The sequence below is a fragment of the Schistocerca piceifrons genome, chromosome 4, assembly GCF_021461385.2.
Source record: "Schistocerca piceifrons isolate TAMUIC-IGC-003096 chromosome 4, iqSchPice1.1, whole genome shotgun sequence".
Lineage (NCBI taxonomy): Eukaryota > Metazoa > Arthropoda > Insecta > Orthoptera > Acrididae > Schistocerca > Schistocerca piceifrons.
The window spans coordinates 220,698,977-220,771,065 of NC_060141.1; the positions used below are offsets into that span (position 1 = coordinate 220,698,977).

The 72,089-nt window shown below is 39.8% G+C and overlaps 1 protein-coding gene across 1 annotated transcript; it reads right to left on the bottom strand.

Annotated features, from left to right (window-relative positions):
* Positions 1-12,655: 12,655 nt before the first annotated feature.
* On the bottom strand, positions 12,656-52,953 carry LOC124795289 (selenoprotein F). The gene is made up of 5 exons (XM_047259247.1): positions 52,771-52,953; positions 51,774-51,892; positions 31,787-31,902; positions 27,889-27,998; positions 12,656-13,116 (listed from the first exon to the last, which is right to left on the bottom strand). The coding sequence occupies exons 1-5, from the start codon at positions 52,816-52,818 to the stop codon at positions 13,006-13,008; spliced, it is 504 nt and encodes a 167-aa protein (XP_047115203.1). The 5' UTR covers positions 52,819-52,953; the 3' UTR covers positions 12,656-13,005.
* Positions 52,954-72,089: the final 19,136 nt, after the last annotated feature.

Genomic DNA, 72,089 nt, shown 5'->3' on the forward strand with positions numbered 1-72,089 from the left:
TAGACTGTGTGATTCTTAAGACAGCTCCAATAGCCTGGTGGGTAGGCGTACACACTGCTGGGAAAGAAATGTCCTGGAGGGCAATGCTAAAAAGGGAAAGCACACAAGAGATGTCATAGCACAGCCATGTGGCAGAAAAAAACCACTGCAATTCCACTGGAGGATCACACTGTCTTGGATACAGAGGCATGTGGGATCTGATGGCGTAAGAGTCTTCCTCTTTTTGGAGGCCTAGGACTAGTAGTTACTACTACTACTACTACTACTACTACTACTACCACCACCTATCCTCCTTGTCCTTAAATGATTTAGACTTAAGTGAGGACTTGTCTGCTCCCGATTCTGGGGCAGAGGAAGAGAATATAGCCGTATAACATGCAACCTGTGGCTCCTTCAGCGACCGGCTGGCATCCAATTGCAGATCAGCAGAGTCGTAGAAAGGGAATGTCCTGAAAGACCCCATCTTCGTAAGGGATACCGGAGGAGGGCATTGATTTCTTCTGGTGGGGTTGGGGGCTGACATCCCTATCAGACAGGGAGTCGACACTCCCAAAGGGGATGTGGGGAAGCATGAGGAGTAGGACCCTCCACCACCAAGGGAGTGGGTGTTATCGTGCGGCCCTGAGGGCGAAACATAAAAGACCTGGAGGGCAGTGGAACAGTCACTAAAGACAATATTGTTGTAACAGTAGCATACGTCGTCATCATGTATGTAGGATGAAAGCTATCATGTTTCTTCTTGGCCTCTTGATATGTGAGGTGGTCAAGGGATTTGTAGTCCCGGATTTTCTTTCCTGGTTTGACAATGGTGCAGTCTGGCGAACACGGGGAATGGTGCTCACCACAGTTGACAGATGGGGAGAAGGGCAAAAGGAACATTCATGTGTAACTGATGGCCATAATCCCTACAAATGGAGCAATGTGAACGTATGGCCAAATCGCACAAATTTGTAGCATGCATAGGAGGAGGAATATACGGCTTGACATCACAGTGATACATCACCACCTTGAAATTATGAGGCAATAAGTCACCTTCAGAGGTCAAAATGAAGGCTCCAGTATCAACTGTCTTGTCTTTCAGTCACCACTGGACACAACAGATAAAATGCACACCTCGTCACTTCAAATTGTCATCAGTCTGTAAAAAGATATCTTGGTGGAAAAAGCAACCTTGTACCATATTCAGACTTTTATGGAGCATTATAGTGACAGGAGTATCACCCACCTTGTCACAAGTGAGCATCACCCCCCCCCCCCCCCCTCAATTATTGCAGTTTATAAAACACACATTTGAAACAAGAAATGGTAATGGTCTTCACTTTGTCTGATTGACTTATCTGTACATAATGAAACATGAGCTAGGACTACCTCAGCTTGAATTTAGCATAGAATTTGTACAAGTTTACCTAAAGAGAAACGTATGAATCCTGTAAAAGGAGCAGGGAGGCCTTCTACCAGTCCTATAGGCACTTACAAATCACATGTTCCAAGTGATACCAAGATTCAATGATATAAAACACTACATCAAGAAAACTGAGAAAAAGATAAGGTGTGTAGGTTTATACTGCAAATAGAAGTCTTCAGCAGTTTACACAAAATATGGGAAATGTGATGTAGAATTGTGTGTAGAATGTTTTGAAGTATACCCTCTCAAAGTCAAATTACTGCAAATTAACTTCTGCCTGTTTGTTATAAATGGGTTATTAAAAAGATTTTGTCCAGATTTTCCTTATTTACATTGAAATCTGCTGAACAACAACACCTGTAATTGAATTACAATGTCACAGAAAAAAATTTAAAATATGCAGATAAGTGTCAAGTATGTCCGCATGGAAACATTTTACAGACCCACAAGACAGAGAAAAGTCAAATAATAGTTTGTATGCATTACTGAGATGTAGAAAATGTCAGGAAACTAAAAATAAAGTAAAATATCCAATTCCAAAAAATTCAGGAAATTAAGGGATAAAGGACATCATATATAAGTTCTGTAATTGATAATACAGAACTGTTGCTTTTAAGTATCAAAATAATTATTAGTTATTTACATTTTATTGTAAAGAGCAACAGGACTGAATTGCTCATTAAGATGACATTCTGCTATACGTTTGTTAATATCTTCTTAGCATATTCGTGAGGTTCCCACCATCGTCTCAGATGTGTATGAAACACTTGTGCTTCATATTTGGAGCAGAGTATACTATGAAAATTGGATTTTTCCGAATTAGAAACATGGTGGGGTGCTATATCCTTCATTCCTGTAACACACTCTTCGCTATTCCTGTCCTCCACATGTCTCTATGTCCCTACCTACTCTCACTCCTGCCTCACGGGCATGGGTGCCTTCTATAAAACACCCCCCCCCCCCCATCCCCTCCTTGCACACCTGCAGAGTCCTTTCCCTTGTCTGCTTCTCTTTCCCCAGCACACCAACCCTATTCTACTCCTGGCAGCTCACACCTTTCCCCACCACGTCCCTGTTCATTCAACTCTTCCATGGGTAGCACTAAACACCTTCCCCAATTGTGATCCGCTATGCCTTACCTCCCTCCCTAACCCATGTGCGCTCAGGTTTTGCTTGTCTGAATGTGTGCACCTGCTACTCAAGAGCCTACTATGTGTGGTGAGTAGCAATCTTATTTCATACTGTTGTCTAAAAGAAGTTTTCATATTGGCATTATGTCATAAAACAAAAACCGATTTCATCTCTTTAATGAATGCTTTATTTGTTTTGATGTGTTCAGATAACCTGCTGTCAAGTTGGCAAAGAAGTCCACAACAATACACAAGTTTTTACAATGCTTTTCACTGCACTTACAGGCGTTCAGTCACAATCAGGTTAACTGATTATCTCGTGCTTTTATCTGTGTGGCCTATATAGCAAGAGAAGGTGTCTGACATTTGATACAACTGTGTACCAGATTTTCTGCAGAGAAAGTCACTAACAAGTGTGCAAACTTACATTTAAGTTTTTATTTTCAAGCAACTTCACTGTAATATAAAATAAGCTATGTTAAGAAGTCAAAACAATGTACATTATTTAAACTTCCCGGCAGATCAAAACTTTGAGCTGGACCAGGTCTTGAACCTGGGACCTTTGTCTTTTGTGGGCTTCTGCTTTATCGACTGAACTACCCAAGCACATCTCAACACCTGTCCTCACGGCAACACTTCCCTCATTACCTAATCTTCTACCTTCCAAACTTCACAGAAGTTCTCCAGCAAAACCTGCACATTAGCACTCTTGGAAGAAAGGACATGAAATACTGGTGAGAGGAAAGCTGTAACAATAGGTTCTGAATCGTGCTTGGGTACCACAGTTGGTAGAGCATTTACCTGCCAAAGGCAAACATCCTGGTCTCACGCAGGTTTGATCTGCCAGGTTTCATATCGGTGCACATTCCACTGCAGAGTGGGGGGAAAAAAACAAACACTACATGGGTAGGTGGTGTAGAATTACAATGCGAATGCCAGTTTTGATTTATTTTCCACAAAATTTTATGAAGGTTGTTCAATAAGTACCTGTTACAAAGACAAATCTCATTAGGAACACAAGTTGGCATTACCATCATGTGTCTATAAGATGATGCTAGGACATAATTAACAGTGATTCATATGTAAGTTTGGATTTGGCAGCCCCTGTAGTACTATCAGTGAGCATGCTGTCCTTGTGTAGAATGGGGAAGGTGCACGATTTATCTGAATTTGACAAGGGCATATTGTGATGGCCTGGAGGCTCAGCAAGAGCATTTTTGAAACTGCACAACTTGTCAGATGTTTGAGGAGAGCTGTGGTGACTGTTCAACTGTGGCAAAACCATGTCCAGGCATCATGGGGATGGGTGGCCACCCCTCATTACAGATGTTGGACATCATAGGCTGGGCAGACTGGTAAAAGTGAACAGGTGATGAACTCTAGGGAAACTAACATCATCAGACTTTAATGCTGGGCAGAATGCAAGTGTGTGTGAACACACAGAGCACAGAACACTCCTAGCGATGGGCCTCCGCAGTGGATGACCCATGCATGTGCCAACGTTAACACCAAGACATCGTCATCTACGACTGAAATGGCCACATGACCAATGGCACTTGTTGGCACAGTCACAGAGTGTTGCATGGTCTGATGAATCCCGAAACCTCCTTCATCAAGCCAATGGGAGGGCATGAATCCATCACCTTCCAGGGGGGCAGCTCCTTGACACCTGTATTGTGAGATGGAGACAAGGTGATGGCAGCTCCTTTATGCTCTGGGGAGTATTCACGTGGGCATCAATGGGTCCAGTGGAGCTTCTGCAAGGCACCATGATGGCCAAGGAGTATCGTACACTGGTTGCAGACCACATACACCCCTTCATGACAATCACGTTTCCTGATGGCAGTGATATTTTTCAACAATATAACGCACCATGTCGCAAGGCCAGGAGTGTGATGGAGTGGTCCGAGAAACACATTGGCAAGTTCCAATTTATGTGCTACCCCCTCTCCCGTGCCCCCTCCCAACTCGGCAGAGCTGAACCCGATCAAACACATCTGCGATGTGATTGAATGTGGTGTCAGCTTGTCGACCCCCTCCTTGGAATTTACGGGAATTACATGGCTTGGGTGTGCAGATGTGGTGCCAACTCCCTCCAGCGACCTACAAAGGCCACATTTCTTCCACGCCATGATGCGCTGCCACTATCATCCGTGCCAAAGATGGACATACCATATATTAGGTAGATGGCAACAGTGTTCTGGCTGATCAATGTATGATTTCTGCAGAGATGGGAAAGCCACTCTCATTCCATGACTCAGTTTTTGCTATTGGATAGGAAAACATAAGCTCAGATAAAAGTAATACTGGATGCTGTTTATGATTACTCTTCACTATCTATGACAAAAATTACATACTGATTCTAAAAATTTTGAAGTGACCAGCATCTGTTTTCTTTACAAGGACTACCCAAGCAGATGTGCTTACCAAAGAAATAAGTCAAAAAGGCCACAACATGATTCTCGCTAATTTTCAAACAAAGTACTACAAGCCATAGGTGAGTTACTGGAAATGAGAATTGATAAGTAGGTGATTAAAATACTTACGATGCAATGGATATCATGACTTGGAACTGGACAACAAGCAAGTGCTGTACTCACATTTGAAGCTGAGCTTGGAGCACTTTAAGCAAGATATAAATGATTTTTTTTTGTCGTGCTGTCATTGTTAGTGAGACCAGTTTTCATAAATACACCCAGAAACCAAGCAACAATCCAAACAATGGAATGCTTCTGGTGAATCTACTTCAAAGAATGTAAAGACGGGCGCTGGAAAAATTATGGTACCCCATTTTGCCAAGAGCAAATGTCATTTCATGACAGCAATACACTGTCACATTCATTTAGAGTTATTGCTGCAGAATTGCAAAAATTACATTACATATTGTTGGCGTACTCCTTTGTTCACCCAACTGAATCCTGACTTGTCAGCAACAATGTGATTGTCAAGTGTCATGGTCCTTTGCTCAGATCCTGCTGGAGGATGGTCGTGAGTCATGCCGGTGATCTCAGCTGTGGCAGATGAATAATGCCGCCACCATAATAAAAGCACATTACAGTTAGAAACAGTTTTTATTAGATTTGATAACTAGTGTGGGAACGATTATTGTTGCGTAATTGATGAAATAATTTGTTTTCGTTAAGTTTTGGGAGCTTTCAGCCATTTTTAAAGTAGAAAAATGTTGAATGATACAATTGTGAAAGCCATGGCAAGAAACCTTTCTTTATTAGGCACCCATACAGTTGACTGAGCAAATGGAACCCAAATACCATAGAGTGATTGGGTGACACGTAAAAATTTGCAAACGTGGCCTTCTAGTCAGACAAAGTGATGAGAGTGTTCAATTTTAGAGCCCTTGAAACTGCCTCTTGATCAAATCTACCACAAATGTTGCTATAAAGCTGGAGGGCATTTCTTCTCATTTCATGAACCTGGTGTTCATATAAGACCTTTATTTGGTAAATGGAACACATGTTGATCAGTTAGACAGTAGATTTGTAAGCCACCTGTGATTCTGTAGTAAGAAACCTCTCAGTGAAGTACCAAACTTAGTTGAATGGCTGTTTGGGTTTTTTTATAATATATATATGTGGAAGGAAACATTCCACGTGGGAAAAATTATACATAAAAACAAAGATGAGGTGACTTACCGAACAAAAGCGCTGGCAGGTCGATAGACACACAAACAAACAAACATACACACAAAATTCAAGCTTTCGCAACAGACTGTTGCCTCATCAGGAAAGAGGGAAGGAGAGGGGAAGACGAAAGGAAGTGGGTTTTAAGGGAGAGGGTAAGGAGTCATTCCAATCCCGGGAGCGGAAAGACTTACCTTAGGGGGAAAAAAGGACAGGTATACACTCGCACACACGCACATATCCATCCACACATACAGACACAAGCAGTCTGCTATCATTACACCATATTGCTTGTTTGTAGAAACTGTGGTGGATAGTATCGATCTCATTTATGAAATGGTCTATACACAGTGTTTTGAAGTTTTATAGACGTATCCTTTCTACCAGCCTAATTTGCAAGGAAGGGAGGTTACAGTAATGTCATACTGTTGGTCTATGTCATTACAGATGAAATACACGTTCAGACTAGACAAAAATTAAGAAAAAAATGGGCTATGGGCTTTCCAGGAAATATCTCAGCATTAGCTGGGAGTGAGATAGGAAGGTGAGAAAATCTAACTTGGGATGGCCAAGCAGGAATCTGAATCTCACTTCCTATGCTGACACGCTTAGCCTCTCAAGTCACTGTACCACACTGCTGTCTCAGACTGTCACTGTACTCGTCCTGCAGTCACCTTTATGAAAATAAAGGACACTGGAAGATTAAGGTTTCACATCCCTTCAAAAAGAAAACTGTTAAGATGTGAAGCTGAAGCTCATATCATGGAAGGAATTCCAGTGTCCTATTCAACGGTGATGTCCAGAATTCACCTTAAGCAATTTACGAAAACTACAGAAAACCTGAATCTGTGGCTAGGTATGTAGCTGAACAGCTGCCTTCCCAAATGAGGAACCAATACACCTCAACCCCTGTGCCACCACTTCACTTCACTGTGTTTACAAAACTGATGTTTGACTCACTGAACCAAATCCAATTCACTAGTCTGCTAAGTATTTCACATATCAGATGCTCATCTATTTCAGTTAAGGAGGTTTTAAGACAGTGTCAGAGAGAAGTTTCAAGAAGAGCGTGTACCTTATGTTTTGAAGTGAAAATAATTTTTTTGAAAATTTTAGTAATGTTATGCAATAGGGTATCAAGCGACCAGAAATTTATGCCTTAGTTGCTTTAGTGTCATAAACCAAGGCAGAGACAGGCAGGCAGTCCTGGCAACAAGCAAGAATCCTGTCCTTGTTGGAGAGGTAGCAAAGTTTCAGACAACATGTTACTTTAAGTAACTTAAAAGTACTTATAATGTTAAAATTAATACTGACAAAGAGGTGAAATGTAGAGACCAATTTAAAATTGTAAATATGACTTGTGAATTTTTTTTCTGAACCGACGGAAGTTACATATAAAGGGCAGTCAAACGGAAATTAGACAGACTATATAACATGCATGGTGCAGATGTTGGTAACACAGGTAGGTATTTCTATAGAAGTGCCCTCTATTGGGAATCAGGAATGAACAGCACTAACATTCACTGCTGTGCTGTTTTTCTATCAGACGTGCTCAATATGAAGTCAGCAAGTCATGTATGCATGACTTCACTATGGAGGCTGGGAAAGACAAACAGCGAGGTATAATGCAGTTTATGACTGAGAAAGGAGTGTCAGGAGATTAAACTCATCCCCGAATGGTTGCTATGTGTGGCAAACATAGTATGTCGTGCGTGCGTGTGTGTGTGTGTGTGTGTGTGTTTTTCAAGAAGGTCAGGTGTCAGTCAGGAGAGACTGATCACCTCATTACCCTTTCATCTACATCTATATATACATGATTACTCTGCTATTCACAAGAAAGTGCCTGGAAGAGCATTCAATGAACCACCTTCCAGCTGTCTCTTTACCGTTCTACTCTCGAACGGCGCACAGGAGAAACGAGCACTTAAATTTTTCTGTACGAGCCCTGATTTCTCTTATTTTATCGTGATGATCATTTCTCCCCATGTAGATGGGTGCCAACAGAATTGTTTCTGCAATCAGAAGAGAAAACTGGTAATTGAAATTTCATGACAATATCCTGTAATAAATAAAATTGCCTTTGTTTTAATGATTGCCACTCCAATTGATGTATCATATTTGTGGCACTATCTCCCCTATTTTGCAATAATACCAAACGAGCTGCCCTTCTTTGAACTTTTTCGATGTCACTCGTCAGTCCAACCTGATGCGGATCCCACACCGCACAGCAATACTTCAGGATAGGGCGGACAAGTGTGGTGTAAGCAGTCTCTTTCGTATACGTTTTGCACCTGCTAAGTGTTCCTCCAATGAATCACAGTCTTTGGTTTGCTTGCTCTACCCACAACATTATCTATTTGATCATTCCAAATTAGGTTATTTGTAATTGTAATCCCTAAGTATTTAGATGAATTTACAGCCTTCAGATTTGTGTGACTTATTGCGTAAGCAAAATTTAGCAGATTTCTTTTAGTACTCACGTGAATAACTTCACACCTTTCTTTATTCAGGGTCAACTGCCACTTTTCACACCATACAGATATCATACCTAAATAATTTTGCAATTTGGTTTGGTCATCTGACGACTTTACAAGACAGTAAATGGCAGCGTCATCTGAAGACAATCTAAGAAGGCTACTCAGACTGTTTCCATGTCATTGCTGCAGTGGATGCTGTCATTAGAAATGACCAATGGCGGACAGTGGAAGACATTCGGCTCACATTGGACATCAGTCACATGGTGGAACATGTTCATCCAGAATAACATGTTTCACTTTTTCTTCGCAAGTAGATGAAAGATGTTCATGTAAAAATATTAAGTAGTTAGTATTTACAGAATTTCCCACCTTGCACGCACTTGGCTGACATACATACAAATCTGGAGAAAGACATGCAAGCACAGAACATTCCCAAGATGCCGCTGCAACTGAGTGTCTCCACCTGCTGCAGAGGGGTCACTTATGCTTTGGTGACATGGCTTGGTGGTATAAGAGACAACAATGGATGCACATGGACTCACCCCCACCAAAAAATCCAAAGCCAGGTATGACAGCTCTGAGAAAGTCAACAGGATCTTTTTCTTTGACAGCAAGGGGCTACTGTTCATTGAGTTTCGGCAACACGGTGCCACAATTGGCACACAGCAGTACATGGACACTTTATAACACTTGAAGCATGCCATCAATTGCAAATGCCCAGTAGTGCTGCAGGATAATGCCTGCACACATGTAGCCCAGGTTCTTTTGCTGGGAAGCCCTTACACATCCTCCATACAATCCCTATCTCTCACCATGCGATTTCCATATTTTTGGAGCCTCTAAAAAAAGGCATTCTTGGCCATCGATTTGCTTCAGATGAAGAGGTGCATGTCTGGGTACATTCATGCTTCCACAGGCAACTGGAAAAACATTTTTCCATGAAGGCACTGACCATCTTGTCTCACAGTGGAACAAATGTATTAACAGTTATGGTGATTACTTTTGAAATAAACAGTTTACTTATTTTCCATCTGTCTCACCTCCATTTGACTGCCCCTCATATGTTAAAGAGACAGCAGACTGCAATAAGTAACCAATGGGACTGTCCCTTGGTGGGGAAGACTTAAAGGATGCGATGTTTCAATCATTGCTAATGACAGAACTGCTGGGGAGGCACAATGGACTGTTGACAGTGATAATGGACTGTTACAGGGCAAGCAACCAGGGGCGGCTGTATAGGCTTCGGAGGGCTGCCACCGTGCGCAGCCTTCTCCGGCAATGTGGTCCAGCAGGCAATCATCAGCCACTACCAATAGCAAAATGTCAGCTGTCAGTTTGGGGGACTGGCCAGGAACACGAGAGGATACTAGCTCATGGCATACAGGCTGTACAGGTCACAGCAATATGCAATATACTGTATCAAATTCCTGTCATTGGGAAAAGGGTAGTTTCCAGTCATTGCGAAAAGTGTAGTAACTCCAGAGACTTGCCAAGACATCAGCTCTTAGTTGCCAATAACAATGCAATGCATTGGTTCAGAACTGTTTAATTAATTAACGGGAAATATAGTGCTCAGAAATGGTTTCTTGAACTGATGACGTCTTTCATCAAAGTCTTAAATATCCTAACTAAGAACTTGAATGCTTTCCTGTGGAGTTCTCCTTGGAACACAAGGTAGGAGGAGGTAGGACATAGCTTGAGGCTGCACCGTCAAACCTAAAAAAAGTAAGTGGACATTAACATTACCTATAACTGTAACCACATCCTTTCCCTGAGACGATTCTGTTTCTGACATGGCTTGTTCCTGGAGATGTCATTATGCAAATTAGGCTTTTTCTCAGTATTAGCAGTAGTGTAAGGGCCAGTAGAAGGTAGACTCTTGCTAGTTAAGTTGGGCTTGACTTCTGTGGAGGCTAAATTGGTTTTCTGACATTGCTATTCTATCAACTGCATTCTGTGTTTGTGTTATGCACGAGAAGTGAGAGTTTTATATGAAAGAATTTACATGTCAAAGTTAGCAGCACAGTGTTTTGACGCAATGAAAAAGGCAAGCGACTGGCGGGTATGAGCTGTGGGGTAGTGATTCCTGGCCCCCCCTACCTTTTTTTTTTCCTGGCAGGTTACAGCGGGCAAGCGAGATCTGTGCCGGTGTTTTCATTTGCAGAGATGGCTGCTGAGAGTCGCAATACAATAAATGAAAGCACTAGGATAGGAACATAAACAGAGGTTTAAATGTCTCGAAAAACTTGGGAGTAAAACACCAAATTAATATGGATGATGATAGGATTCTTGTCAGCACATCACTGAGGACTTAGTAGGAGACAAAAAAAACTACAAAGTTTCAGTGGATAAAGTAGTAGAACCCTAGCTTAACTAACAGAATGACAAAGACCTACAAGGTGTACAACTTTGCTTCCGCCGTTTGCCGATAGGTGGCGGCAACAGTAAGTAGCGGTCAAAAGAAACAGATCGCAGATGTCGGGGAGATAGCTTGGACCTTGGTCAACATAACCTCATTCAAACATTAGTCGATTTGTGTCTGCATCATAAAGTTTTCTTGATTAAAAATTTCAGTTTACGAGCCTAATTCTCATCATTTGCGGGAGTTGTTACAGTTTTGTTTCAATATGAAGAAAACAGGAGGTGATTCTCCTCAAATGCTCTTAAGTACATGTGGTAAGGACGCTATTAGTGAAAGAACGTGTCGTAAGTGGTTTCAACGCTTTAAGAACAGTGATTTTAACGGCGTAGACCGACATATTGGTGGAAGAGAGAATGTTTTCAAAGATGCAAAATTGGAGACATTGCTGAGTGAATACTCGCGTCAAACTCAAGAAGATTTGGCACGATTAGTGGGAGTGACACAGCAAGCCATTTCAAAATGTCTCAAGGCTATGGGCATGATTCAGAAAGAAGGAACTCCAGTCCCGTGTGAGCTGAAACCAAGAGACATGAAACGGCATTTGTGAACAGTTGCTTCAGATGCGAAAATGGAAGGGGTTTTTGCACCGCATTGTGACCGGGGATGAAAAATGGGTTCATTACAATAACCGTAAACGCAAAAAATCACGGGGATATCCCGGGCATGCTTCCACGTCGACAGCCAAATCGAATATTCACGGCTCCACAATAATGCTCTGCATTTGGTGGGACCGGCTGGGAGTCGTGTACTATGAGATGTTAAAACCAAGAGAAACACTCACAGGTGCTCGTTACTTAACACAATTAATGCATTTGAGCAGAGCATTAAAAGAAAAACGGCCGCAATACAGCGATAAGCACAACAAAGTGATTTAGCAGCACGACAATGCTTGACCCCACGTTGAAAACGAGGTCAAAACGTACTTGGAAACGTTCAAATGGGAAGTCCTACTCCATCCACCGTATTCTCCAGACATTGCTCCCTCTGACTACCACCTGTTTAGATCAATGGCCCATGGCCTGGCTGACCAACACTTCTGATCTCATGAAGAAGTCACAAATTGGATTGACTTGTGGATCGCTTCAAAAGATGAACAATTTTTTTTGAGGCAGAATTCATAAACGGCCCGAAAGTTGGGAGAAAGTAGTGGCCAGTGATGGAAAATACTTTTAATGATACATGTGTAACCAATTTGTTTCACTAAAGCCTCAAAAACTGGGGGAAAAAATGGTGGAAGCAAAATTGTACACCTTGTATACAATAAAAGGAAGCTGGGGGATCCATTGCAAGCACTGAATGAGTTGGTACAACACTTTAGCCTCAAAACAGCAAACTGGTGACCAACGGCAGGAAGGCTTCAGCTGGAAGTCTTCTGGATGCATTTTTTAAGAAACTGATTCAAATTATACAGGAAACCAAATTATTCTCAAAGGCATTTGAAAACTAAGGGGTAATGCTGGTAGAGGTAGCAAAACAATTTTCATTCACAAAGATCAAATGAAGAAATGACAAACCTTTCATTTTACCATTTTACTTTCTAATACAACAACATTGAGACTTATGAGTGAAACCAAAATCATCACTACACATTCACTCCCACTTTAATTTTCTGTTAATTGTGATGACAATTTATTACACTTTGTAACAACTGAACACAAATATGACATTTGTTATGTAAATCACAGCCTCTATAAAACAAAAATTACTTATCTTTTTATTTAACATGTAAATACTTGTCTGTGTGTGTTTTGTAGCTCACAAGTTTTACAGGTCCATTTCAGATTGAAAATCACAGGCCACAGCCAGACTTCCAAAGCTGATTATACACAGAATTATCTACTTACTACCTGTGTCCTATCTTACAAGCTCTTACTCTGGCACTTGTACAGTAACATAAAACTTTTGCACGTAAAAAACAGAACAGCAAGACGCATCAAACCATATTACTTTCCAAGTAGTCTCTCTTTTCATCTTCTACAGATTCCAAATGCGTCTTCAAAAATTCTTCCACTGAATCGGTATTCCATTTATCAATTGCCAGTACCTGTAAAAAATTTGTAATACAATTGTGTGTTTGTAAGTTCTGTACAGTGATAAGATAACATAGAAAGAACATGAAAAATATTAAAACTATGACTTCACTATTTCAACATCTAGGAACATGTGAGGTAATACTGGCCCTATGACTTGTCTTAAGAGATAGTCAAAACTTACATTTGTAGATTTGGTACATGCTTTTAACAACACTGACTCAAATGCTTGCTTTAAAATTCTGATGGCTGCAGAGATAAAATACTCCGAGTTAAATGCTATTCACAATTTTGTACAAAAGGCAGACTTCAGTTGTAAGAGTCAATGGATGAGAAAGAGAATCAGTAGTCTAGGAGGCAGAGAGAGTTGTAGCCTCTCGATGTTATTCAATCTGCACACTATGCAAGAAGTAAAGAAAATGAAGGAAATACTCAGAAAAATGCATGAAAGCTCAGAGAGAAGAAATAAAAACTGAGGTTTGCAAAAAATATTAAAATTCTGTCAGAGGCAGCAAGGTACTTGGAATAGCCACTGAATGGAATGGATCATGCTTTGGAAGGAACTTGCAAGATTAACACCAACAAATATAAAACAAAGCTAATTGAATGTAGTTGAATTAATTGAAGTGGTGCACATAGAATTAGATTCAGAAATGAGACAATAAAAGCAGTAGATACGTTTTGTTATTTGGGCAGCAAATTAACCAATGATGGCCGAAGTCGGGAGGATAAAAAATGCAAAATGGCAATAGCAAGAAAACATTCTACAGGTATCTGTATGGAATTCAGCCTTGTGAAGAAGTGAAACATGGATGATAAGAAGTTTAAAATACATGGAAATTCATTATCACTCATTTTCAAAAACAACGTAATGCATTGGAAATCAAAATGGTGGATAATAATATCGAAAATGCATTGTTTCAAAAGTAATCAATAATTTTTAATAAGGTCCTTGCAGTGGGATTGGTTAATCCAGTACTTGTGGAAATTTGTTAATCATATTTGTTTAAAAAATTTCAGTTTTCAAAAATTTTACAGTCATGCGACAACACATTAGACCTGAGATACGGGGAAGATGGGCAGTGTCTCCCAGACGACCGAGAGTAATTGTTCACACATAGTAAGACATTTATTACTGACTACTGGACAATAATCATAGTGTGCCATCTGACTCTTTTCTGTGTGGTGTTGTCATTGTGTGTGTTTGTTGAGTGTGTTTGTACACACTTACACACAAATTAACACACAGAGTTGCAAACATCCTAACGAGACAGGGTTTCCAAATAGCATATAAGACTGGGCAAACCCTCCAATCACACATAAGCCAACTAGCTACCAAGAGGGATAAATTCCAATGATCATACATAAACTTGAACGTCAAAGTTGTGATGCAGTATATATATAGGCATGACATGCAGAAATTTTAAAATATGATACAAAGAACATATCAGCTGTTGGAAGTACGAAACAAACCATTCCACATTTGCAGAACATTTAATACACCATAACCACCATCCTAAAACATGGAACAAGAAATGAAAATAATGAGAATAAGCAACCATGACAAACATATTACACAAATGCAAGAGAACTTCCACATTCAGAAAGCCATTGCTGAAAAGAAATGTGTGATAAATGAATAAACACACATCAGTACAGGCTCCCTACTACACTTAATAAAAGAATGATAAGATAAAAAAAACCTGCCCCGCGCGCCAGCGCGCCCCTTACAAGACTATGACAAACAATTACCCCAGCTTTCATCTTGGTCAGCCCAGCAGATGCTTTAATATAAAAAATTGTGAACACAAGGATGCTTTTAGACTAAAAAGTTTAAGTAAATCTGCAATCGCCATTCATATGGCTCAACATTGATACATTGTTTCTAACATTAAAAGTATTTTATACCACCAACAAAGGCAATAAAATAAAACTCCTAGAAGAATTTGAAATTTGCAAACACACAATTTCCTCCACTGTGGTCTAAATGAGTAACTTGAGCTATCGAAAAAAAATTTCTATCCGAGTTCCTTGGGCTTTTCATTAAATTAGACAGAGACTTCCAACAGATACAAGTCTGAAAAAGAATATCCCTGATGGAACAGACAACACACCTTCACTACCTAGCATCATAACTACAATACAAGAGGAAGAGCACAGACCAAAACCACCATACTTAAGTAGGCACTCATAGTACCTCAATAACAAATATTTTAAATTGTTTACATTTCCTAAAACATGCCATAACTATAACCTGCATATTTTTATATTTGAAATAACCTGTTTTTGACATCAGTATAAAGTTTATTAAACCAAAGATTTAATATTTAGCAACAGTGTAACATCCTCCCACCCTTCACCTTTTTAATTTTATTCCTTCAATTAACTTACAAACTGTGATTTGTGTCTGTGTGTGTCTATGTATTTAAGTTTTAGTACGCAGTCTGACGGCTTTGTAATGTTTCATTAAGTTTCCACTGGCACCAGTTATTAAAAAAACTGAAAACAATTTGTCCTATAGTTCTTGAATAATAAGTTAATTCTTAGAGCAAAAGCATATTTCTATTAGTCACATGTTGCACTTTTCACATATTCTGAGTTTCTTTTATATCTGTGTTTGATAGCTTAGTGTAGGGAACTACCTGCAATGTTTTTTTGCATAACACAACTGGTACACACTATAGCGACAAGTTATCGTCATCAGCCATCATCTGCTGTATTTGTTTCATTTGCCAATGGAAATTGTGTGTGCCATCACAGATGATATTGCAGTGAAAAGTCACTGAATGCAATGTTCACTGTTCTGATAAATAACATTATTGTTCTACATAATTCAGTGAGTAGATAATTTACACAAAGTAACAGGCTTGGAAGATACACATCTAACAAAGTCTAACAGTCCCAATCACAGCTCTACTGACAACTGGTAACCCTAACATGATCCAAGCCTAAAGAACTACACAAGGAGATGATTACAAGAGGCAAAGAGACTCCCGAGTATTGCGATTAGCAGTACACTTGCCACCATTCTGGCCACACAATCCCACACTATGGTTCCCTTAAGTGCAGGCAAGTTTTAATAATGCAAGAATTACCATGGATTAAATGATGTTTACCTTGGTATTGAGCCAACTAGGCCATTAATATGTTGATGAAGTTCAAAATGATATAACTGCATTGCCAGTGGAATAATCTTACAGGACACTAAAAACTGAGCTCATCTGAAGAGTAGCTGCTTCACAAGAAGTCCACATATGAGAATTGGTCATGCAAGAAGACAAAATAGCATGATCACATCGCCTGTTTGTTAGTGACAGGAGGTCTAGACTGAAATATTTAGTAGATACAGGTTCTGATTCGAGCACACTGCCACAGACCTCTGTACATCACTCCCAGAAATGAACCACATTCTGTTTGTTGGTTACTAATAACTCCACAATATCAACATATTTAACTCTACACATGAAATTTGATTTGAGACTACACCAAGCATTGATCCAGAACTTAACTGTCATCAATGTCTCAGAGCCAATTAATGGCATGGATTTCCTGGCATATTAACAGCTGATGCTGAATGTTATGAATTCTTGACTTTTAGACAGTTTGACTCGCCTGACTGCAATCAGGTTCGACAGCAGCATGACCACACACACAGCACTAAATTGATGCAATCGAAGGACTGTAATAGCATTTTTATGAAAACAACAAACAGCCCTCTAGTATATGTAGGTTGGGTCACTCCACGTAAAATCATGCAGATTTTCATGAAACTTTGCACATTTGCTTATACTTGTGGCATTAGAACTTGTGCAAAATCTTTTTGTTCCCAGAGTAATAAAACTTTTTTTTTATATCAAATTTTAAATGTAGTGATATTCTGATAACAGGGCTCTGCAAGAATGCCAACTCAAAATGGTACTTATCTACATAAATGCCCATAGCTCAGATGTTTATGGAGCTTTTCATTTGGATTTTTTTATAAGTTAACAGAAGCACATACTTAAAAAGACATGTAATTATTTAAGCAGCAAAGTTACAAAGAACAATACAAAAAAATTAATGTGTGTCACTTTCCAGTTTCCAGAAAAAGTACAGACACGTTGAAAAATGCTTATATCACATTTCTCCAACCTGGTGGTAACTTATAATTGGTCTTAAATAATTCCCAAGACAGTACACACTGCAATAAAATAAAATTGTTAATAGGTTTTCTAGAAATGGACACACAAAGAAATCTGAAATCACAAAACTTTGTGTTATGACGAAAAAAAAAATCATTCTAAGTAAGATCATCCACATCTGACACCCACTGCTTCAGATTTTCATGAAAATTTTTCTACTTGTTACTTTCTGCATGGCAATGTCAACGCAAAATTTTAAATAAGATTTGAACTCCTCATGGCAGATGTGCTTACTCCCCATATAAATGGGGTAAAATACCATCTCCTCAGTGTGACTGTAGAGAAAATCAGACCATCAGCCACATTGTTGAAGAGTGTTCCAGAAGAGCCTATAATGGTAGCCCCGCCGACTTCCTGCTCGAAACTCCCGAGTCGATACATTATATTAATAGACTATGTTTGTTTGTAATCCTTAAAATTTGTTATATTAGTGATGTTTGTTTGCAATTATTAACGTTTGTTATAGTAGTGATTTGCCTGTTCTGTCTTATGTGTCTGTATTGCCATACAATAAATAAATAAAATTCTCCTGATACTTCATGTAGTTGAGGGGAAAAAATGGAATTTTTTTACAAACATAAATGCTGCAACTAAACTTTGTCATTTGGATTGCGTTACTTCAGACAAAAATAGTAATAATAATAATAATAATAATAATAATAGAAAGTATCTTATTTTCAACACATTGTCATATTTCCCCAGATGTCACTGAAGGGATGTATCTTTATTGGAAAAATAATAACTATTCTTGACTTCTGGGAATATAGAAAATCAACTTAAGCTGTTGTGATCCAAACAATTATTTTTAAATATGTAAAACACTTTCTGACAGCTGATACAAGACTTATTTTTATTGAAACTCTGATATTATTATTATTATTTTTTAAAGGGTACCCTGAGTTTTGATGGATATTGGATGTTCATTTAACATATATCACATTATTTTCAGAAGATTATTCAAATCACATTCTGTAAACTGACAACCTATAGTAAGGCTTCCTGATAGAAGTACAGAGCCAAAAGTTATAAATTTAATTTAAACATTTTCATTACATGTGTTAACTATATTTAGTATCTTTAAACAACAATTATCCTAGCCACACTAATGTTAATTTCGAATGTACATGTTCAGCAGTGAAGATCCATGAAACTATCAATGAAACTTCTTAAGAGCATTTCTGTTTTAATCTACTGTAACAAATTATAATCTGTTAACTTCATATATTTTTTATTAAAGTAATACATTCTGCCTAATTGTGTTGATTTAGGCACACCAACAGCACATTAAATGTTTTCCAAAGGCACAAAACAAGAGTCTTCCTTCTCAGGCAGAAAGGATGACACTGCTGGTACAAGTGGGCGGAGAAAAAGTAGTTCAAAGTCTGCTCCTCCTCCACAGGCATTTCCGATGAAGGCAAGTACCACCTGTCATCTTGTACAACTGCTACAAAAGAATTTTGTTGAGGACAAGTGCATGGCCACTGTGGGACATTTTCATTAAATGAAAATATCAAGGAAGGCTTTTCAGAAGAAGTTACTTTTCTAATCTCTAAAGAAACACGAGAAAGTGGTGTGTAATGGTGAAAGTTCCTGGCACCAGGTATTGTGCGGTTTGTCAAAAATCTCTTCTCAGGGTTCTTGTGTAAGAAATCTACATTGATTTTCTCTAAGAAGTGAAAAAAACATTTGTCAATATTAGCTTTGCAGAAAATGTAAGCACTAGATACAGTTGTTATTTGTGTATCATCCACCAGTTGAAGACTAGCTCTTCTCAATGTATGTTTTATAGTTCTCCCAAACCATTGCACACAGAGTTACCACAGCTAGTGGCAAAAAAGGAGTGCTCAGCCTCAACAGAAAAATCTGTTTTTGTGCTCACAAAATGATTTAAAGCTTTTTCTATTCTTATATTGAGCAGCACATCCATCAGTGAAATAATGCACTTTCTTCACTTGTGGGTAATGCTCTGTCAGCCACTTAACCATTTCTTTCTGGACGGCATCAACAAATCATACATCATGTTCCATATCATCACTTTTAAAGCTGTGGTTCACAGTTACCAATTTACTTTCTTCATTTACCACATAGACACACAGGAGATGGATTGTCCAGTGGCAACCCTGAATTTCACTCTGGATTACTGAACTGTAGCTTTCGGTGTAGTCCATTAAAAGAATTGCTTTTTCCAGGGTTAGATTTTCTTTCAATTTTTTCAGTTATTTTGACTGACACTTGGATATAGTAGTAGTAGTATGGTATTCTGCCTTACGGCAGGTCTTGTCATGGGTTAAGCCTCTTCCGCTTTTGTCTGTCCACAGCAAGTCTTTTCATTTCTGAACATTTGTCTCCTTTGATATTTTCCACCATTCGATATCTTCTTTTTGATATCTTCTTCCCCTTTTCCCTCCACCATTCCTTCCTTCAATAAACAGTCCCTCTTCAAACAATGTCTATTCCAGTTCAGTTTTCTCTTTCTGATGACTTTCAGCATGTTTCTTTCTTCTCTAACTCTTCTTAATACTGCTTCATTTCTTATTCAGTCTTCCTATTTCACTTTTTCTATTCTTCTCCATATCCACATCTCTAGTGCCTCCAGTCTTCTTTCATCTTCCTTCCTCAATGTCCAGGTCTCCACACCATATAGTGCAACACTCCAGATGCAACATTTGGCACGTCTTTTCCTCAGATCTTTGTTTCGTGGTCCACAAAGTAATTTGTTTCCTCTTGAATCCTTCTTTTGCCATTGCAATTCTTTTCCTATTTTCTGTTGAGCAATACATATCATCCCTTATTACACTTCCCAAGTAATTGAAGTTATTCACTTGCTCTATTTCCTCTCCCTCTATTTTCTTATGGCATTTTCTCCCCTTTCCTCCAATTACCATGCTTTTCGTCGCTCTCTGACACCCTATACAAACTACTCTCCTTCCATCAAAACTTTCACTAATAATTTCCTCGAGATATACAGGGTGATTCAAAAAGAATACCACAACTTTAAAAATGTGTATTTAATGAAAGAAACATAATATAACCTTCTGTTATACATCATTACAAAGAGTATTTAAAAAGGTTTTTTTTCACTCAAAAACAAGTTCAGAGATGTTCAATATGGCCCCCACCAGACACACGAGCAATATCAACCCGATACTCCAACTCGTTCCACACTCTCTGTAGCATATCAGACGTAACAGTTTGGATAGCTGCTGTTATTTCTCGTTTCAAATCATCAATGGTGGCTGGGAGAGGTGGCCGAAACACCATATCCTTAACATACCCCCATAAGAAAAAATCGCAGGGGGTAAGATCAGGGCTTCTTGGAGGCCAGTGATGAAGTGCTCTGTCACGGGCTGCCTGGCGGCCGATCCATCGCCTCGGGTAGTTGACGTTCAGGTAGTTATGGACAGATAAGTGCCAATGTGGTGGCGCTCCATTCTGCTGAAATATGAATTATTGTACTTCTTGTTTGAGCTGAGGGAACAGCCAATTCTCTAACATCTCCAGATACTGTAGTCCAGTTACAGTAGCACCATCGAAGAAAAAGGGACCAAAAACTTTATTGGCTGAAATGGCACAGAAAACGTTCACCTTAGGCGAGTCACGTTCATACTGAGTTGTTTCCCGCGGATACTCAGTGCCCCATATACAGACATTGTGACGGTTGACTTTCCCGTTAGTGTGGAAAGTTGCTTCATCACTAAACACAATCTTTGAAACGAAAGATTCATCTGTTTCCATTTGAGCAAAGATAAAATCACAGAAATCGATTCTTTTAATCTTATCAGCTGCAGACAGTGCTTGAACCAATTTCAGACGATAAGGTTTCATAACTAACCTTTTTCGTAGGACTCTCCATACAGCTGATTGTGGAATTTGCAGCTCTCTGCTAGCTCTGCGAGTCGATTTTCCTGGGCTGCGAACAAATGCTTGCTGGATGCGTGCTACATTTTCATCACTCGTTCTCGGCCGTCCAGAACTTTTCCCTTTGCACAAACACCCATTCTCTGTAAACTGTTTATACCAACGTTTAATACACCACCTATCAGGAGGTTTAACACCATACTTCGTTCGAAATGCACGCTGAACAACTGTCGTCGATTCACTTCTGCCGTACTCAATAGCACAAAAAGCTTTCTGTTGAGCGGTCGCCATCTTAGCATCAACTGACGCTGACGCCTAGTCAACAGCGCCTCAAGCGAACAAATGTACAACTAAATGAAACTTTATAGCTCCCTTAATTCGCCGACAGATAGTGCTTAGCTCTGCCTTTTGTCGTTGCAGAGTTTTAAATTCCTAAAGTTGTGGTATTCTTTTTGAATCACCCTGTATATTGAACAGTGTTGGTGATAAGCAACAACCTTGTCTTACTCCTCTTCCCAGTTCAATTTCTTCACTCATCACACCACCTATTCCTACTCTTTCTCTCTGGTTCAAATACAAATTTCTAATTAGCCATCTATCCCTCCAGTCAACTCCATGTTTTCTTAGGATTTCCATCAGTTTGTCCCATCTGACACAGTCAAAAGCCTTCTCAAGATCAATAAACACAATATACACCTTCCTTTTCTTCTCCATGTACCTCTCTCCTATCACTCTCAGTAGCCCAATGGCATCTCTAGTTCCCATTCCTTGCCTGAAACCAAAGTGTTCATCTCCTATTACGCAATTCAGCTTTCCGTATAGCCTTCTGTTGAGTGTCCTCAGCAAGACTTTGGCTGCATGCGATATCAGGCTCACTGTTCTATGTTCCTCACACTTTTTGCTGTTCTCTCTCTTTTCTATAGGTATTAAGATGCATTCTGAGAAGTCCTTTGGCCATTTTCCTGTCAAGTATATTTGATTACACAATTCAATCAGCTCCCTTTTGCCATCTTTCTCCAATGATTAACAGTTCTGCAGGAATCTCTTCAATTCCCACTGCCTTTCCATTTTTCATTTCCTTCATACATTTTTAAATCTCACTAGTCAGTATTGCATTTCCTTTGTCATCATCTGCAACTTTATCTTCTTCTTCTATCCCGAGATGATCTTCACTTGGTTGGCTGTCTGCAGCGTATAGCCATTATATATATTCTTCCCATCTTATCATTATTTCTTGGGGTTCATGCACCATTTTACCGTCTGCTGCCTCTACTTCCTTTAGTCCTTTGTTGTTCCTCTTTTCAACAAAAGATATCAAATTGATTACATAATGATACAACAAAGATACCAAAATTCCCTAAAGAGTGTCAAAAGCTATCTAGGAGGAGATATTTATTCAGATCATATATTAGTAATAGCTGAGGTTCTAGTTAAATTGAAAAGAACCTGGAAAGGACAAAAGAGAGAGCACATTAACTTTGAGAAACTGAAAGACAAAGGCAATTGTGAAAAATTAGATAATGCATATTGTAAAATCATGATGAAAGGACAGGAAACAGAATGCACAGAAGGAAGATGGGATCATTTTAAAAATTGGATCAGAAAGGCAGCTAAGGAAACACTTGTAGTCAAGGAGAAGAAAAAAGTAAAGAAAGAATGCTTAACACCAGGTATGATAACCAAGATGGATGATTGCAGGACATGGAAAACTGTAAACACAGAAGAAGGGAAGTGCAACTACAAGAGGTTAAATAATGAATTAAGAAGGAAGACAGAAAAAGAAAAGGAGAAATGGCTGACAGAAAAGTTTGACAAGATAGAGAAATTAGAGAAAGAAGGAAAATATGATTTGATGTACAAAGAAGCAATGGATTTGACCTTCAGGGAAGAGACACTTAGATATAAACGAGTGTGCTTTAAGTGCTTGTAATTTTGTTACCAACAAGTCTATGTATTCAACAACAGTTTTAGACTGCTTTACCAATTCCACCCTATGATCTGTGTTTATCCACTGGCTGAACTCACTTTCATCATCGGCATATTTGTAAGCTCATTTCGTTTTCAAAACATGATTCACTTTTCTAGCTTCTTTTTGCCATCTGAAGCCTTGCTATGATTTGGAATGGAGTGAAGTTTTAAAGGAGAGCACACCAAATCACGTAAAGTTTTATTTGCATCCTCAATACTTTGATTTTTTAGTAATGACTCATGAAATGTCACCTCTGGATCATCTGCATCATTTTCATTTCTATCACTGATGTCAGTTTCCTGTTCACAAATCTTACAACATGTTGTGCACAGTTTTTGGCCTGGTTTTACAGATTCTTTTAGCACTTCTTGTTTTAGGCAAAGACTACCGAACTGATCTCAAAGAAAAAAAGCTGTGTGTGTTTTTTTAAAGGATCACAACAAGTTCTTTGATGAGTTTCAAAAACTTTTAAGCAATACCACCTGTGGTGTCCATATACAGTAGCACTTTCTAGATCTTGTGGAAAGCTTATATTGGATCACAGAAATATCAAATCTTGTTGGTCTTCACTTAGCTCTTATTTTTTGTAGAGTTCTTACTAAGGTACACACTGTCAAATGACATGGTGTTTTTAGTAATTTTCCAACAGTGTACGAATTCTCATTTTATACCGCAATTAACTGAGAACCAATTAACTTAAAACATACTTTATACAAGTGGAATGATAGGGTCGCATCACAAAGATATGACCTGTCTCACAGAAAGACAAAGAGCAACTGAGGCCAAATAGACTAACTGCTGCATGCCAATTAATCTCAATAATGAATTTCATAAATTTTTGCATTTTTTCCATGCCCATAAAGGTTTCAAACAAGCTACTGCTGACTAAAAACACTTTTTTATCACTGTGAACAGCTGACAGGCTGAACACACAACTCATATATTATAGTCTTCGAAAAATTAATGAATTAGTCAAATGAAAGGAAATAAATTTTCACACTTAAAGTTAACTTGACTGCCTAGAATGAGTTATACTTAAATATACTAATTTGATATCCTTGCATCTGAGGTAGTGAAACAGTGACTGAATGAACTTACTTAAAATGACCCTTTTCCATCACAGCCAAAAGTATTTTGATTTCAGATGTGTGTGCCAATAAGCAGAAGACCCATTAAAATTTTTTTCTTTATTACAAAGATTGCAATCTAGGGGCTTAAGACCAAAATGAGGTTCCTAGAAGGTTGGAGAAATGTGATATAAGCATTTTTCGACATCCTCGCAATTTTTCCAAAATTGGAAATTGACGTACATTAACATTAAAAAAAAAAAATTCTTTGTAACTTTACTGCTTCAATAACTCAATACGTGTTAACTATATGGCTTACTTAACTTCTGAAAGAAATTCCAAATCAAAAGCTTCATAACACCTGAGTTATGGGTGTTTATGTAGACAAGTTCCATTTTGCATTGACATTCTTGCAGAGCCCAGATATCACAGTATCAACACATTTAAAACTCGATATAAAATAAAGTTTTAGTCTGAGACAAAAGAGATTTTACTGAAGTTCATATGTTATAAATATAAGCAAATGTGAAAAGTTTTGTGAAAATCTGAGATAGGGTTACAAATCCTTGTATTATTGCACGTTTTGATGTGGAATGACCCAGCCTACATGTTTGAATCCATATCACCTGGCATTAGCTAAGGGCGAGTTTGCTACCATGTTAAAAGAAGGTAATATCCCACCAAGTGATCCACAGTTGTCTCCGCTGCACCTGGTTCCTAAGAAGAGTGAAGTATGGTATCCATGCGCCGATTATAGAATGCTTAATGCAAGGATCGTCCCAGACCATTACCCAGTTTCATTGCTGCAAGATTATCATGCAACGATCTTTAGTGTACTGGTGGCAGAAGACACACCAAAACCAGCAATTATTACACCATTCTGGGGTTGTTCGACAGCATGTTTATGACCTCTGATTTACACAATGCAGCTCAAACCTGGCAAAGATTGATTGAGGCCTTGTGTACCTTGAAGGTATCTTTATCTTTTCGACCATTGAAGGATGTCAACAACACCTCTCTGAGATGTTCAAAATGTTGGAATAGTACAGTGTCTCTTATCATAGTTTACTATATATCCAGGAAACCTGAAGTCTATTTTCTCGATTGTCAAACATTATCTTCTGGCTCCCTTCCCCTACTGGAAAACGATGAAGCTATTCTATGAATACAGAAGCCAAGCACTACCAAGGAGATACGTCAATTACTCAGGATGCTAAATTTTTATCATCATCATCTCCCATGGAGCAGCACATAGCTACATGAACCGTTAACTGCAGCACTTTCTGGCTGTGCGATCAAAGGAAACTCTCTGGTGCAGTGGATTGAGGAAATGAGCTCCGTCTTTGACCCTACAAAACATCACATGGTGAAAGCTCCACTTCTGGTGCATCTTAAGCTTGATGCACCCTTAGTGACTGTGGCTCATGCAAACCCAACAGCTGTACATGCCATATTACAATAACAGCTGGAACAGCTAGCCTTTTATTCTCATAAACTGTCACCACTGCAAAAAAGTGGAGTGCTTATGACTGAGGACTTCTCACTGTGTATGAAGCTATCATATACTTCTGACCACAGATAGAAATGAGATTTCACCATCTATACGGACCATAAATTGTTAACAATTATATTCAGACAGTCCTAGTCGCCGATGCACTGACAACACCAACCCTAGTGGTGCTTTATGGACCGACTGAGGGACTGCTAGAATGACTGCAAAATTACGTTGTTACTAAATAGACGGCCAAATATCTAAACCACGCTCCACAAATCACCGCATGACTGGCTATGGAGGGTACTTTGGTACCACTATTATTTCACCACAATCCTGTTTACATTGTGAGCACTTTGTTGTGGCAAGAACACTTGTCGGCAAACCTTCATACGAATGCTGATTTTTCTCCTTTTATCCAGGAATGATAATTTTGTGAGCTGTATGTTGTCAGAAGCAATACACTGCCCAACTTTTCTCACAACATACACTCATAATTTCAACAGTAAACACCTTTGTGATGCACAACACATCTTGCAGCACCTACCACTGGAGTTTGACAAGTACCTTTGTAGCACTCTCATATTCACTAAACAAACCAATGACAACACACACTGCTCTTCTTTAAATCATCTCCATCTATGTGTCCGTGAACCACGTGCATCCCTTTCCATATCTGGCAGGAGTGACTTTCCCTCCTTTACAAGCTTCCTCTGAAATCTATCTTTTTTGCCCGAGGAAGGAACACAGAGAACTGAGTACTTTTCTTTCTTTCTACTTTTAAAAATTTTTATTGGCAGTGCTTGAAATTTTGACTCCTGAAGGGAAGCGATGACCAGTCATCCATCTACTTAAAATTTTACAGTTTTCTGAAATTAATTTTGCTGTTGGTGTACTTGCTAGAATGAATCACTTACTTGGAGATGCCAATGAGCTCAATGACCAAAAGGAGTCAAGATACCTTGTGCTGCCACTGGAGACTAAATTTAATGAGACAAAATTAAATAACCATACCAGACTCATATTTATTTGCACAGAAAACTGTTAAAGGGTACACATAAATTAACATCTTGGAACATGGACCAATCCCACAATTCAGCACAAAGCCTTTGTTCATTTTCCAATACAATGGGGCCTAACCTGAAGTGTAACTTGACATTTTTATGAAATGACATGTCTCATGTTCAGGCTTCCATGATGATGATAGATGTTAATGACATTTTGCAGTAAGAGCCAGAATATCCCATTGTGCAAAATATAGTTACAATATGTGCAGATAGGAGAACATATAGAACCCATCACATCTACAAGGCGGAACAGCAATTCAGCACCTCCACCTGCTGTGTGGGGCTGCTTGTTCCTTGGCATCACGATTTGAAGGTATGGCTTTGTTGCTGCAAGAGATTTTTCTTCATTTCTGAACTGGTCAAATTGTGTACCTCCAATTCTTCTTGCCTCTTTCTCACGCCACAGCATGGCAAAAAGATGGGATCACTGTGTGATTGTAGATCCCTGCATTGGAATCTTGCTTTCTTCCAAACGAGACACCTATGTTGCTCCACCTTCGGTATGGGTGAAATAGATCCATTTCACTGCAGACTGCCCATCCTAATGCCATTCATTCAGGTCAGAGGATATCCTCATGTACACCGTCAGCCATAGCAAAGGATACCTGCCATGGCGGCAGTTTCCTGGGCTCCTGGTGCCCAGGACCAGACAAATTCCTACTCATTGACATATGCTAAGGATTTGTCACTCAGAGTCCAACAGTGAGCAGCAAAACACACTGTATCACTAAAGAGGTATCTGCCTCCAGAAGTTTTCATTTTGCATATTTCCAGAAGAGTCAGCAGCTATTACTATATGTGATTTATTTGTACATAGTTTAACTGCTAAATAAAATGTGTGTTTATGAAGAAGCAAATGCATAACAGTGTTTTGCTGATTCTTTTCTACATATACGATAATTATCCACTATACTTTTGTTTTACCAAGTAGTCATTATAGCATGAAATGTGACAGTTTCCTGCACTGGAAATAATTTTCTATTACCTGTGACTGATTTTCTCCAGTAACAGAATAGGTTTACAATATCTTCTACAATTAACTTTACATGGATAATTACAATATGTGAGAATTTGCTGAAATATATGCACATTACAATTGCACAGATTTGATTACAATTTAGTATAACAGATATAACACAATTAGAAACCTACCTCTTTCACGTTTCCATCTTTATCCATTAGTTTTATTATGGGATCCAAGCCTCGAACATACTTTATCTGCAAATTTGGAAATTTTGACGGTCTCTCACTTTTGACAAAAGCTAAAATGAAAGCAAAAGATGTGTGTTATATTAGTACACAATAATTCAATAAATGTTGTAAATTAAAGTTGCACATTTCTAAAACTAAATTTTGTATTGAACAACATTAAAATTATAATTTGCTCTTTCATAAACAATATAAACAAAGGGGAACAATAAAGAAGAACGAAGCCACTGTTACATAATAGGTCATATTCTTTCACGTTAGTCTGAAAATTAGAAGTCATTACTGTAATCCACTGAATAGCTTAAAATGGGGAAAAAAGGGAGAAATGAAAATTTAAATGTTGGAAATAAACTGTAGGATTCCATTCACTGTTGAGTATTACAGGAGGAAAAAATAGTTCAACTGTGAATACTCTCTCAAGTCAGTTACGCACCTATATGGGGAACTACTGTGAATAAATAGGAACAAAGGTGAGAAAAGTGCAGGTGCGTGCACTGTTATGAATTGCAGTGACCACCTGGCGGAAGGCCTCTGCCAATTATCTGACTACTCCACCAATAAACTCTGCCGGAGTGATTCCCTCCCCACAAGTCGAACATAACCTCCAATCCCTGCTTAAAGCCTTAGGCCCTTTCCAGAACCTCTCCCCTGCATCAGTTTCCCTCCTTACTCGTATGACACACCTCATACCCACTTTCTACCTGTTCCCAAAATCCACAAACCCAATAACCCTGTACACCCCACTAAAAGAATTCCAGCCCTCATTGACCAACACCTCCAACCTATGGACCATAACCTAGCCTCCCATGTCAAAGATACCAACCACTTTTTTCACTAACACACTAACGTCCCCACCCATTTACCTCCTGGATCCCCACTCATCATTGTTGACACCACCTCCCTACACACCAACATCCGTCATGCCCATGGTCTTACCACTACTTAACACTGTTTCCCAATATCCTTCACACTTAAAATTCACTACATCATTCCTCATACACATCATTAAATTTATCCTAACTCAAGGTGAAGGTATATGAACAAATCCGCGGCACAGCCATGGGTACCCGCACGGCACCCCCTATGCCAATCTGTTTATGGGCCATAAGAGGAGACCTTCCTAGCCCAAAATACCAAACCACTTCTGGTTCAGATTCATTGATTATACCTTCATGAAACTGACTCTGGGCCAAGGTGCCCTATCTTCATTACTTCACAACCTCAACGCTTTCCCTCCCGTCCATTTCACCTGGTCCTCCTCAAGCCAGTATGCCACCTTCCTGGGCGTTGACTTCCTCCTTTCTGATGGCCCCATACACACCTCTGTCCACATTAAACCCACCAATAGTACCTGCATTTCCACAGCTGTCATCCCTCCCACACCAAAAACTCCCTCCTAAATAGTCTGGCCACTTGGGGATAGTGTATCTGCAGTGACAAGAACTCCCAGATTTCCCATGCCATTTCCCAACACACCCTCAACCCCACCATCCATTAAAACCTGCTACAAAGTAGTGCCCCCTTCATAACCTGATACCAACCTGGACTGGAACAACTGAACCACATCCTTCATCAGGGCTTTGATTACGTATCATCAAACCCTGAAACACGGGGCATCCTACTCATGATCCTTCCCGTTGTTTTGTTGTTGTTGTTGTTGTTGTTGTTGTTGTGGTCTTCAGTCCTGAAACTGGTTTGATGCAGCTCTCCACGCTACCCTATACTGTGCAAGCTTCTTCGTCTCCCAGTTCTTACTGCAACCTACATCCTGTTGAATGTATTCATCTCTTAGTCTCCCTCTACGATTTTTACCCTCCACACTGCCCTCCAATGCTAAATTCGTGATCCCTTGATGCCTCAGAATATGTCCTACCAACCGGTCCCTTCTTCTTGTCAAGTTGTGCCACAAACTCCTCTTCTTCCCAATTCTATTCAATACCTCCTCATTAGTTATGTGATCTACCCATCTAATGTGATCCTCCCCACCCCTCCTAAAATGGTGTTCTATTGCCCACCCAACCTCCATAACATCCCTAGTCCATCATATGCCATTCCCAATCCCAATCCCTTGCCACAGGGATCATAATCCTGTGCAAGACCTGCCCAATTCATTCACCCAGCTCTTCCTTTTCCAGTCCCGTCACAGGCTTATCAGAGGCCGAGGCATCTGTGAAAGCAGCCATGTCATACAGCAGCTGTCCATCAGGATGAACAGCCACTGTATACTTGGCCACAAGCAAAGGAGACCACCCTATGGTGCATCATCCAGCTGAACATGATATGCTCGATTTCAGTAGCTACTTCACTACCCGAGCAATCTGGATACTTTCCTCCACCACCCTCTTTTCTGACTTGCACAGATGGGAGCTACCCTTACACCGCATTCTCAGTCTATGGCAACTTTTTGTCCCCACACCTTCCACTCAATACTTTCCACCCTATTCTTATCCCCTCACCCTCTGTGTGCCCCCCCTCAATCAACTCAACTGTGTGTCTTTTCCCTTCCATGCCTTTCTCCTTTATCGACCCCCCCCCCCCCCTCCACCTCTGCACCTCCCTGCTCCGCAACCTCCCAGCACTGCATCTACTGGCAGTCTAGCCCCCTGAAGCCCCACCAGGCAGCACTTTTCTCTTCCCCAATCCGTATCCTGCTACTCCTTCCCTTCCCACTAGCCCCCACCAAATTGCTGCTTCTGTTTTCTGTTCTTTATGACAGTTGCATTCTGGTCTGAGCTTTCTGAGAAAAACTCGGGTCGAAAGCTAATGCCTAAGTGTCTTTTGTTGTGCCTGTCTGCAACTCAATGTATCATCTTTATGGCAAGTATGAATCCATCTTTTCCTATCTTTGTTAACATTCATCTTACACCGTTGTTTCGAGACACTATCTTTTTTTTTTTCTTCTTCACTAACCTAGTAAGCGCTTGGTGTTTCTTACAAAATTACAAACAAATCTTAACGTTTTTATTTTTTCTCCCTAAACTTTAATTCCTTTTGAAAATTTCTCCTTTGCTCCTTTTACTGTTTGCTTTGTGTAGAAATTGAATAACATGGAAGCTATGCTACAACCCTGTCTTCTCTCTTCTCAATTACTGCATCCCTTTGTATATTTCACTTTGTAATTGCCATCTAGTTTATGGTTGGTTCCCAGCTTAGAACATTCAATGTGCACGAGTTGATAATTTTGGTACTGGCATATGTAGTGTATGGCTGCAGCAGGAAACCAGCACACATGCCAAACCAAACCATACCATACCATACCATACCATACCATACCATACCCTAGCCGTAACGACCTCTGCTCCATGTGTGGTCAACAGATGGGATAATTGGCTCAAGGTATACAACAGAAGCAACACACTTAAACCAACTCAAGCATAAGATAATTTTATTGCAACAGCTCAATGATAATTTAACAACATAGAATACATGAAATGCAAACAGTGTTCTCCAACTTTAAGGAAGTGCTGTGGAATTTGAGGAAGATAATGCACCAATAACATTTAGAAAGAACAAGCAAACCTGCGTATTACACTCACAACTAAGAAGCAACAACTGGAGCAGTCAGGGTATACAGATAAATTTAAAACGTATCCCTGTTAAGTTTTAAACAATTCTCATCCCTCAATGTTCTCTAGTAGTACTTAAAAACTTCTACTGCAAGCATGCTGCAAATATTCTTTATGTTCTTTTTCTTACCTTAATTTTGAGAAAATAATGTCTCTTGCACTATTTATCATAGTGCTACCTCATTTCAGCAATTAACCTAACTATAGTATTGAAATATTGTTATATCAATTTTGTTAAGCAGGGCAAAAATCAAATGAAAGCATCACAAACATACCTGCAATCTGAGGATATGCACCAAACTTACAAGTGCAGACTTCTAATCGTGCTTGGGCATAACGTTTTACTTCGTATGTGTTCTCATCCTTCTGGCAGCACTGTGTGCAGTGTTCTCTGGAAATATGGCACAAGCTGTTTAGACACATCAAGTAAATACAAAACTGGAAATTTGATTGTTGGTTAGTTGGCTGGCTATGGGTTAAGAGACTAAGCAGCAGGGTCATCAATCACACAGTCAAGAGGTAGTTCACACGGTGTTAGTGACATCTGCCAGAAATTTGAACCAATGATTGGAGTCATAAAAACTGATGCACTGAAGGTTACACTGTTGTCAGAATGAGAAATAATTTATAGAGAAGTATTTGTATATGTACTAGGCTGGTATGTACAGCAGTATACACGAGGGGCTGTGTTTGACCCCTCAGCAACCTAATTAAACGTGAAAAGAACTGCAGAGTAAAGATCATCATCTAACCGGAAGACACACAACAGTGACAACGAGAATGCTAGAACTGCATTGAGCATATGTTGGATCATAAGTATTAAAGGGGGTCTCTCTCTCTCTCTCTCTCTCTCTCTCTCTCTCTCTCTCTCTCTGTGTGTGTGTGTGTGTGTGTGTGTGTGTGTGTGTGTGTGTGTGTGTGTGTGTGTGTGTGTGTGTTTCCTGCTTCAGAAGTAGTAGGCCCTTTGTGTGAAAGCTAAAATGTAAAACATTCTTTCCATTCTGCCTGTCTGCGACTCAACGTCTCCTTAGTATGGCGAGTAGCAATCTGTCCTTTTCATAATATTGTTATTCCATCCTGGACTCTCTGTTGTTTGTTTAAATATTTGCACTAATCATACAAGTTAACACATTTGTTTTGCATACAAGGGGGCACTTACCCGACACCTGTTACCAGTTGGAATGCGTTTTGAGACCCACTGTCACGCAACCTCCTGAGAATGTACTCCCCATATTTTCCTGGACACCCTGCCTTGATTTGATTATTACCCAGACCTAGAATTAAGATCGATCTATTTCAAGGTCCTAAGGTTCCTTTCTCGTATGACCTTTTGGCATCTGTTCCTTTCAGTTCCTCAGGAGTATCAGGGTACTACTATAATTTACACTCACAGCTCTAAAACCCTGTATAGGACAGGATATGGTTTTATGGCAGAGCAGACAACCATTACGTACGTTTTATTAAGCAGCCCTCCCTCGACCATGTTTTATTTTGTAGTGACTCAATGAGCAGTGTCTATGCTATTGACTGAAGTTACTCTCGTCACCCTGAGATATCTGCTATCCATGATCTCCTGTCTGACTTTAGTCATTCCGCTTGCTTAGTTATCCTTCTCTGGGTCGCAAGTAATGTGGGTATCTGAGGAATGAACTGGCTGACCGTTTGCCTAGAAGAACGAATACGTGTCCAACATTTGCTTTGATGAGCCCAGATTTCCATTTCCACTGAGAAGGTGGTTTTTATTCTCAGACATAACGTTTTTAAACTACTTTTGAGGTGGGGTTGGGGTGCTTGACGTTGGGATGTCTTCTGCCACATGTTAGATCTGGGTGATCTTCGACCCTAAATCCTTTGCCAGTTACTTCAGTCATCCCTCTTTCACTCAGTTTTATTTGCTTTTAGATGTGGCTAGCCCATTCCTGCCACATCTTGTGTTCTGTTTTAGGGTTAGCACTCTGATGAATAGTGGGTGTTGGTCCTCTCTTAACTGCTTCCACGGTAATGGGTCAGGGGTGGAAAGTCTCCTGTCACATGCAGAGGCCCAGGGGCACTAGCATGGCCCCACCCATCTGCTGACCTGATTTCTCTCACTTTATGTTAGGGTCATTCCATGTAAATGAGGAATCATTATCAAAAAATTTATTTTTCTGTGAGAATATTTTCCCGTTACATATGTAGGTTGGGCTTTGAATTTTGTTGGCAAGATTGATTTTCCCCTCCAAAACCTATTGTTTACTAGTGGGAGCCATTGTTTTGAAGAGTATATTGTTGAGTTTGTTCATGCAGAAGATTTGATCAATTTTGAGGTAAGAAAAAAATCATGAAATTCATAATAATTTTTTATGGTTTACACATCTCTAAAGTGCATAACTTCTTCATTTTGATATATTTTTAGAAGCAAACAATTTAAGCATGATAAATACAAAAACATTTATATAACCTAACCCAAAATGTGTATTATGAGTTACCAAATGTCAATTTTTCAAAGATTTTCGCAAAATACATTAAAGTATAGAAACTTATACGCCATGCTGTCCTTTGCATAAGTGTACCTTATAATTTGGTGTCTCAAATTTCCTCCTGGAAGCCTTCTCCTGATATAGGATAATTAATTCACATAAAGTGAGCTACCTTTATTTATGTAATGTGAGTTGCCATAATTTTTGTAGAAATTTTGAGCAGTCAGATTGGTTCTGAATTATATACAACACAACTAACAATATATTTCAAAATATTTAATATATATTAATCTCCCTATGCCACATAAAATCCCATAGAGAATAGCTATTTCTACTTAACAACAATTTACAATTTTTGCAAAATGCCTTTAAGTGCAGCTGAAACGATGAGAAGAAGAAGGCAGAAATTCAAAGATGAAGGCAGATATGAAGAGTATAAAATCAAACACATGGAAACTATGAAAACATTCAGGAAAAATGTTTGAGTAAAAGGGAACAAGAAAGGACTGCTGCAGACAGGAAACGGAATGTTAGAGAAAGAGTTGCCAAGTACAGGGGGCGGCTAAAGAAAGCATCTTCAGCTACACCAAGTAGTTCTGCCTCTCCACCATATAAAAATAGGTCTTCATTGGGAAAAGCCATATCAAAAGTGAAACGTGTACTTCCAGCATCACCCAGAAAACAAAAATGTGTTATTAGAAGGTTGTATCATACATTTGTTGAACCTTAAGAAGTAGAAGGAATCTCTAGACAAAAGATATGTGATGAAATAATAAGTGCAGTGAGCAAATTATATGAAAGGGATGACATTAGCAGACAGGCCCCTGGACGCAATGACATTGTGACTGTAAAAGATGAGAAAGGTAAGAGTAAGTTGCAAGTATGACATTTGATGTTTCCTCTGAAAGAAGTCCATGTAATGTGGAGAAAGTGGCAAAGTGATTAGTAAAAGTAAATTCGCAGAATTAAGACCCAAACATGTCATGCCTGCCAATAAACTTCCACACAACCTGCGTGTCTGCAGGTATTACGAGAATTTCGTCAGTGTTATTAACTCTCTTCATAGCATAGTACTTCAAATACCTAAGTACAGAATTTTTTTTATCTGCAAAGCCTAAAGCCGATTGTTTGCTGGGAAAGTGTATGAAATGTAAAGATTTATTGGCAGTTAAACTTCTTGATTTATGTAGTGGTGTAGAAGACTACGGCATGAAATTGTATGTGTGGCAGGAGAGTGATGGCAGAATTTTGAAAGTAGAGGAAGAAAATACATTACAGAATCTTCTTGATCATATTTTTACCAAGAGACCTAAATTTTTATAGCACTGCTACTTTGAGAGAGAACAATCAAAGAACTATCAGAGTGATAAGGAATCACTGCCTTCTGCGATGCTAACTGCCATGATGCAAATACATTTTTCTGAAAATTTTAGATGTGTAAGTCAAGATGAAATTTAAAGTGCACATTGACAGCAGAATTGAATTAGTATTTTTACTGCCATGATTTGACATTCAGGTACTTCTCACCCGTACGTGTTGGTATCTGAAATCTGGACCACACACACAAAAAAAAAAGTCATTCCATATGTTGATAGACTTCTTGAAGAACTACCAAAACATATTAGAGAAGTTACAATCTGGTCAGATGGTCCTGCTTCCCAGTTTAAAAACACATACTGCACAGGCTATTGTTTTAAGTAAGAGTCGTGCCAAAAGAATTACATGGAAGTACTTTGCAACGTCTCATGGGAAGGGGCCAACAGATGGAATTGGTAGGGCTGTCAAATGCCAAGTTTGGTCTTGTGTGAAAAGCAGGGAATGTGTTTTAAACAATGCAACAGATTTTGTAAAAGCATTGTTGAATTCTTCTTCTAATGTGACGGCAGTTCTTAAGGGTGAATAAGACTTTAGCCAAAGAAGCAAAAAGCTACATCTCTTGGCCGTAGTCAAGAACTGCAAACCAAAGAACATTTCTAAAATTCATCACTTGAAACTCTATAATAATGAAGTTGTAGGACACACCACTTCATCAGCTGCAGAGGAAAAAACTAACAGAACAGAAAAATCACTAGATATACAAGTAGATGACTGGTTGGTGGTAAAATATGACAATTCATATTTTCCTGGTAATGTTACTAAAATTGAAAATGGTGAGTTTAAAGTTGATGTTATGATGAAAGATGGGAAGTTTTGGAAGTGGCCTGAAATTAAAGATGAGATATACTACACTAAAGACAGGCTTGTCAGAAAAGTGAACCCTCAAAGTGTTGTAAATTTGCGTGGTTATTTCAAGTTTGACTGTGAAGTTTTGGAAGTGGCCTGAAATTAAAGATGAGATATACTACACTAAAGACAGGCTTGTCAGAAAAGTGAACTCTCAAAGTGTTGTAAATTTGCGTGGTTATTTCAAGTTTGACTGTGATCTGTGACAATGTAAAATGAGTTACCATATGTTGTAACGTGACTTACCTGTTCATTATGTTTTAATATTTATTTCTGGAATGCTTTCTGCAATGTCTCCTGTCACTAAGATTTTGTCACCACTGGAATGAACATTATTGTAGGTATAAAAATTAGTTTCAGAGTTTAAAGCTTTTCCGTGAATTTATGGCAGTTACAAATCTGGTGAGAAACTTACTAAAACTTTCAGATTCCTCAGATTCAGAAGGACATGCCTTCTTGAAATATGACTGTAGTGTTACACATGTTGTCATAGAACTTATTTCCAGAACCTATGGAGGAGCTGACAAAGAATAATTGGTTGTCACTGTTCCTCTTTGCGAGTATCTCCATAATATCCTCAGTGCAACCACAATGGCATGTCATTTTCTTTGTAGAGCAGATAATGAGAAAAACACTGATTCCAATCCCAATGAACATATAAAGTGCAGAACGCAGCAAAACAGGACAACAACAGACAGAGTAACTGAACACAACACAAAGGCCAGAACTGTGAAACACTATACACTTAAGCTCATAAATAGCACCCAGGCACCTGAATGGTGACATCCATACTCATCACCGCCGATCAGGGATTAGCAAGGATGTGCATGTTAGCTCATTAACAGCACTGAAGGAAAACCTAGATCTGCACTTGTTCTCTTCAACAGCACTTGGATAGTAACACAGCATGCCGATTTAACTTGTCAACAGGAATTAAAAGGATAAAGGAAACAATCTACCAAAGACCACATGAATGCCTTGGTCACAATATAAGCCATAACCAATTACTTTTAAACATTCTAGCAGGAGCATTACAAGGAAAGACAGCATGAGGAAGACCTCGATCAGCATTTTTAAAACAAGCCACAAATAATGAGGAACTCAGCAAGTATGCAAAAGTGAATAACAATAAATCCAGGTGGAGAGCTGTCAACATACTGAAAGATTTGTGAGGAAGAAAAAGAAGCAGACTCGTGAGCATGAATTATTACTGCTTATAAAGCACTAGGAATCGAGTTTAACTTCTATCAAACAAGGGTACCATGTCAACATCTGCAAGAGCCACTGCACAAGAAATCAGTCACAGTTTGCAAGAGTGACTTCTACTGCTACATTCCTCAGTCTGTACTAACTGCATATTCAGAAAAATGGTAGAAACCATTCATTTTTAAGCCACACACAAAAAAGGGGTAAAAGAAAACTGGCCTAGGATAGCCATAAGAGGTTTTTGAACAAATTATTAAAAGAGTCAGAGGATAAAGGTAAAAGGTAGGGTACATGTCAGCAGGGTGTGACTGGAGGCTCACCACAGCTTATCATGTGGTGGAAGGTGCACCCATGCACTCAAACAGGCTCCAAACCCACTACACCAGGTCAACAGAGTTGACAAGTTTATTATCTATGAGGAGGAGCATTAAAACACATTTTATTTTGAAAAGTGATTAAAGCTCCAGATCTGATTAAAAACTGTTGTTTATGGGGGCAACTAAGTTAATCTGTCAAACGCCAGTAGTAAGAAGTGATGTAAAGTTCGAGTCAAATTTGGTAGCAACAAATTGGAAGTTGTGCATATAAGCTCAGCAAACTTCATATTGGAACTATTGTAGCTGTAGAATCAACATACCAGAATGGGGAGACTACATCTTACATTGCCTCTGTGAGTCTGTCGATAACCATTAAGAAGAGTGTCACACTCAGGATTGCTTAGAGAGGGTGTCACAGAAGCCCCATCATGTAAGGTGGTGAGGAAATGGTGGTGCCATGTCATGCCACAGACATGATAACGAGTAAAAACCATTCTGATGAGAAACATCATGCAGAGTAGTGAGCACTGACAGATCAGCCTACCCAACATCCGCACTGTGAGTTAGACAAGAGGACCTGCCAGTTGAGGATACAGCACAACTCTCAGCTTACCATGTGTCTGAAACACTTGCAAAGGACATTGGGAAGACAGACTGGTCTGTAGCTATGCATTTCCTGTGGAAACTTGCCTCCTTGTTTCAAAACTGTAATACTTGTACTTTCTTCCCCACAATTGGGGAAAACGAAGAGGGAGGAGAACTCACCGTCAAGCCATATTCAGTTAGAAACAGCAAGAATATGGTGCTTCCCCTTTTTTAGGTAGATAGAGTAACAGTTGAATAATTTTGTATTCAGTAAGAGCCTGCAGCTGTATTTCTGCATGCTGTAAGAGTACTGACAATATCACACTTAGAAGGAGGGGTGTTCTAGGATTCCAAACATTGTGTGCTGAAAGGTGGTGACCCTCTCTGCTTGACTTTTGTGAAGACAGAGGATTGGGGGAAAGGGGTGGGTGTCAATTGTCAATCACTAACGCTCAGGTAGCGCTTCACCAGATAGCCAACAATAGCAGCAGGGTTAGATTTCACTACAACACCCTTACAGATGCCTGGGATGTCAGTCGCTTTTTGTTGACTACAAATGCACAGTAATTTGGCCCACATCTTTGGGGGGGGGGGGGGGGGGGGGCAGGAGGAGGAGAGAGAAAATTGATGGCAGATACAAAACTTTTCCAGCATCCCTTCTTTTTTGTAAGGTAGCCAGCTCTGTCTTGGATACATTTAGAGATGATAACAGCATGTTCCAGCACATGGCACTTACACTGTTGAAGAACTCTTCTGTGACATGTAACAGCCATAGAGATTTCCTGCAAACCACGATGGGACTGTCTTCCAACATGTGAATATTAAGGAAAATGATACCTTAGTTCTGCTGAGTGTAACATTTTGGTGGTTGTGTCGCTGATTGACTCTTTAGTAGATGCGCGAGTAGACCCATGAGGAGGCGTATTGACAGTTTGGGAAGTGCTAAAAGTGAGCCAATCAGCATCTTAACCATCCAACATGCAAGGGACAGGAAAAATAATGTGTGTGAACACCTGTACTTACTTGAGAATGGTTTATTAATAAGGGGTTCAACCTCCATTTGCCTATAATACAGATGTGATTCGTCTTGGTATACTACCATATAATGACTGTATAGTCTCCAGTGGAATGTTAATGCCACTCTTCCATCAGAACCTCTTCTAATTGCTGTAGTGATGAGGGAGGCGGAAATCTGCTCCAGGTCTGTGCTCCAATACTGCCCACAAGGGAATGTGCTGACCAGGGAAGACGCTGCAGTTCAGTTCAGTTGCATGCTCCTCTTACAACGATTTGAAATATGGCATCACTGTTGGGAAACAACATTTGAATTATGGGGTGCACCTGATCACCTGAAATGTTAACATAATCATTGGCTGTAACATGACCTTTGAAACTAATGATGGGACCAGCAGAGTACCACGATATGCTGCCCACACCATCACACTTCCACCTCCATGCTTAACTGTTGAAATCAAGCAATCACAATTGTAGGCTTCTTTGGCATTCTGAAGGTGGCAGGGGTAAAATACATGGAGTGAAAGGCTATTTACAATTTGTACAGAAAGCAGATGGCAGTTATAAGAGTCGAGGGACATGAAAGGGAAGCAGTGGTTGGAAAGGGAGTGAGACAGGGTTGTAGCCTCTCCCCGATGTTATTCAATCTGTATATTGAGCACGCAGTAAAGGAAACAAAAGAAAAGTTCGGAGTAGGTATTAAAATCCATAGAGAAGAAATAAAAACTTTGAGGTTCGCCGATGACATTGTAATTCTGTCAGAGACGGCAAAGGACTTGGAAGAGCAGTTGAACTGAATGGACAGTGTCTTGAAAGCAGGGTATAAGATGAACATCAACAAAAGCAAAAGGAGGACAATGGAATGTAGTCGAATTAAGTCGGGTGACGCTGAGGGAATTAGATAAGGAAATGAGACGCTTAAAGTAGTAAAGGAGTTTTGCTATTTGGGGAGCAAAATAACTGATGATGATCGAGGTAGAGAGGATATAAAATGTAGACTGCCAATGGCAAGGAAAGCGTTTCTGAAGAAAAATTTGTTAAGATCAAGTACTGATTTAAGTGTCAGGAAGTCGTTTCTGAAAGTATTTGTATGGAGTGTAGCCATGTATGGAAGTGAAACATGGACGATAAACAGTTTAGACAAGAAGAGAATAGAAGCTTTCGCAATGTGGTGCTACAGAAGAATGCTGAAGATTAGATGGGTAGATCACATGACTAATGAGGAGGTATTGAATAGAATTGGGTAGAAGAGGAGTGTGGAAAAACGTGACTAGAAGAAGGGATTGGTTGGTAGGACATGTTCTGAGGCATCAAGGGATCACCAATTTAGTACTGGAGGGCAGCGTGGAGCGTAAAAAATCGAAGAGTGAGACCAAGAGATGAATACACTAAGCAGATTCAGAAGGATGTAGGCTGCAGTAGGTACTGGGAGATGAAGCTTGCACAGGATAGAGTAGCATGGAGAGCTGTATCAAACCAGTCTCAGGACTGAAGACCACAACAACAACAACAACAATAACAACAACAACATTTGGCGTTCTCCAGCCGTAAACCCATCCAGATGTTGGAAATAACGAAAATGTTGACATGGATCATATGACATGTTTCCTCTGATCAGGTGTCGAGGATTTATGCCCTGACACCAGGTTTTACGCTTCTTTGCGTTGGTTGTCATCCCTCGTGGTTTCGGTATAGTAGCTTGTCCATGAATATTTGTTTTATGGAGTTCTCGGTAGATATGGGGTCTCTAAGATGGCTTTTGAAATCTGCAGTCACTTTAGCCACTATAGTCTTGTGCTGTTTTGGCACAATTTGTATTAGCGTATAGTGATCACTGTCATTTAGATTTGATTTGCGCCCACTATTACGTTTACATGATAATGTCTTTCTATGTTTTATGTAGGCTGTCATGACTGTTGCTCTTGAGGCATTCAATAAGTTAGTTGTCTTGGTTACTGATGCTCCAGCTACAGCTAATCAGGCCCCACAATCTGCCCTCTTTGGAACTCTGTTAGGTTTTTCACTGCACGTCAACCTTGGCCTCTGAATGCAAATACGTGATGTGCACTATTCATAAACAACCTGCACTGATGCCGAGTTCGTACTGAAGGTGCACAGTCCAGTGCAACACATGCCTTACCTGCATTGTTCACTGTCAAACATAACCATACCATTACTACCACTGTTCACATTATTTTGCCTATCCCTGTAGGTGGCATCCTGTTTAGTACTGGTGTGGGAGAAAGCAAATGACTGAGTAGTGATCATATCAAAGAGGTCAATGTGAGGTATACACTGAATAAAATAATAACAACTGGGCTACAGATGATAAGATCGATGGGGGAATAGCACTGTAATACAATGCGCGGGGAGTCATTATTTAGTATGCAAAGGTCAAGGTATGCAAAGGTCATTAATGGTAATGGGCATTAAAAATATTGAGTAAAAGATAGGACAGGGACAATCAATTTGATGATTCCACAGCTCCACCAGTTTAGGGGGACGAACAGACGCTGCAAAGGATGAAGTCTATTCATTTGTATGCACCTGCCACCACTTCTTCGTGGTATAAAGTGCTACTTAGTCTTGAGAGGTGGCCTCTAGCATCAGTGAATGCACTCTACCAAAGGCTCTTTACAGTCAACTTTATTCTTACAGCAGGTTCAATACACGGAGGTGACAAATGTCATGGGATAGTGACATGCACATGTACAAATGGTGGCAGTATCATATACACAAGGTATAAAAGGGCAGTGCATTGACAGAGGTGTCATTTTTACTCATTTTCTGACATGATTATGGCTGCATGACTGGAATTAACACAATGTGGAATGGTAGTTGGAACTAGATGCACGGGGCATTCCATTTCAGAATTCAATTTCTGATATCCACAGTGTCAGGAGTGCTGAGAACACCAAGTTTTGGGCATTACCTCTCATCATAGACAACACAGTGGCCAACAGCCTTTACTTAACAATCAAGAGCAGTGGTGTTCGCATAGAGCTGTCAGTGCTAACAGACAAGCAACACTGTGAAATAAACACAGAAATCAATGTGGGATGTACGACGAACGTATTAGGACAGTGGGGCGAAATTTGGCGTTAATGGGCTGTGGCAGCAGACGACTGATGCGAGTGTCTTTGGTAGCAGTGAGACATCGCCTGCGGCGCCTCTCCTGGGCTTGTGACCGTATCGTTTGGATCTTAGATGACAGGAAAACCATGGCCTGGTCAGATGAGTCCTGATTTCAGTTTGTAAGTCAAGAGCTGATGGTACGATTTGAGTATGGCGCAGAACAAAGCGATGGACCCAAGTTATCAACAAGACACCATCCAAGCTGGTGGAGGCTCCACAATGGTATGGATAGTGTTTATATGGAATGGACTGGGTCCGTTCGTCCAACTGAACTGATCATTGATTGGAAATGGTTATGTTCAACTCCTTGGAGAGCATTTGCAGCCATTCATGGACTTCAAGTCCCAAACAACGATGGAATTATGATAAATAATAAGAAGCCATGAAATCAGGCTGCTGGTCTGAAGAAAATTCTGGTCAATTCGAATGATTTTGCCATCCACATCACCTGATGTGAATTCTGTCAAACATTTATCGGACATAATCAAGAGGTAAGTTTGTGCTCAAAATCCTGCAGTGGCCACACTTTCGTAATTACGGGCAGTTACAGAGGCAGCAAGGCTCATTATTTCTGCAGGGGACATCCAACAATTTACTTAGTCCTTGCCACATCAAGTTGCTGCACTATGCCAGGCAAAAGGACGTCTGACACAATATTAGGAGATATCCAACAACTTTTGTCACCCGAGTGTATACAGTTATGAAAAATGGATAGATATTACATTTCATTTATCCATAGACTATCTTACAATACTGGATTTGTCATCATAATACAATGAAAATAAAGTGCTCAAAAATATACACACACACAGAATATATAAGTGTGCTTTATGAGGATAGGGCAGGTTGTCAGTCATGGCCTTGAAGGGACCATCCAAGCCTCTGGTTGGTTGGTTGGCTGGTTGGTTGGTTGGTTGGTTGGTTTAAAGACGGGAGAAGGAACCAAACTACGAGGTCATTGGTCCCTTGTTCCTAATAAAACAATGTGAGAATAAAATGCACACATTTAACACAAAACGGAATAAAAGGAAAAGCAACAAGAACGAAGGGAAGGCAACGAACACTAAAAGGAACGAAAGAGGACAAGAAAACAACAGAGATGGTAGAAACAGAAGAAAGTCAAACATGAAAGCAGATTACAGTGGCTGGCCAACCACAAGAATAAAAAGGGAATGGAAGCCACTCTGCAAAACATTAAAACCTCCACCCTACAAGCACTAGGGTGGAGGACACACAGGGGCAAAGGACATGCGCTAAAATCTAGATAGAAGTATAAAACCCACTTTCACAGATAAAACGTAAAGCTAAAGCTGCTGTGGAGGCATTGTCGCCTAACACCGAAGGCAGGGTGCTGGGAAAGTTAAAAGTCTGCCTCAGAGCGGCTTAAATGGGCAGTCCAGCAAGAGGTGGGTCCTTGCGACGGACTAGGTAACCATGCATTAGCCATGTATGGCCAATGCGGAGCCGGCAGAGGACAACTGATAAACTGCGAGAGGCCTACATGGAAGACTTCCAGAAATTCATAGTCTCCTTAATGACACACAGTTTGTTGTGCATGCTGTTATGCCATTCCGTCTCCCAAAGCTGGAAAACCCTGCAGTGTAAGACAGAACGTAGGTCAGCTTCGGAGATGCCTATCTCCAGAAGCGGTTTCCGCGTCGCCCGTTAGGCCAGCCTGTCAGCAAGTTTGTTGCCGGAGATTCTGACATGTCCAGGGGTACACACAAATACCACAGAATAGCGAGACTGTTCCAAGGCACAGATGGACTCCTGAATGGAAGCTACCAGAGGGCGAGGGTAGCACTGGTCGATAGCTTGTAGGCTGCTCAATGAGTCAGTACACAGGAGAAATGACTTGCCAGGGCACGAGTGGATGTACTCAAGAGCACAATATATGGCCGCCAGCTCTGCAGTGAAAACACTGCACCGAACTGGCAAGGAGTGCTGCTCAATATCTCCTCCATGAACATAGGCGAAGCCTACATGACCATCAGCCATTGAGCCGTCAGTGTGAACCACTTCAGAGCCCTGGAACATGTCAAGAATCAAGAGGAAGTGACAGCGGAGAGTGGCGTGGTTAACGGAGTCCTTAGGGCTATGAAAAAGGTCCAGACGAAGCTGCGGCTGAAGCAGTGTACACCATGGAGACGTACGTGAATGGACCGCAAGTAGAGAAGGTAAAGGGAAGGACTCCAGTTCGGAGATAAGGGACCGCACGCGAACCACAATCATTAGCCCCGATCTGGGCCGCCGATGCGAGGGATGGAAAGCCGCGGGTGGGAAAAGGAGACAGTAATTCAGATGCGCAGGGGAACTATGAATGTGTGCTGCATAACTGGCGAGCAATTGCGCACATCTGATCTACAGTGAAGGGACACCAGCCTCCACCAGAACGCTGGTCACCGGACTTGTCCTAAAGGGTCCTGTCGCTAATCGAGCCCACAGTGGTGCACAGGGTCGAGTAAATGCAATGCTGAAGGCACCGCCGAACCATAAACCACACTCCCATAGTCAATTCGGGATTGGACAAGGGCTCTGTAAAGCTGCAGCAGCATAGAGCGACCTGCACCCCAATTGGTGTTGCTCAGGCAACAGATGGCACTGAGATGTTGCCAGCACTTCTGCTTAAGCTGACGAAGATCAGGGAGCCAAGTCAATCGAGCATCGAAAACCTGTCCTAGGAATTGATACGTCTCCACTACAGTGAGTGGGTCAACATTTAGGTAAAGTGCTGGTTCCGGATGAACAGTACGACGCCAACAGAAGTGCAAGATTCAAGACTTTGCGACTGAAAACTGGAAGCCGTGGGCTAGAGCCCATGATTGCGCCTTGTGGGAGGCTCCCTGGAAGCACTGCTCAGCAACAACAGTACTGGAGCAGCAGTACAAAATGCAGAAGTCATCTTCATACAGAGAAGGTGAGACGGAGGGCCTGACAGCTGCTGCTAGACCGTTAATGGCCACTAAAAATAGAGAGATAGTCAATACAGAGCCCTGCAGGACTCCATTCTCCTGGAAATGGATGGAACTACGGGAGTCACCAACTTGAACGCGTAAAGTACGGAGCAACAGGAAGTTTCGAATAAAAAACGGAAGCAGTCCCCGGAAACCCCACTCATACAATGTAGCTAGACAGCAGAGATGAAAGTTCCCCACCCTCCTAGCTCAAAGCCCACCTGGGCAGGCGTCCGTGTGCCCGATGCTGGGGCAGTGACAGGAAGATGGGGAAGTGGTCACTACCACACAGGTCGTCATGTGCTCTGCAGTGGATAGATGGGAGAAGTCCTGGGCTGCAAATTGACAAATCAATCGACAAGTAACTACCATGAGCAACACATATGTGTGGCAGCCTCAGTATTTAAGAGGCAGAGGTTGAATAGCGACAGTAAAGTTTCGACACCTCTCCCTCTGCCAGTAACCATGGTATCACCACACAAGGGGTTATGGGCATTAAAATCTCCCAGAAGTAGGAAAGGTTTAGGGAGTTGATCGATCAGTGCAGCTAATACATTCAGGGATACTGCACCATCTGGAGGAAGATAAACATTGGAGACAGTTATTTCCAGCGTCGTCCTTATTCTGACAGCCATAGTTCAAGAGGGGTTTGAAGGGGCACATGTTCACTACGACCGAGTTTAGAACATGAACGCAAACTTCACCTGACACTATTATAGTCGCTACGGTTCCTGTAATATCCCGTATAGCTGCGGAGGGTAGAGGTCTGCATTGCTGGGAACCAGGTTTCCTGGAGGGCAATGCAGATAGCAGGTGTAAAGCTTAACAGTTGCCGTAGCTCAGCCAGGCGGTGGAAAAAACCGCCGCAATTCCACAACCAAGCCTCTGCCTGAAATGACTGCGGAAAAATCACAGGAAACCTAAACCAGTATGTCCGAACACAGAAGAAACTCCATCCTGAATGTAAGGATAGTGTTAGCTGCACTGCCTTATTCGGCTGGTCCCTATTCTAAGAGGTGTGGGTACAAAATAATGGGATTACTACTGCAAAACGTTTTATTTTAAAAACAAACATCTTCAATTACTGTTACCCTCAACATACTCCCCTCCTCTACGCCTACAATGCTCCATGCAAATTTTCCATTGATGGAAACAGTGATGGAAGTCATCTTCTGTGGGTGCATTGATAACATGGGCTTTCACTGCTTCAATGGACTTATTTTGTTCCTTTTAATGCAGAGTTGACCTTGGGTAATAGATAAAAGTCACATTGTGTTAGACCACATGAATAAAGTGGTTGTCTAACACTGGGATGCAGTACATCAGTAGAAACCTCTTAACAGATTTGTGGTGCAGCCGGTGCACTGTCTTAATGCAGAACCATGAGTTGTTGTTCTGCAATTAGGGTCTTTTTTTCTTATTTTTTCAGATCATTTTCAGTGATATTCAAAGTGTTTACACAAACATGTTCATGTGTTTCTGTTTGTTCAATCGTGAGAATTTTCGGTACAAGTTTCGTGCATGCTTTTCTCATGTTAAATTGGTTACATAATTTGACTTATGCATTCTTTGTCAATTCCTACACTTTCAGCAAGTGATCAAATACTCAAAAGACAGTCAAACCAAATTAAATTACCTACTTTTTCAATAGTTTCGTCCATTTATGATGGTAAAGTGGGTCTTAGGCACAAGTCACCTTCCACATCTTCTCGGCCATCTTGGAAGCACTTTAACAACTCACAAACTTGCGTATGTGATAGTCTTCACCATACACTCCTTTTTGTAAAAGATAGCCTTCAGTAGCAGGATTTCCAAGTTTTACTTGACACTTCATAATAATTCATTGCTCTATTATTACGCTTATCTTTTTCCAGCACTACAAAACAACAGCTCTTACACATGAAGGCCACAGCCACAATGATTTGTCTACAGACACCAGATGATGTATTCAACTGAGAAGGCTTCTTGCTTCACAGCTACTGGTCATTCATCTTCGGGCATCCTCTGTCACAGCATCAGTTCCGTTAATTTTGTAGCCACAACTTGCAAAATGTTCTTTTGTTCATACAAAATTTGCATAAGGTAAGTTGTAATATGAAAAATTGTTTTGCATTATTTCTTCCCATTGCTCTAGGCTGTTACTGCACACGCTATGGATACTCGCTGGTGACTCCAAGACCACAAATTTTATGTAGTCTTGGTGTCTCTGTAGAGGTGGACCATAGAAGCAAGAGGAGGATGTTGTTTGGTGGCCCCATATCAACTATCTACAACACAGGCTGTATGCATACATTAACTGTGTTCTTTATTCATAAGAACGCAAAGTTTACTTAACTCAAGATATTTGTTGTGGTACAAGTTCTTCTGTATAGTCCACGTTAGCTTCACTGCTGGTGAAGTACAAAGTCCGCTATGTATACATTTTTTGGTTGCTATGTGCTGCCTGTCTCTTGTGTTAGCGGCAGAACTAACTGCTATTGTGATTCCCACTGGGCTGCGACTAATGACACTGGGACTTCCTTGGTGTGACAGTCTCAGACTCTCCCTCCGGTCCACGGAGACCGTCTTAAGTACTGATAGCCAAGAGGGCACTGGCAGCACGTTTCATGCTAGTCTGTTGTTAGCCTCTTTCGATCTCCTCGCAACCTCTTTGCCACATGGTGTGCTGAAGCCAGCTTATTCCAGCACAACGAACATGCTGCTACGCCCTATGCACTCCTTCAGTCTGTTCAGAAAACTGACTCCTAGGCCAAAAAAATGCTGTCATGCATGCCTCCTATAATGTGACAAGGGTTTTTAGCTACACCCTTTCATTACTGGCCACTACTCTGAATCCTCTACGTAGGATCTAATTTTGTAGTACGCATTAGTTATGAAGAATGCTTATATTGTGTGGAATCCGATTTCCTGAACTATGAAAGTCAATGACTACTGCGAGAGCAAGTGTCAGTTCAGTTCAGCAAGATGCTAAAGATAGCCACCAAAACGGCATTCGGTTATGACTGTGTCCAATGGCAGTGTGAAAAGAATAGATCATGTAATCACAGTTATGTTTGGGCTATTGCCACCAGTTGGTTGTCACCTAATTGCCTGATATCGGTAATGGTAGAGGGGAGACCCAAGGTAGTTTGGGATACTGGGTCCACCTTTGCCCTTTTTTTCCTTTCCTCCTCTTTTGAGATTTAGATTCAGTAGAAGGAGTGTCCAGGCAAGAGTCTGGTACAGATGAGTAGTTGGTTGTTCTGTAGCCAAATGTCTGCAGGTTGTGGTATATGTAATTCTATTATGAGTCCCTAATACACACGAAGCAAGAGGAGGGTAAAGGAGGAGGACGGGGAGGGAAGCAGGAGTCCCTTCCCTTACACGGATGGATGAACTAAGGTGGCCACAAGGGCCCTGGAAAAATAGGAGAGGGAATATTCCTCCTCATTGCAGATGATCCATCACATTAGAGTTGTGAGCTTCTACCATCCGGAAATGTAAAGGCAATTTTACTTTTTCCCTTCTTCCAGATATGTTTAATTATCAAAGAACTTGAACTCTTGTATCTTACATTCCCTGCAATAAATGTAACCGGTTGGTGAACAGGGACTGAGGGTGGAGGTGGGGGGAGGGATGGGGGTTAAGAAGTGAGCCACAACTGGTGCAATAAGGCATAGCACACAAGGGACATCACCATGTACACAATCTCCATAGATAGGTTAATTTGACAGACTAGATGACATGTGGATGCACTTCAGATATTCTGAAACATCTCACATCACACTGGTTATCTATAATCTTAACTTTACTCAGTAATAAGTCACCTTCAAAACGGGATCTGGGATGTTGCCAAGTTTGCTGCAGCTGAACAGTGGCCATGACTGAGTGGGGGGACACTATTCTAATCAGTATGTTTCACATTTTGTTTACTGAAGTGTCACTGCCAAACTTGTTTTCTATTTCATCAATGAAAAAATTATTGCTTATTATCTGAGAATGATCCATTATCAGTCCTGATGTAGACCAGGAATTGAGATATTTATCTCTCTCTGTCTTGTCCCACCCTGCCCCCCCCCCCCCTCCCCCATCTGACAGTTTTCATTTCATTTCAATTTGTATTTAAAAAAGGTAAAACAATGGAGTTAAACCCTTCTGCAATAAACTAAGCCAGCTCCTCTGATGAGACTGCTGTGCAATTCTCTCTGTGAAATTACTCTGGAATGGTGTCACCAACTGACCACAGAAGGACTATGCATAGGCACTGACCTGTATAAGTAACAGTGACCAGGCACTGCAGTCATTGCCCAGATTATCAGTGTCCCAAATATTACACACACACACACACACACACACACACACACACACACACACATTCCTGGACATTCATAGGGAGGGTAACACTGCGGACACCAACACTATGTCCCTTTGCAGTAAGGAAGCTATCACATAAGTGTACATGATGACCTCCCACTTCGTTTGACTACCACACTAAGTATTGTACGACATTCACCATGCACCGCAAACCACTGAAAATTTTTGAAGATAAAAGTGGAGGTCAAACCAGACAATGGTGGCCATCTGTAAATATACTGAAACAGATGTAGGATTCAATGAAAAAAGAAATATTGAGCAACTGCAACAAGAAACCAGACATATGGTTGAGTTGACAGGGCATTCACTGGAGGTTAACTCAAAGGAAAATACAGAATGTAACTCTTCCAGAGAAAAGATGAATGCCACAATGGCTCGTGGACTCAAGCTTTCCACACATGTTCTCACAAGAGTTGACCACAATGGGGACCGGGGATGAGAGGAATCATCCACACTTATTTAACAGTAATAAATATGTTTAAATGTGGAATATTAACTAGTCTCACAATACATTTATTCTATTATAAGATTTCTTGTCGACAATCCATTGCAAGTTTTGGGGGTGCAAAAAGAGATATTCACATATACTACACTGGAAAGAATATTAATCTTTACTTCCATCTAGTGAACTTACTTAGTTTGGCAGAGAAAAAGAGTTAAATATATCACTATAAAACTCTGCAACCCGCCCATGAAAATAAAACATCGGACAGACAGCAGAAGTATTTTCACATGTAGACTAAAGTAGTTTTTCCTTAAAATCTCCATCTTTATAACAGACAAATTACTGAATAGAGGTAAATAGTCAATTATAAATATGTTGTGCAATCTTTCGATCAATTCACTCATGCCACACAACAACATGTACTGCACGATCTTTTTTTGGGAGAATTCTAAGAATGAGAGGTTCACCTGCAAAGGAGACCACATATAAGATGATTGTGTGGCCTATTCTTGAGTGTTTGGGATCCGCACCCGGTCAGATTGAAGGAAAACGTCTAAGTAATTCGGAGGCGGGCCGCTAAATTTGTTACTGGTAAGTTCGAACAACTTGTTACAGAGATGCTCCAGGAACTCAGATGGGAATCCCTGGAGGGAAGATGATATTCTTTTTGAGAAACACTACTGAAAGTTTAGAGAACTGGCATTTGAAGCTGACTGTCAAATGATTCTACTGCCATCAACATACCTTGCACATAAGGGGCATGAAGATAAGAGATGAGAAATTAGGATTCATAAGGAGGCATACAGCCAGTCATTTTTCCATTGTTCTATTTGCGAGTGGAACAGGAAAGAAAATGACAAGTAGTGGCACGGCGTATCCTCTGCCATGCACTGTAGCATGGCTTGAAGAATGTCTATGTAAAAATAGAATTAAGTAATCTAATAGAATTAAGTAATCTGACCTGTACAAGTGGGTACTCACCCCTGCTACACTGTCTCCATTCCCAGAATGCCTGTCTCTGTTTTCATAATTCCTCAGCCCTCAGTACCTCTTAATTCCTCACCATCTACCTCTACCTACTGACTGGCACTAACCTGAAACTCCTGCATTTGTTTTCAGTTCCACCCTGGCTTACTTAATTCTTACCCTCGACCTTTTACCTGGCCCTGTACTAGTTTCTATGTATTTCTCCCAGCAGCTAAAAACACTGAGCAGCTGCCAGCACCCCATGCCATACCAGTACAGTCTTATCCAAACTCTTACCCAACATCTCTCACCTCTCTCTCCCTCAGCCATCACATTCTCACATATTCTTCACACACCTGAGCCAACATCACCACTTGCCATTGTCAGGCTGTAAAAACAAAAGTGTGTTTTTAGTGTAGTGCTAGTAAATATTGCCATAGAGATGTGATATGAGCTGAAAAGTGTTACTTCACAAATTTTTTAATAGTTGCAGCCCTAAAACATTTCCATGACACGGGGGCAAATTTATGTTACTTTACCATCTAACAAATTTCGCTAAAGACACAAAATGCTGTGAATTTCTCAATACTCCAAAAATTACCTACTTGATAAGATCCAGATCGAAAGATTTCAGCTGGTCACATGACGAACACAGCAAATTGGCTTTGTTGAAGCCCAACGCCCAGCAATCCTCAGTTGTGTATTCCGCCAAAGAACAGACAACCTTGGTATAAGAAAATAAGTGCAATTGGTCACTACAAAATAAAGTTACATTGAACAAAACGCAAAACTACTGTCATGCACTTCAGTGTGAAGATAGGAAATGACATTAATTTTGACTGAAAAATAATTAATTATTCAAAATAGTTTTTAGGCTCATTGTAATGTTATGCATCTTGTAATTATTGCACTAAACGTTCTTCCATAACCACGAACAGGTTCAAGACCAAACTTGCCTTTACCAAGCAAGAATAAAGAAAAAAAATTCAAAACAACACTTCCTCCCAGGAAATAAAACTATACAACAAGTAACCCCTTTTGCATAATGAGATTACCGAAGTAAATTTATTTAAAATGAGTGCTTTAAACAACAAACTATGTACAATGAAACATAACTTACATAACATGCAGATAGGGAGTGGTAAAAAGTAACAAGTAAACAATAATGAATTGTCCTTTCACAACCCACTTTTACATTATAATTGTTTTTGATTTCTGGAAACCATTACACCAGAACTCTATATGGTGTAATACTAACATTTTATCCTCTTTCCGAGCTCAACATCTCATGTCACTCGTTTTTTCACGCAGTCCTGTGGGGAGTTCGCGTGTAAACCAAACGTTGTAGCGTCCTGCTGTGCATGTGTTATATGAATTGTACCGAAATGCGAGAGTGTAACATTCGCTTTTTACATTATGAAATTTCTTTGAATGAATGTATAATCAAAATCGTGTTGTATTCTGTGTACAAAGTCTTGCTGTTAATAATAACCTGGTCGTGAGGTTAGAATAATTCAGCCGATTTTCGTTCTTAAGCTTTGAAATGTCAAATATCCTTGTCAACGTGATCTATGAATGAATAAAATTAAATTAAAAACTCACCAAATTTGTGAAGAGATAAAAAGTAAATGCTCCTGAAATAAACTGCATCTTGAAACAATGTAACACTCTTCCCTATTACCACTCTCTCACCCACGTTATACTGAGTCAGTCTGACACTGACGTACCACAGAACAACAAGACATCTCGCACAGCTTCGACCATATCTATGGTCGAAGTCGCACAGACACACCAGTCCACACGTAACAATCTCCTCCGCGAACCTCCTTGCCCGCAAGGCCTTCAAATGGATGTGGTATCTTCTGTGACCTACGTCACTTCCCTTGTTTCGTTGTCGCTAGAGTCTACTGAGCTGGGAACATATATCCCTACACTCGAATTGGCGCTCGAAGTTATGACCCATCAACCACAGAAGGGTTAATAACCAGCAGAATAATAAACAACTGCTCAACGAAAAGGCAAACGAATGTAATTGTGCAGTTTCTCGTGCTCTGCTAACAAAAAGCGAGTGGCACCTCGTATAAACAAACGAATTGGAAATTTAATTATTTCTGAAATATTTGTTCCTCGTCAAGAGTTTATTACAGCCTCAATATAACGTATTCATGACTTACGTGCTGTTTTCTGCGCAGGGGACAACTATAGAAGACTACAAGTCGGTGAACAATTATCAGAAATTATGCATTCCTCTCAGGGCGGTGGAAGTAAGTAGGCACTTCACGTGTACTGCAGTCTTAGAAATAAGTGACACATCGTCTGTGATAAGACAGAGGAGGTATGTATATTAACATTTTAAAGAACAATGCGAATCCTAGCACTGAAAAATTAGGTCTGCAAGGACGGGATTTTCACTCTGCAGCAGAGTGTGAGCTGTTATGAAACTTACTGGCAGAGTGAAACTGTGTGCCGGACCGAGACTCGAACTAGGGACCTTTGCCTTTCACGGCAAAGCGCTCTACTTTTTTTTTCATTGTGTTCGGTATTGTTTAGTGCGTTTGGTCTGGGTGGACGTCATGAGACATCCGTTCAAGTTGATTGTTGATTCCTTTACTCAGTTTTTTATTGCAGAGGGCGAGCAGCTCTCTGACCGAATACGTTGAGCTACCATGCCGGCACCATCAGAGCTACCATAGCATGACTCACACCCCGTCCTCACAGCCGTACTTCTGACAGTACCTCGTCTCCTACCTTCCAAACTTCACGAAAGCTCTCCTGTGAACTTTGCAGAAGTAGCCCTCCTGGAAGGAAGGATGGTAGAGCACTTGTCTGCGAAAGGCAAAGGTCCCGAGTTCGAGTCTCGGTCTGGCACACAGTTTTAATCTGCCAGGAAATTTCAAATCAGCGCCCACTCCACTGCAGAGTGAAAATCTCATTCTGAAAATCTTCTTGGTTTACATTTTTCAACAAGATACCGGCCAAAGCATATGGCTCTAAATACAAGGCTGTGGCTCCTGTACAATACTCCAAAACAACTAAACACCCCTCCTCAGAGACCAGACATTAATCCTATTGAACACCTTTGGAAAGTACTGGAAGATAGCATCAGGAGAAGACACATTTCTGACAAGTCCAGTGTGCGATTTTTGCTTTTACCAGTGGGGGGGGGGGGGGGGGGGGGGGATGTCTTAGTGGGTTAGTATAATTATGTATGTTACTAGCATGGACCGCGGTGTTACTCATGGTTAAACAGTTGTTTATAAATAGATGTTAATGCCGAAACCCACTATTCACGCGTATGCACATCAGAAAAGCCATCCCTTGTTATATCTTTAAAAGTACATTATAGGTAAAGCTTATTTACAAAATCATCTACATACAAGTATACGAGGGGAATTCAAAAAGTCAAGGCACATTTGTGAAAAGCTGTACTTGTTCTGATGATAGAAAACTGAAACATGCGCTATTTTTCTTCGTAACCTCCCTGGACTTCAATGCAGTTTTCCCGACATTGTACGAGTTTTTTTTTTTTATTTCATCAGAAAATATGTTTTTCAGTTGCATCTGTAACCAATCTTGCACGGCAGCAATGACGTCTTCATCACTTTAAAATCTTCTTTCCTGTAGTGCTTCCGTTAAGGCTCCAAACATGTGAAAAGTGCTTGGAGCCAGGTCTGGACTGTATGGTGGATGTTCCAGCTCCTCGAATCTCAACTCCTTTATTGTGTCGGCCGTCCGTTTGGCAGAATATGGGCGAGCGTTATCTTGCTGCAGAAGGACACCTCTTCACAGTTTTCCACGACGTTTGGGTCTGATTGCAGGTTTTAGTTTCACATCCACCATACAATACAGACCTGGCTCTAAAGCCTCGTTTACGCTGGGTCGACGTCTTCCATCATTGTGGCATGCCAGGGAAATGTGGCGTGCGTCGTCTTGTAGCATGCTACAACAGGCAACATCTTACGGCGTATGTTGCATGCGGCAGGTTAATTTATACCAAAGATACAGAATTTGTGCCACACGTGTGTCGGTCTTGCAGCTAACAACGGAAATGAAAACTAAAGGAACAGAAAACGATGGTGGAAGAGAAGAGTATTTAAAGAAGGTCCACGAAATAGTAGCATAGGAACTAGAAGCAGACGATGATGTGTTATTTAGTAATTTTACGAGAATGTCGACTAAGACATTAATTACTTACTGCAGTTAACTACACCTCTTATTGTAAAGAAAGATAACAACTGCCAAGACAGTATTCACCAAGAATTCGATGGGCCATCACATTACGATTTTTAGCCACTGGCGATTCATACAAGTCACTAATGTACTTATTTAAAGTATCATATTCTGCTATTTCCCTCATAGTGCCAGAAGTATGTGAAGCTGATTCATTGGTGTTGAAGAATTACATAAAGGTAAGCACGCAACATTCAATACTGATTTCATTTAAGTTATGTTTTATTGGCATTTTTAAGCAAATTAAAATGGATATTAAAGAACTGTTAAAAATACTTATTTCTAAAATCGTATTAATTCCGGCTCCTCTGTTTCTGTTTGAACAAATTCGTCACAATTATTATTGCCCACATACATAATTTCACAGCTGTGTTTTGCAACCAATGTTTTGATGCTTGGAGTTTGCTGTTCATACTCCCTGTAATATTATTGGGATTTCCGTAGTATGAAAGCTGTGAGTACCCTTGGAAAGGCATTCACCTATCTTTATATTAAATGATCAACTTATGAGATGAGATATATTCTTTGAAAGACATTTGTTTTATATAATTTACATAACTATAAAGATGCGCATCGAGCGCGGACACTAATACATGGATTGCGCAGTCAAAGAAACATTTTAACAGAAGCTGAACTGACGTTCCGCTTCGATCTAAATAAAAGATGACAGTAACAAACTTTTGTAGATCTTCAGATTTTAATGTACTTCTGCTTGTAATGTGAAAGTGTAAAGAAGGTCGACTTTAAGCCATAAAAGTGAGCGGTCTTGCCAGTGTGCAGACAGCATTATTAATTAATAAAATTCGAGTAATTTATGTTCGATACTGTAAACCGGCAAGTTATTGTTTTGAAGGTGTTGAACGGTGCAAAAATTGTCTTGAAGGAAGGAGAAAAGTAATGACTGTAATTTGTGACAAAAACGTGAACCAAGGAGCAACACAGGACAGGCTGAAATCTGATCGCACCATACAGTTAGAAAAGTACTTATGTAAGTTACACTGCTTATAAATAAGCCCTAATTGCTTGTGAGAATTGTTTGAATATATTTAGTGTTTACCAGATTTCTTATTCCATTCTTTTCCTTTATATATATTTTTTTACCTCCATGCCATATTATTTTTATAAATGTCAAGCAGCCTTTACTACAGCAGAGAATACTGCGGCATCCTGATCGTAGACAGAAGGCCGCTCCTTGTCTTCTATACAACTCATAGCTGCCCCATTTATTCATGATTTTACTTGCAAATGCAAATTTTTCATTGTTAATTGTTAAAGGTCCCTTAGGTGATTATAAAATTCATACTGATTACGTAAAGGAATCCGGGTTGTTCTTTTCATATAAGAGAAGTCTTTGCGTAATGAAAAACTAGCCTCCTTCTGACAACGATCAGGGGCCGACCAGAAGACGGACGTCTTCGACTGCTTTCGTGTCTCCTGTGGCAAAGCTGTGCCAAACTGGGAACACGACATTCTAGTATGAAACGCAGATTTAAATTGAAAGAATTGAAATATATTTAACCTATTTTTTTTATCATATTAAAAAGAACATTTGAAAATATGTGCTTGACCTATGTGGGAGGTACATGTTCTTCAAGAGCTACATCGCAGTCATCTTTTGATAGTGTGTCCTCTGTGTCATCAGTCTGACAAAATAGGGAAAGTAATGAGTATGTTTTACTTTTCAGATTCCAAAGGATACAGAAGAATGGCAGAAGGTAGCAAGAAATTTCGAAGTGAAGTGGAATTTCCCTCACTGCATAGGACCCATATATGGCAAACATGTGCAAATTATGTGTCCTCCGAATACTGGAAGTGAATACATCAAGTACAAAAAAAAACATTCATCATTGTCCTTATGGCAATTGTAGACGCAAATTACTGCTTTCAATATGTAAATGTTGGATGTCACAGGGACAGAAAGAGAGTGGAGGAGGAGATTGACTTAGAGGGGGAGAGAAATTGATCTTAGCGAAGGGGAGAGTGATGGAGGGGGTAGGAGGTGATAGAGGAGAAAAGCAGATGCACAGAGAGATGGGCAGGAGGAAATGGGGAGTGGGAAAAGAAGGGTATGGACATAAGGGAACGTAGACATCCGGACAATGCCGAGTTTATTTACCTTATTTATAAAATTAATAATACTTCATATGTTGTTAATTAACAACTTTGTAAATGATTCATGTAATATACGATACTCAAACTATTCTAAAATATGAGATGAATAAAATGTAAAATTAAAATTTTTGTTTTGTTTTGTGCTTAATTTTAACACTCTGAAATTATAAGTGAAAATTAGTTTGTTAAATCATCGTATTATGACAAAGCTACAGCATAGTGTGGCCGATTCAGCTAGTACTACAGTGTATAATTGTCATTTTAACACGTTCGCTGCGGTCGCCCGTGCGAGCCGCTAACGCGCGAGGCGGACGCTTGTAAGCGCATGTGCGCTGAGAGCTGAAATCATAGCCCTGCGAAACCTGTAAGTTTGTGGCGAATAAACTAGATGCCGCCAGCTGATTCGTTTGGAGTTCGTACGCTGGCTACCAGAGGCGCAGCGTTCCACTCAGTCAAAACAGTTCGGGGCTAGCTGCCAGGAGCGCTGCAATCACTTCTCTTTGCAGCCGCACGGCCTTCTATGATTTTTATTTCGAGGAAATAACTTTACATAGTTACCGACTTAGCTCGCCACTGTATCTTTTCATAATTCTTATGGATGAATAAAACTTTGTTCTGCAAGGGAAGTCAGCAGTTTCAAGTTATAATAAGATACTGCTGGAATTTATATTTCGTAATTCATACCTGGCTGAATACAAATTATGAACACGCCTAAATTTTGATCGCAAGACTAATGTCTAGTTTTGCGACAAATTCATGTTGTGCACGAACGTAATATTGGCAACGAATATAACGTCTGCGGAAGAGGTGCTAGATATAGAAATACAAGTACACTTTAGCTGCATGCCGATCATGTGATAAATGCTGCCTGCTGTCTGTCGCTTATAAGCGTTACATGCATTTATTGCAAACAATTCTAACAAAGCCCCTTATTTATTTATTGTATTGCTAACTGGACAGAAAATGCAATTCACACAAGTGACAAATCCACTCCATTGAAAAAGAATTAGTCGGAAAACACCAAAAGATTTATAAAACGAAGAAAAAGAAACAGGACTCGTCTGCAATGTGGTGCTATGGAAACCCAATCACAAATATATACATATTATAAAAATGACTGTATGTGTATGTATGTATGTTCCACATCTCCTCCTACTGGACCGATTTCAACGAAACGTGGTACACATATTCCTATTATCGGAAAACTATCACTGTAGGGGTAAGAACCACATACGACACATACGTCAGGAGATATGACGTCATGAACAATGTAATTCGTCAAAAACGGCCGCATCATGTGACGATATTCCACATCTGCTCCTAAACTAGTACACCGATTTCAATCAAATTTGGTACAAATCTTCTCTAAGGTAATGAATCATTTGCTATGGTAGCAAAAACTACTTACGATATATAGTTCAGGAGATATGACGTCATAAACAATTCTGTTCTTGAATAACCGCAACATCAGGTTTGTGATTTCTATTTATTATGTCATTACTACTAAAGCTATTCGCGAAGAATTTTGCAGAGGATATGCATATATACCACTAAATGTAGCTTTGAAATTATATCATAGTATGACACGTAGTACAGGAGATATGACGTCAAAACTATGAAACGCACGAAAATCCGTCCCACTATGCATGTGGTTGTAATGTATTACGTCTGTAATACCAACTCCATTCGCACCTCATTTTGCAGTTTCCTAATATTCTTCCCGGGGAACATGGAAAATTATATTCTTGTGGGACACATAGTACAGGAAATATTATGTCATGAAGATTGACCTGTGTGAAAACGGAACTGAGATGAATGGAAAATAGATAGCGATAGAACAGGAGGCGATGGACAGAGAGAGAAGAAGCAGATGGACTAAAATAAGACAGGAATGAATACACACCCGGGCAACGCCGGGCACTGCAGCTAGTAACAAATAAGTTTTCAAGGTGTAGAGGTGATGTTTTTATAGCAAACCACAAATAAGTCCACATACGGTACTGTACAGAAACATCATATTCTGAGCAACCAATGTAACTATATTTACATGGCTATCAAATAAAACAAACACTTTACAAATCAAACACAAACAGATCTTCCTCTGTAGATACGACGTCCCATTACATTATGGATGTGTAATTGTGCAGCAGTTCAAACAGAATCCAGGTTGGTTTGGACACGTTATACACACGTATGGTGTATCCGTACGCTTGCCCCGTGCCGCGCACGTTTTACATCGCTTCCGCATAACTTGCTTCGTCCCTTCCGTTGCGTCCCGCTTTTGCACAACATGTGTGTCTTTACATTTGTTACGCACACCTTTTGTAACGTCCATTGGTGGAAGTAGTCCCTTTATTATTTGTATTCTATAATCATACAAAGTCATATTATGCCCTGAGTATTTATTATATAGGTAATGTGCATTGAACATTAGCATGTCAACTACATGGAAGAATAGTTTCTTTGGCCAGCGGATTGTCTTTCGTTCACATAAATAATAAGACAACATCTGGTCCTGCCTATCGGTCCCAGACATACAACTATTATATCTGATAATTGGCAGTGGTTTCGCGACTATTTGCTGGCGTGCATTCTGCACACGTTCCATTGTATTGGGGTATTCTGTGGAAATATAGGAGACCTCTCGTCTATCCTTCCATTTGCCGATCATTACCCCGTCCGAATATCGTGCTATGGTGTCCCCTTTCCCCAGCTTGGCGCATACCACGTCTTTAGGGGTATTTTTCCTATTTACCCTTAGTGTCCCGGTGCAATGTGTTTTTGCATTCAACAGGGTTTTAGCTAAGGCAAAGCTGTTGTAAAAATTGTCCATGTAAATGTGATGGCCAACATTCACCTTCTCTTCTAACAAATGCAATACTATCTTTTCAGCATGCCCTTTTCCCGCCATATCACCACGCATCCCCGTGTACACAGCGCATTTATTGATGAAGCCGTCTGGGTTATTTAGCATGTACAATTTGATGCCATACTTATTTCTTTTGTTTTTTATGTATTGTCTAAATGACAATCGTCCCCTCCAAAGAATCATTGATTCATCTAAAGAGAGATCCCTACCTGGATAATACACATTACACATTTTGTTGTTGAAATAATTCAATATAGGGCGTATCTTATACAGTCGATCATTTGGTTTCGGCTCGCCTGACTCTGGATTTTTTGCAAAATGCAATGCGCGTAAGATAAGCAAATATCTGTCTCTGCTCATACTCATCGTTATTCCTTTATTTTCGAACAGCGGATCCCTCTTCCAGTAGTCTTGTAGTCGGGCACATTTGACATTACCCATATGTAATGAAATCCCCAGGAAGACAAGTATTTCTTCTATACTTACGGGTTTCCAATTACTAATTCTAGAGCCCTCTTGTGTATTTGCGCTCGCAAATATATTCCGTGCGTTATCATTTGTTTCGTCAACTATGAGCTGCAGTATGTCATCTGTAACCAGTAGCCTAAAGAAATCCATTGGCGTATTGCCAGCAGGCTTCATCAGCAAACATTCTGCTTTCGTAAACGGGTGATACTGCATCCCATGTGGTTCTTCATGCCACGTAACACCTGGTTTGCTTACCTCTGCGAGCGCTGGTTCTTTATCGTCGGCGATTTCCTCATCATCGTCGCCCGTATCGTCCGATTCCGAACTGTCACGAAACATACTGGACAGTTCTGCTTCCACACTGTCATCACTGTGGTCTGTTTCTGCAGTCTCCAAATGCCAGTCACCCTCATCTGGTTCGTCCTCTCTGAACTCTACATCACTATCTTCTAACACATGTAGTAACTCATGGTCAGTATATTGGTCACTCTTCCTACACTTTTTCGCGTTCGAAGGCCCCGGTGTCGGTTCATTCGCCGCCATTGCAAACAATGCACAACACAGACGACAAAAAACGAAAACACACAACTGCAGACAGGAACACGTTACGTGATATGTTGTTGGTTACTTGAACTAACACGAGTGCACAGCCGAACAAACTAAACTGAGAACTCTGCTAGTGAACGCGCCGCTTATATGCGTCAGCCGCAGCGAACATGTTGACGGCGTAGCGTAATGGTCAAGCGCATTGCTCACGAAACAGTCGACCTGGAATCAATCCCAGGTGCTTCCTAATTGTTTTCATTCTTATTTTCCTTGGTTTCGTCAGATTTTGCAACTATTTACCGTAGAATTTAAATACATTCAAGTAGTATATTTATATAACTAGGCGAAAGTTTTAATGAAAATAAAGATTTTAAAGATTCTTGTGATTACGTGCGCTACTTTTTATTCATTACGACAGTAGAAGTTTTGCCATTTTTATGGTGACATATCATAGAAACATGTGAAACATATATGTTTCACTCTAGGCACATTTTATGAAGGCATTGTTTGAGCAGTTACATTTCTCTGCAACATGCTTCATTGGAAAGCACACTTAATTCAAGTTTTAAAACTAAGGTGTTTCCTCTAATAGTTTGGATGCAAACCAAGCGTACTAGATCATAGGGGTGTCCACAAGAGCACTGAATTGATGCAGCACGGTCGAATGTATTTTAATTGCATCTTCTCTTGATGATACCTCTCGTTGTTGTTGGAGTTATTCAGGGGCACTTTGTAATCTTTTAATTAGATTTTTGACTTGACGATAGAAATATACATCTACCGTAAATAACCGAACACTCTGAAGATACGAAGTAAAATAAAAATGAGAAAAAAAAATCAGGACGGACCTGGGATTGATCCCAAGTCGCCTGTTTCGTGAGCAATGCGCTTGACCATTACTCTACGCCAATAACGACGAACAGAGCGCTAAATAGGGTATAGCCTCCTATAGTGCTATCGGAACAACTTTCGAGAGCATGTTCTCCTTTCCTATGGCCAACTCAGGCGAAATATTTCGGGCACGTTATGTGGAGTCCCACCTCTTTCTAGAAACAATTCGGACGAAATCGGCGTGTCCCAGTTGGCGACCTCCCCTAGTGAGAACTCAGCTAGCGAGCGCACCGCTTATAAGTGTTACCCGCACTGGCTTGCTGATCGCGGCAACGCTTATGAGCGTCAGCCGCTCTGGCGTGTTGATCGCGGAAACGCTTATGAGCGTCAGCCGCTCTGGCGTGCTGATCGCGGAAACGCTTATAAGCGTCAGCCGCAGCGAACGTGTTAACTTACAGAGTTTAGTTGAAGGGACGAGATGAATGAGACTGCTTCTCAAGATTTGAGGGTTTGTCTGTTGGTCTGTCAAGGGCGCTATGGTGCTGAGACTTGATCCACCTTGCTGCAGATTCTTCTGCAGCGAAGCAATGCAGTGGAGGTCCATTTATTGAAATGAAAAGTAGGTTTGAAAGTGTCGGACTTTGTAAGTGATTTCTCTGATCAGTCAGTGTTAAATTCATGGCATTAAATCCGCGTTCACATTCAGCCATATATATAGGTATAACTTCGACTGCTTTCACAAGTCCCTTCACAGAATTGGGCATGTGTTGAGGATTTTCTTTATAGATTCGAAAATCTTTAACTAGTGATGCACACGTGCTTTCACGTAATTTAAAATCAACCTTATTACACAAGCGAGAAATTGACATGTCACTATAAAACACACATTCATAAGAATCTGAAGGCCATGTATCTGAATTTAATACGGCTACACCTGAAAAGAAATCCAGGTCCTCAAAGCGGTTTTTTATATTGTCTACCAAAGACTGAAAAAATTTGTTCCGAAATGTTTGAAATCTGTTATATTCATCACAAGATGGTTCTTTAATTAATACCCCTTTGAATGTACGCTTTTCCTCCAACTCTTGTACTATCATCCTAATTCGTGGCGAGTCATTTGTTTTCAATGTTTCAAGAGTTCTTATAGCCACGTCAATTTGCTGTTTTGTTTAAGGACTGAACAATTTCTGTTCTGCATAAAGAATGATAATACTTGTAGAACTTCTAGGGCCTCATAAAGCATAACTCATTCCATTACAAGCAACCACTTTGTGAGATGTTTTAGTAAACCTTCAAATTTAGATCGCTCCTGAGTTGATCAGGAACCATCATGTCTCAGTTTTTCAAAAAGATGGACAAGAGAACTGTGACATTCAAGAAAAGCTCGAACAGCATTAAATGAGGTAGCAACCCAACGTACGCGAACGAGAAAACACAGAATATAAGGAATCTAAAAAAACCTGTATATGGTATACAACTGCTACATCATTCATAACATTGTGGACAGCTAATTCCATTTTGTGGTTCATACAATGAACGACAGTTAAATCCTTATGTAAATGACTACGCTGTAGAGCGGCTACACCTTTGTAAGCAGCAAGCATTGTTGAGGCGCCATCTGTTGCGATACCTACAAGGTGTACTAAAACGTCATTTGTAATGCCATACTTTTCAAGAGCTACTAACAGTGTGCTGAAAATGCATTCTCCTGTCCCACTTTCTAATTCAACAATGTCAAAAAAATAATTGCAAGCAACTCCCTCAAAGGACAAACGTAAATGTGCTATTAAAAAAAGTTTTATTGGAAACCGTTGTACTATCGTCCATCATGATACTAAAGTTTGTACCCGATTCTGCAAGGAGGTGAGCAAGATTCTTTTTCATTTCTTCTCCTACAAATAAAATGATATTTCGGCATGCATGATCAGAATGAAGCATATTATCGACTCATAAACCATTAAGCTTTTGTAGTTCAATTACTGCAGGATGATGATTCAGTTGAGTGCGTCCGGGCCTGTAAGAACTACAGAATTTCAGGATGTCATTCAAACAAAGCAAAATTTCTGATTTCCTTAAGAGCAGTGCATTACCTGATACGTGTACAAACTCTGACAGTCAGGATACTAACAGTGGTGCTAAAAGAGTTAAATTTCTGTGATAATGGTAATTTCTGTTTAGCTATTACATATACAGATCTGAACAACCAAGCAGTTGTGATTACTTTTTCATGATGCTGCTTTACCCACAACTTTTCACTTTCACTCACGCATTTTTCTAAACTTTTCTTTTTTTTATACTCAAGATTTTTATGCACTTCATGTGTGATTTGCACTTTGCATGATCCCCGATTTTATCATTTAGTTTTTTGGTATTATTAGCAGAAACACCAGCTAAAAACGCGTTATCAATACGCATACGTTCACTGCTTTCCACCTTAAGTTCACGAACTTGTGAACACACTGTGCGTATTACTAAGTTTTTTTTTTCATTTACGGACAGCCACGGCTTAGTCTTTTGCCAGTTTTGAAAACGTAATAAGGCAACACAATTTCCTACTATAATCTCAAGAGTACTGTTACTCCCATTCCTACCTTGAGAAGCGTCACAATTTTCAGTTACCAGAGATTCAGTGGCTTCCCCTGTATCGGCACCATCATTACCGTTTTCTTTTTTACATTCACTGTCTATTTTAACTCTTTTAGCACCACTGTTAGTATCCTGACTGTCAGAGTTTGTACACGTATCAGGTAATGCACTGCTCTTAAGGAAATCAGACATTTTGCTTTGTTTGAATGAGATACTGAAATTCCGTTGTTCTTACAGGCCCGGACGCACTCAACTCACTAATGAAGCTACCGAAGCGGGAACGTGTGAAGATCGCCGTGTGTTTGGCGGACGCGAGGCAACGAACACGCGGCACCAATTAATTTGGAGTACGCTATGCTGGGGAGCCTGTGTTAAGCTCCACCCACATGGTTCGCGGCTAGTGAAGTCAGACTGTCCGATCCCGTCTGACCAGTACCGTTATTCACTTCGCGCTACTTTGTGCTTTCGTCCCAGGCGCGTTAGTCTGCGCCATACCGTTGCCAAAAGGTGGCCAACCAGTAAATGTTCGCACAGGTACCGGGTCACCACCCTGTGTCAGGTCCCGGGTGGGAATTTCAGCCACCAACTAACCCAACTCTGCGGTACGACTGCTGCGGTATGACTGCCACACTACTTCCCTCGCAAGCTCGCATGTAATTTGCTATGGATGTATTTATTTCCTTGTTCATCACTAAAAATACTTATCAAGGTTCGTTGCATTTTATGTTCCCTTCCTTTCAAGTGACATATACTTCGTTTTTAAAAAAATTACAACTACACGGATACTTTTTGGACTCTCTGTAAGTTCTTAATTTCTTCTTTTACACAGGAAAAATAAGTAAGGTTATGTTTTCATGGAATGCAAAAAAATTACATAGTACACACAGTGTCTCATGCAACAACAGTTGATTTTATTAAGTTCATTTCAGCAGACATCATTTGATCCTGCAATAAGTAGAATGCACTGGGTACCTAGATCATTGATGTGGTAGTTCTTTACTATTTGTCCCATGGGATACCCTTGTTTCACAGAATAAACATTTTACTCATACGACAGAGTTTCAGCAACTGTGCTTGCATGGCTACCTGCATGTACAGTTCTGTCGTAACTACTTTTGCTTTCTTTATTTTTGCACTTTTATTTAATTTCTCGAAGTTTTGGCCTGTTTTCCTCTTGTTATTTCTGTTCTATGTTTCCCATTTCACACTACAATCAGTTTGTACAAATATTTTATTCTTTTTGACTGGATATTTTCTACCACTTTTTCTAAATGCGCTGTTCATTTTGACTTTGGACCTACACAACAGTCTGAATTTTTGCACTCATATGTATTCTCAGTAGGCCTCTGGGTTGCTTGGGTTAAATTGGAACTTCTGCCTGTTCTCTCTCCTATGATAAATAGATTTTTTTTTACTTTTGACTTCCACATTTAAACATTGGTTATTGTTCATGATCATATTCGACTTTTAAGCTTTGTATCTCATTGTTGTCATTCACTTTCGAGGGAAGCTCATAATCATAGCAAACAAAATGTCTTCGTTTCCAGCTTGTCTACAGAAAATAATGTGTACTTGCATTTGCATTACTACTAGCAAATAACTAGAAGTAAACTGTCACCTTCCAAATCAACATTATAGTTTTATTTTGAAATGAGCCTATCTGTAAATTATCTATGCATGTGAGTGCCATACTATCTGTGTGAGAAGTAAAGGCTTATTTAAAAAATCATGCCTTCTGGCACAGGAGCTGAGAAATTGTTTACTAAATTTAGAAGCTATGTATTAGCAATGGGGACAACTACACAATATGCAGAGCAACAGACAAAATTTCATGAGTGAAAATAAACAACACCTTTTTTCCAAAATCTTTACAATTAAAAAGTAACCAGTTTTTGATCAGTCATCAGCTGAAAGTGGCCCAAAGATTCATGCATTTATTTATTTATTCTTTGCCCATGGACTACAGCTGAAAATCCAGATGAGAGTATTGGGTGTGTCATACAATAGGCTATTAACATCAAACTCGATTTCATTACATATAAATGAAACAGATAATTAAACAGAAATAGTCAATAAGCATACAAAGGTATTACATGTTTCACATTATATATACACGCAGATCCAAACAACATACAGAAATGATAATTTTTAAAGGTACATTTCAGTAATGATATAACATATTTAAACACCATTTTAGTATTCACTCAAACTGTATATACATTTCTCTGTGAGATATAGTTTCAAATGATTTTTAAAACATTTTAGGTCTGTTCCTTTTTTAATGATTTTTGGGAGTTTATTAAAAAACCTTTTGCCTGCTTCTTCAGGGGCAGTCATAGACAGTTTTAGATTTCTGTTTATCATGTAATAAATTTTTATTTCCTCTTGTACTGTGTTTGTTTACATCTTTATTTAGGAGGTGTTTATCGCTTGACTTTATCGCCATTATGCTTTGGTATATGTACAGTGAATATATTGTCATAATATTATAGTGTACAAAAGCTTGCCTACATGGCTGTCTTGGTGGTATTTTTGCAATGCATCTCATTGCCATTTTCTGAATTGTGAATATTCTTTTTACATAGCCAGCTTGTGCACTTCTCCAAATATGAACTGGATAAGACAAATGTGGGAAGACAAGTCCATAATACATTGATCTGAGCTGTTTTATGCATGATGAAGATCTGTTTGTTTATCTTTTTACACAGTGCATTTATGTGTTCCCTCCATGCCAAACGTTTGTCTATTATAGTTCCTAAAAGTTTGTGCTGGTTACTTCTTTAATAGTCTTTCCATTTATATTAACATTTATATTATAATTTTCGCTATTCTTGGTCTGAAATACTACATTCATTGTAATAGACTGATTCATAAACAGGTTGTTTTGTGTTAAATTTTTATTTGCATTTTTTATGTTCAGGAGCGCTTCCTTCTCAAGCTCCTCCTTTGTGTCAGCTGTGCAAATGATTGTTGTGTCATGAGTATACATTATAATGTTTCTGATTTATATAGCTAGGGAGTAGGTTTAATAATGAATAGGAAAATAGGAATGCAGGTAAGCTACTACAAACAGCATAGTGAACGCATTATTGTGGCCAAGATAGATACGAAGCCCATGCCTACTACAGTAGTACAAGTTTATATGCTAACTAGCTCTGCAGATGACGAAGAAATTGAAGAAATGTATGATGAAATGAAAGAAATTATTCAGATTGTGAAGGGAGACGAAAATTTAATAGTCATGGGTGACTGGAATTCGAGTGTAGGAAAAGGGAGAGAAGGAAACATAGTGGGTGAATATGGATTGGGGGACAGAAATGAAAGAGGAAGCCGCCTGGTAGAATTTTGCACAGAGCACAACATAATCATAACAAACACTTGGTTTAAGAATCATGAAACAAGGTTGTATACATGGAAGAACCCTGGAGATACTAAAAGGTATCAGATAGATTATATAATGGTACGACAGAGATTTAGGAACCAGGTTTTAAATTGTAAGACATTTCCAGGGGCAGATGTGGACTCTGACCACAATCTATTCGTTATGACCTGTGGATTAAAACTGAAGAAACTGCAAAAAGGTGGGAATTTAAGAAGATGGGACCTGGATAAATTGAAAGAACCAGAGGTTGTACAGAGTTTCAGCGAGAGCATAAGGGAACAATTGACAGGAATGGGGGAAAGAAATACAGTAGAAGAAGAATGGGTAGCTTTGAGGGATGAAGTAGCGAAGGCAGCAGAGGATCAAGTAGGTAAAAAGACGAGGGCTAGTAGAAATCCTTGGGTAACAGCAGAAATATTGAATTTAATTGATGAAAGGAGAAAATGTAAAAATGCAGTAAATGAAGCAGGCAAAAAGGAATACAAGCGTCTCAAAAATGAGATCGACAGGAAGTGCAACATGGCTAAGCAGGGATGGCTAGAGGACAAATGTAAGGATGTAGAGGCCTATCTCACTAGGGGTAAGATAGATACTGCCTACAGGAAAATTAAAGAGACCTTTGGAGATAACAGAACGACTTGTATGAATATCAAGAGCTCAGATGGAAACCCAGTTCTAAGCAAAGAGGGGAAAGCAGAAAGGTAGAAGGAGTATATAGAGGGTCTATACAAGGGCGATGTACTTGAGGACAATATTATGGAAATGGAAGAGGATGTAGATGAAGATGAAATGGGAGATATGATACTGCGTGAAGAGTTTGACAGAGCACTGAAATACCTGAGTCGAAACAAGGCCCCCGGAGTAGACAACATTCCATTGGAACTACCGACGACCTTGGGAGAGCCAGTCCTGACAAACCCCTACCATCTGGTGAGCAAGATGTATGAAACAGGCGAAATACCCTCAGACTTCAAGAAGAATATAATAATTCCAATCCCAAAGAAAGCAGGTGTTGACAGATGTGAAAATTACCGAACTATCAGTTTAATAAGTCACAGTTGCAAAATACTAACACGAATTCTTTACAGACGAATGGAAAAACTAGTAAAAGCAAACCTCGGGGAAGATCAGTTTGTATTCCATAGAAACACTGGAACACGTGAGGCAGTACTGACCTTACGACTTATCTTAGAAGAAAGATTAAGGAAAGGCAAACCTACGTTTCTAGCATTTGTAGACTTAGAGAAAGCTTTTGACAATGTTGACTGGAATACTCTCTTTCAAATTCTAAAGGTGGCAGGGGTAAAATACTGTGAGCGAATGGCTATTTACAATTTGTACAGAAACCAGATGGCAGTTATAAGAGTCGAGGGACACGAAAGAGAAGCAGTGGTTGGGAAGGGAGTAAGACAGGGTTGTAGCCTCTCCCCGATGTTGTTCAATCTGTATATTGAGCAAGCAGTAAAGGAAACAAAAGAAAAATTCGGAGTAGGTATTAAAATTCATGGAGAAGAAATAAAAACATTGAGGTTCGCCGATGACATTGTAATTCTGTCAGAGACAGCAAAGGACTTGGAAGAGCAGTTGAATGGAATTGACAGTGTCTTGAAAGGAGGATATAAGATGAACATCAACAAAAGCAACACGAGGATAATGGAATATAGTCGAATTAAGTCGGGTGATACTGAGGGAATTAGATTAGGAAATGAGACACTTAAAATAGTAAAGGAGTTTTGCTATTTGGGGAGCAAAATAACTGATGATGGTCGAAGTAGAGAGGATATAAAATGTAGACTGGCAATGGCAAGGAAAGCGTTTCTCAAGAAGAGAAATTTGTTAACATCGAGTATAGATTTAAGTGTCAGGAAGTCGTTTCTGAAAGTATTTGTATGGATTGTAGCCATGTATGGAAGTGAAACATGGACAATAAATAGTTTGGACAAGAAGAGAATAGAAGCTTTCGAAATGTGGTGCTACAGAAGAATGTTGAAGATTAGATCACATAACTAATGAGGAAGTATTGAATAGGATTGGGGAGAAGAGAAGTTTGTGGCACAACTTGAGTAGAAGAAGGGATCGGTTGGTAGGACATGTTGTGAGGCATCAAGGGATCACCAATTTAGTATTGGAGGGCAGCGTGGAGGGTAAAAATCGTAGAGGGAGACCAAGAGATGAATACACTAAGCAGATTCAGAAGGATGTAGGTTGCAGTAGGTACTGGGAGATGAAAAACCTTCCACAGGATAGAGTAGCATGGAGAGCTGCATCAAACCAGTCTCAGGACTGAAGACCACAACAACAACAACAACAACATAGCTAGGGAAGTTATTTACGTAGAGTATAAATAGTATTGGCCCAAGCACTCACCCTTGTGGCACACCATGTTTAACTGTTTGCATTTCCTATCTGTAGCTTGTTATATTTTTCCCACTAGTATGTCTGATTTCCATGCATTGCTTCCTATTTGTAATGTATGATTTAAGTATGTCATAGCATTTTCCTCCAATTCCATACTGATATAATATCATAAATTTTGAGTGGTTCACACAATCAAATGCCTTAGATAGGTCCATAAAAATCTCACAAGTCTTTTGTTGCCTATCAACTAAATTAAGAATGTGCTCAATTATATCTATTGATGCTGTTTTTGTTGACTTCCCTTCTTTGAAATCATGTGATGAATGCAGTATACTGTACTTTGTTATAAAACTTACAATTCTATTCTTTATCATCATTTCAAAGATTTTAGCAAATGTTGAGATCAATCATATTGGCCTGTAATTTCCTAATTCATCCCTGTTCCCTTTCTTACTTACTTTCAGTGAATCTGGAAATATACCTTCTTCTATTGCAGCATTCAGCATGTGTGTCAATGGTTTTAATATACATTCTCTTCAGTCCTTTATGAGATGTGATGTGACATCAACCAAGCCAGATGAATGTTTAATTTTAAGTTAGGTTTGACACTTCTGTATCTGTTGTAGGTATGAAAAACACAGTATGATTTGTATGTGGGGTTTAACAGTTTACTTACTGCATTTGTTTTATTTTGTCTTATTAATTCATCTGCTACAGTAATATAATATCTGTTAAAAGTATTGGCTATTTCTAGAGGGTTTGTGTTGCTTCTCCCACTCATCAGTGAGCAGATGTCCTCTGTCCGATTTGTTACTTTTCCTCTCTCTTCGTTAATGAAAGACCATAAACCTTTTGAATAGTTCTTTACCTTATTTATAGATATCCTGAAGAATGATGCTTTAGTTTCTCTGATAAAACTACAGTACTCTTTCTTTTTTATTTTATACAGTGTGTTGTAGGCTCGGTATTTTTTGGTTTGGAGAGGTCATAATACACTCTCAGATTATTTATGGCTTGGATTACTTCTTCAGTCACCCAGCTTTTCTTTTTTGTTTGCTTTTTGACAAGCCTTTTACTAACAGAACATGTAACATTATAATATAATTGAATAAAGAAAAAAACTGCTTCCGTTTGGTGTTTGCATCTTAGCTGCATATATTGTTTCCCAGTTTTTTGCCTCTAACATATTTTTTAGCAGATTTGTGTTATGTAGGTAGTTCTGTCTTCTCATCTCCCATATCTTCTGCACTGAATCACTAGTCTTTATATTTATGTCTATCATGATTGCAAAATGGTCTGCTAATGTGGAGTTTATTACCTGTGTGTCACAACAGCATGTAGGAATATTTGTTATTACATGATCAATTATAGTTTCATTATGCTATGTTACTCTGGTTGGTTTATCTATTTTTATTTTTAGATTGTTTATGCACAGCAAGTCCAGTAGGGTCTCAGTATTGTCTGTATTTTTACTTGTGTCTATTTTCAGACCTCCTATAATGATCAAATAAGCATAAGTTTTTGAGAGGTGTTGGATTA

Bases quoted from the DNA above. Each gene is read 5' to 3' on its own strand.
- LOC124795289 (XM_047259247.1), bottom strand. From the start codon at position 52,818: ATGCAGTTTATTTCAGGAGCATTTACTTTTTATCTCTTCACAAATTTG. The intron at 51,893-52,770 runs GTGAGTTTTTAA...TCTTATACCAAG, and splicing joins TTTATCTCTTCACAAATTTG to GTTGTCTGTTCTTTGGCGGA. The intron at 31,903-51,773 runs GTAGGTAATTTT...CCATATTTCCAG, and splicing joins TTCGATCTGGATCTTATCAA to AGAACACTGCACACAGTGCT.